The sequence below is a fragment of the Sphaerodactylus townsendi genome, linkage group LG09 (assembly GCF_021028975.2).
Source record: "Sphaerodactylus townsendi isolate TG3544 linkage group LG09, MPM_Stown_v2.3, whole genome shotgun sequence".
NCBI lineage: Eukaryota > Metazoa > Chordata > Lepidosauria > Squamata > Sphaerodactylidae > Sphaerodactylus > Sphaerodactylus townsendi.
This window is the reverse complement of record NC_059433.1, coordinates 33,488,997-33,561,085: the sequence shown is the minus strand read 5'-3', so window position 1 is coordinate 33,561,085 and position 72,089 is coordinate 33,488,997. Positions and strand designations below refer to the sequence as shown.

The following is a 72,089-nucleotide window of genomic DNA, read 5'->3' as shown; positions in this document are numbered from 1 at the left end:
CCCCCCCCCCCCCACCCCCCCCCCCCCCCACCCCCCCCCCCCCCCACCCCCCCCCCCCCCCACCCCCCCCCCCCCCCACCCCCCCCCCCCCCCACCCCCCCCCCCCCCCACCCCCCCCCCCCCCCACCCCCCCCCCCCCCCACCCCCCCCCCCCCCCACCCCCCCCCCCCCCCACCCCCCCCCCCCCCCACCCCCCCCCCCCCCCACCCCCCCCCCCCCCCACCCCCCCCCCCCCCCACCCCCCCCCCCCCCCACCCCCCCCCCCCCCCACCCCCCCCCCCCCCCACCCCCCCCCCCCCCCACCCCCCCCCCCCCCCACCCCCCCCCCCCCCCACCCCCCCCCCCCCCCACCCCCCCCCCCCCCCACCCCCCCCCCCCCCCACCCCCCCCCCCCCCCACCCCCCCCCCCCCCCACCCCCCCCCCCCCCCACCCCCCCCCCCCCCCACCCCCCCCCCCCCCCACCCCCCCCCCCCCCCACCCCCCCCCCCCCCCAACCCCACCCCCCGCCCCCCGACCCCCCCTCCGCCGCCCTCGCCAACCCCCTCCCCTCCCCCCCACCCCCCCCCCCCCCAACCCCCCCGCCCCCGCCCCCCCCCCCCCCCCCACACCCCCCCCCAACCCACCCCCCCCCCCCCCCGCCCCCCCCCCCCCCCCCCCCCCCCCCCCCGCCCCCCCCCCCCCCCCCACCCCGCCCCCAACCCCCCCCCCCCCCCCCCCCCCCCCCCCCCCAACCCCCACCCCCCCCCCCCCATATTTGGAAGTAAGCCCCACTTATGAGATTTCAGCAGAGTTTATGCTCAAGTAAGTGTGTGAGACTGTGGATGTAGTTTTATTAAAATGGAAGCAAAACCACTCAAACCCTTAAATCATAAACCAGCATCTCCCAAACTTGTTTTTAAAACACGGACTTCCATTAAACCTAATAGGCTTTCTGAACTCCAGCATGCTACCAGCTGTCGTCTCTTGGGCAGGTAAGCACCCAGAATCACTGTGTGCAGGTACATGTATGCAATCTCTGTGCACACAAGGATCTGTGGACTAAGACACTAACCAAGCCACTGACTTCTGCAGAAAAGTAGAATAGGCTCTTTCTAAAAAGCAACTGGGAGTCTCTCTGTATCGGCACAGATGAAGACAACTTACTTTCTTCCAACAAGGAGTTTTCTCTTTGTAATTTGACAAAAGATAACGTGTTAAAAACAATATTCAAACTGAAGATATCTAGAAAATGTTCCGCAACAGATTTGTTCTTCCAAATCATAAAAGCATACTTTGTTCAAGTTGTACTGATTGTCTCAAAATAGAATGGTGTTCTTGAGAACAAAAGATTTTTTAAACCCTTTTGTTCATTGCCATAAGGGAAAGAAAACCATTTGGATACTTCTCCCAGTTCTCAGATAGCTCATTGAGCAGAATTCTAATGGTAACAAATTACCAAGGTGCTTGGGAAAGTTTGTACTCTGCTATTATACTTGTCATTTTACACAATGAAGCACTCCTCAGATTAGTACACACCCTTATTTCCTCTTTCCGTGAGCAATTACTCTGATACATGTTATACTATGGAAGTTCTAGCAGCAGCATGAGAAGAACTTTTCTAGTGTGTCAGTACTTAAATTTGACCTCTACCACACAGCTCCAATATGGTGGCTGCCACATGCTGTTGCCAATACTCCTGTGGGGCAGTATAGTAGTACTATGTCATGCATAAGGGTTATAAGCAGCTCTATCCCACAGTGAGATGGGCAGGGTCCCCTTCAACTTCCTTGGGTCCTACTTTATTGGTGGGTGTTATAACAAGGTGTTATAAACATGTACTGGCAATAAATAATAATAATAAAAGACTGAATGGTTTCCTGGCAAGTCATTCCATTTGCAAGATGAGATAACATATCCGGTTCAGGCTGGTAGTACAGGCCACAAGTTATGTTCTCTTCTACCTTTTTTGAATTTAAGTGAAGATAAAACAAAGTGAATATGATCAAGGTAAAAATAGAAAAAAGGATTATGTGTGTTTGCAGAGAGTACCAGGGGAGAAAACTGGTGCTTCCATTAGATATGAGTTAACAGTTACCTGACAAGCTGTCTTCTCCCACGGCGTGTTGCTTCACCATAACCTTTTATGGGTTCACCAAAAACACCTATTACCTAATAAGTAAAGGCAGGATAGAAAAATTAGTACTTTCCGCTGTCAAGCCAGTGATTTACTCACCAATAATATCAGTAATGGCAGACATGTTTTCCTGCAAAAAAAAAATCTCATGACTACCACCAGTAATCTTCCTCTGAAATGTTGAATTATTGGGAACATCAGATGTGAGGTGGCACCCCAGAAAACATCCCAAAATCCTCTGCAATGTGTAAAGGACAAACCTGCAGCACTTCCTTGAATGACTAATGGATTAAAAATGGTTCCCTGAAAATATGCAAGTTATTTGTACAAGGTGATCTTCCCACACAACCATATGAAATACAGTTTCAGTCACCTCTTGCTCATTGATCTATGGGGTTGTGTGAATGCTTCAAGTGTCTCTGCTCAAGCACCCTTGACAGTCAGAAGACTACATAATTGTTGCCCTTCTACTTTTCACAGCTTTGTGGCACAGAGCTGAAGACTGTTCCAAAAGAGAATTTTTTTGCCAATTTAGCAAGAGGAATATAGCTGACTAGGTAATTTAGCTGGGCTTCCAGTTAACAGGAAGCTTGACTGGAAGAACTCCTATTTTGATAATGTGCAGTAGCTACAACCAGTGAGCACATCATTAACTTTTATTCAAGGTACTGATCTCCATTATAAACAGGTGTATCAGATGAACAAACAAAATGCCACTGGTTTAAATGGGATACAAACAGACAATATTTCCTTTATAAGAAAATAGTAGCTTTTAAAGGAGAAACTATTTTATGCAAGCATGAAAACAAACCTCAGGATGAGCTCTGCATTTCTCTAAAGCATCTCCATAAATCTTACTGGGACTGGAGGAAGAGAATAACTCTTTGAAAATCACATAGAATAAACCACCTGAAACAGAGGAAAAATAGATTTATATGACCCAAGACTAACTCTAGAGAAATAACCAATAATAAATTGTTTGAAAGACTTTGTTGTTTGAATAACCTGTAACGCCGATCCCAACAACCACCACAATTAAATATGTGAAATCTTTTCCAGCTTCTTTCACTGAAAGAGACAAAAACCAAGACAGTATTAACTATATCAGACAATAAAATCCACATTGATGTCTAAACAGCATGAATTCAATTACTCTTATTGGTTTCTTCAAAAATTTGTTAAAAATAAAAGCATCACTTTGTTGGGCCAAAGGAAAGAGACACAAAAAGGATTTACAGCAGTCCTAGCAAATAACACACAGGACTCCATCTCTACTCCCCACCCAGGAATTTTGCAGTGTGATTCTATGCAGAATTAATCTTTACAGAATTGTACCGTTAGTGCATGTTTGCCTGGCTCTTAGAACCATGTATGAATTGCTGTCTATGAATCTGTTTCTTGAAGTGACTGTGTTGAATCTGGAACTGTGACACTGGGCCCTTTCCCCACTTACCTTAAGCCCCGCGCTACTCTTCGCAAGTAGTGCGGGGTTCCACTGCACTCCTGTCAGGGGCGGCAACAGCGCAGCTGCTGCTCTAGCACCCCTTCAGCGCGCGGCATCCCTGGCGCTGGCGAAAACGGCGCCTTTTGATGACCCCGCGCTCTGCGTGGGGACGCCCGGACGCGTGCCAGGGATGCCGCGTGCTGAGAGCAGTGCACAGCGACGGCGGCAGCAGGAAAAGTGGGGAAAGGCCCTGGGTTATTACTGAAGTTCCACTTCCGAAGTACACCATTTGTTTCTTCTACTTCTGTTACACCTCTGTGTCTTCTGAATTCACTAATGTAAAAAGTTTTTTTTTAAATAAAAAGCCCCTTCTGAATAATGAGTTGCAACCAATAAATGTGGAGAATTTTTGTCACTAAGTTACAAATGACTTTTCTGCAAAAAAGACCCCCACACTTTGTCACTGACTTAAATGCAAGCTCTCATGACACTACGGTCTACTGATCTCTCCACCATGATTGTTAACCTCATATGCTTCAGAATTACAAGCTTATTGATAGCACAGTCCTGAACTCTGTAGGTATAACTACATGACTGCACTGCTAAGGAGGCAGACAATGAAGAGTACTTTTCAAGATGGCTAAATCCCATCATTTCAATTGAGAAATGAACTTGACTGCACTTTATTGTCAAGTCTAGACATCCACAGCTCTAACAGCAGGCAAATAATTTCCCCCTCAACCACTTTTGCTTGGGAAAACAACCCAGGCTGGTGTGGGGGGACAGAATTCTCTCGCTTTTCAGACTTTTAAACATTAAACAACATTCCCTGCAGCTGATGTGTGGCTGTGGAGAAACCAAGTCAGATCCAGGGAACCAAACCTGATTTGTTACAAAATGTATTGTGCATTTTGGTCCTGAGTTAACAAACCTTTATTTTGTCCAACTACTTGAAGCACCACAAAATTATGCAAAACTTTTTTTGATTAGAGATAACAGTGGTATAATGTAACACAAAAAAATGGTTGTTATCACACATAACATCTTCAACTTTGGGAACAAAATATTGACTGTCTTCAGCCTTATTTGCCGTGTCTCTCTCAGTCTTTACTCTAGTGTAAACCCATTGAAATAAATGGGATTAGACTTAAGTAACTGCATAGAATAGAATAGAATAGAATAGAATAGAATAGAATAGAATAGAATAGAATAGAATCTTTATTGGCCAAGTGTGATTGGACACACAAGGAATTTGTCTCCGGTGCATATGCTCTCAGTGTACATAAAAGAAAATACATTTGTCAAGAATCATAAGGTACAGCACTTAATGATTGTCATATAGGTCTAGTAAGCAATCAGGAAACAATCAATAGTAATAAAAACATAAAATGTAAAATCATAAAATAAAATGAAATGTCAGCACAGGCTATAGTCATACAGTCATAATTGGGAGGAGATGGGTAATAGGAATGATGAAAAAAGTAGTGCAGTAATTATATAATAAATATATAATAAATAGTTTGACATTATCGAGGGAATTATTTGTTCTAGGAAATCTAGCAAACCTCTAGGTGTAGGGATGGCTGTGCAACAAACTGTGCTTTCTTTGCTCTTCTGGCCCTACACAGACACCCCCAGGAAAACCATATTGCCATCTGTTCGGAAATACTCTAGGTATCAAACATGATTTCAAAAGCTGCCCCGAGCGCTATCTGAAGTAAGGTATAAATCTTACAAATAAACAACGTGCAATTTCGAGGAGGCGGGAAGAGAAACACTTACTGCCCGTGGGCATCTAAGCATGATCCTACATTTGGAACCCCCTCTTAAGAGGGAAGAATCCACTCTTACAGCCTTATTTCCAAATCCGACTTAACTTTAATTACAGTTGGCATATAGAAGAGAAATTGGTTTAAATAATTGATGACAGGACGAGGCATTCAAACACTTTATTTTCAGATTAAAAATTAAAAAGGATTCTGTGTACTTTTATCTTTATTTGTTGTAAATATTATTGATTCGCATAAGCATTTCAAGAGGACTGACTGTTACAGTGTAATTTCTCCCCTTTAGTTTCTATGTGTCACAACTGCAACACAGCGTTTGGCAATACAAATACATAACATGTCAACTCATTCAAGAAAGATTTAGAATGTGGAGCTTGGTGACTAATGAGGAACGTTATCAAACTCAGTGGTTTCCATATTCTGGCACCCACTTAAAAGCTAGACCATAAAGATATCACTTTTACTTGCTTTTCATTTTCTCAATTAGAAGATTGACTAATAACAAGAACAATTTAAAAAATTCAAACAATTACATTTTAAGGAGGTGGGCCTCACTCAGTAGGGGCTACTAGTATGATTGGAAGGGACAAAGCACTTTGCTGCTCCAAGCAACCATAAGCACTTCTATATTTTGTAAATGTGATCCATCTTCTTCCAGTCCTTCATCATCAATACCCCTATAGCAAAAAAAAAGGTAGAAGGAAGAGGTGGCAGCTTCCACACACACACACACACACACACACAATGGATGAGGATTGTGGTAGCAGAATTAACAACAATAGGGACAGCAGAAGATTTGTGAGGACATAGGCCCATTCCACATGGGCCAATCAATAAACACAGGTGTAAGAAGATTTTAAAAAATGGTTTGGAGGGGACATCACACAGATCCCCCTAAAACGAGACTGCCCCTTGTTATTTTCCCTAAACCGAGTTTTTTTTTTAGAATTGTGCTATTAGTGAGTCTTTTCAAAAATCCTAGATTGCAGCTGTTTGCGAGTGAACAGCCAGGCAGGAGGCGCTTTATTCGCCTCCATTTTCCTTTTAAAAAATTTTTTGCAGCTTACATAGCTACACGGGTGCAGATGTTCAAATTGTGAGACATCAGCATGGCTGTGGGGGTTAATCTGTGCATGCCTGTATAGCTACGCATCGGTGGGAAGTAAATAAAAAAAGGAGGCGCGACTCCATATGAAGGCACGACAGCAACCCAGACTGTTTTTGTGGGCTCCTATTGCTGCCTGCATGGATGCAAGTGAAAGCGAAAACAGTAAAACAGGTTACTTTATCCCAACTGCAACCCATTATACATTTGCTGTGCGGAGGGAGACTTAGGCTTACAATATGTCCACTCTAAAGAACATTCGAACACATTAAAAGGCAATTGCTTTCCTCATTGCCAATTAGAAGAACAGACTATTCTGAAATAAATCAATGTTCCTAGGTTAAAGTTTTGGCAACCCTACAATATCTTTATCATGATATGATCAAAAGTTTTTCTCAGTGTCACTGATCAAGAAAAGAAGTACAGATATTCTATCCATAGGCCCTATTAATACAGTTTTGGCCTCTCAGGTGTGTTCCAGAAAAGCAAAATATAACTGTCATTCTGAGGAGAACTTTTGGGAAATACATTTGTTACTCAGTCTGTCCAATCAAGCAAGGATGTGATGACCATATTTTTAAGACCACAGTGCTGGGTGCGGCCCAGTTTATTATAGAGTCTGATGATATGTGAATAAATTGGGTTGTTTTATCCCTATTATTTGGAGAAAATGGGGTCACCTCATGTCAGAGAAGCAGGCCATTAATGCTGCAGGATAGTTATTTTGCAGAGCTAGCAAATTAAATAAAGGCGCATGAATCTTTGAACTATTCTGTTTCTGCCTGAAACCCTGTGCTAATGAGAACTGCACTTAGTAATAATAGTCTCTTTTCCCATGCATTACAATTGGTTGTCTTTTGGACCCACTGCTTATGTTTAAGTATAGCCACCATGGTAAAATAATTTTGGGGTTAGGGCACCAGTGGCAACAAAGAATTTGCACTAAATATAGGCTTACCTGTAATACATCAATCACAACATCCAGGAAAAATGTGTTACAACTGTATATTCGTAGTTAGGAAACTCAAACAATACGCACCACTGTGTTTTCAGTGGCAAAATGATTAAGGAATAGAATACAATTTCAAATGCACTATCTGTGCTATACAACTTACACTTGAGTGAGAATAACAAAAGACCACAGAACTCGTCAGTCTCCGGATAAAATCTGATCTCGAATTCAGACTTCAAAGGCTTGTGGTTATGTGAGATGATTATTGTTACGGAAAGTCACACTGAAATATAATTGTTTCTAGTAAAGTTTCAAACTGGATGGTGAACTGCAAAGCTTCCCTCAAACCAGTCGCACAAATTACTCAACCATTTTGCCTCTGAAAGCACAGTGGTGCATATTGTTTGAGTTTTATAACTATGAATGTACAGTCATAACACATTTTTCTTGGATGTTGTGATTGATATATTACAGGTGAGCCTATATTTAGTGCAAATTCTTTGTGTTGCTGTGTTTAACCATGATCTGGAAAAATGTTTTTCTAACTGATAGTTTGCAGTAAAAGTGCTGAAAACTTTTTATGACACATTAATTGAAATTTTTGTCCATTTTACAGTTGATTTACCTGTAAAAACATAAAAGAGAGCTGATTTGAGTTGCAGGAATGCAAAAATAAGGAGAGGAAAAGGATTAGACATATTTGCCTATAAATTAATACATTTCCTGGCCTGGCCATGAAAGGTGCAGGGTATAAGTCAAAAACAAAACAAATAAGATTTGTGAAATCAGTTAGCAGCGTCAAGCTAGACCATTTAGATGCAGGTTAAGAAATCTGATCTGAGTGGTAAGTTTGTATATTATCCAGATACCCTAACAATACAGGAATCCAGCAGCACCTTACAGATAAACTGGTTTTATTTCAATATAAGACTTTGTGAGTCAGAATTCACCTCATCAGATACATGGAGTGTACATCCATCACTTTATATTCACAATAGAAAGGCAGGGTAAATGAGCAGATGTAACAAAGATGTCAGTTTAATACAAAAGAATGATCAGTCTATACAGAATATATGAGGGTCACTCTCATTGTTAGATAGACAAAGTGATAAGAAAATGCAATAGAAAATTGAAAATGTTTGGCAGAAACCATAGCATCCACATGTTACCATGAAAAAATAAAAACTGGTGGTACATTGAAGTGCTGTTTGGCATGTTTAATTTTGGATCTTGCCAAAGGAATGCCTCCTCTCTCCCCTCACTATGCTTTTGGACAATAGTCTTTTGTTTTGAATGGTTAAAATTACTGCTTCCAATGTAGTCCAAATTTAGTCTACAAATATTTAAGCCTACAGTTAAATATTTAGTCAGCAGAGGGCGCTTATCTCAGTTTTCAAAGGACAAACTTGACTGTATTGATGAGTATGTTGCCTTTTTTGAAAAGCCTAGAAAGGCAAAATGCTGCTGGAATCAAGATCGGATGAAACATGCTGTATTAATAATAATTGAAATAAAAGCTTTAAAAACATTACCTTTCCTCCTTCTGAGTATTTAAGCAGTTTTTGTGCAGTTTAGTGTAATATGTTAGTGTAATATGTTAGTGTAATATGTTAAAGGAAAGTTAGTGTAATATGTTAGTGTAATATGTTAAGTGTTAGTGTAATATGTTAGTGTAATATGTTAGTGTAGTGTATGTTAGTGTAATATGTTAAAGTTAGTGTAATATGTTAAAGGAAAGAACACAAAATATGTAATATGTGTAATATGTAATAGTGTAATATGTAATAGTGTAATATGTTAAAGGAAAGAACAAAAAAAATTAATGTGTCTTCCAAACTTGTTTTTTAAAAAGAAACTAGAAAATTATTATGTCCAGGGGAGTCTTTAGGGTGAGGGGAGGGTCACAAAAAAAAATGTCCTATCCTTTTAATCCTGGAAAAAATGTCTATCCTTTTAATCCTGGAAAAAAATGTCCTATCCTTTTAATCCCCAAGCAATTTCATAAAAACAAAAATTACACATGTTGTATTTGGTTTAATGTCTACCCCAAGACAAATTCCATTGTATCTTAAAGCAGAAAATATCCTACAAAACCAATAATGTTTGTAATGGCAGAAGTCCTTGAGTCTGACAATACTGAAATATCCAGGAATTAAAAGCACATTTTCACAAGGCAGAATGTTTCCTTCATGTCCTAACCCTTCACACCAGTTTTGGTGCTTTGCAAAGCTGTAATTTTTATTGTCCATTTGAACAACAAAAGAAAGTTTTGAACCTGAGATATTAGAAACTACCACAATGTTTTTAACAAAAAATATCTAATATGAACCCTATCACTTTTTGCATCTGGGTTTTTTCCCCTATTGAAGTAACATATCTTTCTGTGGTAAGAAATATGCAAGCTCTCCAGTTGTGCAAACCTACAGGGTACAGGCAATCCTAACATTCCACTTCATTGCTGCTTGGAAGCAAATCCTTCACAGCTGGCTCAGTTGGCTTTTTACCTGCTGCTCTAGGGGGTCAAGTGAAATAGTATCCACTGGTTGATGATCCACGTGTTGGTGTAAAAGCTTAGTACAGTTTACCCAAGACAAGTTATTGGTCCTTTCTGCACAAATCTTATAAAACGTTTGTAAAACATTTTCAGTTCCCTCCCCCTTTATCACGATCTATGTCCACATTCACACCCTTGAAACGATTCATGGCTGCCATACTTCCCCCGCCCCCTTTTTTAAGTTGATGAATCGCTGCTTCCAGGCTTCACAGCTTTGTGCTGCAGTTCTCCAAACCTTGTATAACCAATATCTTGAAGATTCCTGCCCCATAAAGAAACTCACAGAAATGCTTAAAAAACAGATGAGGGAGAACAGAGAGTGAGCTCAAAAATGGTCCCGAGAAGGAAGTTCAGGGAAGGCAGAGAGGCGTTGAAAATGAAGCCATTTTGAAAAAGTTTTAGCCTAAAGAATAATTTTTAAAGGGGATTCACTGAAAATGTTTTGAGGCTGGAAATAAAACGTTTTCAGACCTAAAGGGGGGCGGGGGGCAATGCAGAACTCCACAGAGGAACCATTTTATTTCCTGCCTCAAAGTGTTTTAAAAGGTTTGTGTGGAGAGGGCCAGAGATTTCTTGATGCTCTGTTTGTGCCTGGGCGTTTCTTCCATCCTTTGGCGTTCCTGGGAATCTGTCAGCTCATTTCTCAGATATAAAAGGAGCATGTGCTTGTTCTGGCCCAAATCTTCCAGTTAGGGTGGGCCTTCAACCACAAAATGTAAATTGCAATGGCAGCGAGGATCAAAATACTCAAGAAAGCACCATTGACCACCTGTTGCGTTCCCACTTTTACAACAATATGGTCAAGATTATTCACTCCATTTTTATTCTGAGCAGTGAACGAATATTTGCTTTGTTGCTGGCAAGCTGTTGAACTCACAAAGATTAAAAACAGGTTTGACTGGTGGTCCTGTTGAAGAGGTAATCCAGCAGAAACTGAATACTAGAGGTTTGTATGAATTCAGATATTTTGGGTGTTACCAAAAGGTCATTCAAATACTAAAATATAGGATTACTGAGAAAAGAATAGATGAATAAGAATACAGCTTACAGCTGTTGGAAGGAAATTACATTCTTCCATTGCTTTCAAAGTAGTGTTTTCAAAGTAGTGTTTTCAAAGTAGTTGTTTTCAAAGTAGTGTTATACCCACAGTGATGTATATCATACCATTTGTTTCTGAAGGATTGGTGTTTCCAATGATGCCTTCCCCCTCTATGTGTGTGTGTGTGTGTGAGTGTGTGTGTGTGTGTGTGTACCGTCAAGCCACAGTGGACTTTTGACGACTTCATAGGGTTTTCAAGGTAAGAGACATTCAGGGGTGGTTTGCTATTGCCTGCCTCTGTGTGGGCTGAGAGGTCTGAGAGAACTGTGATTGGTCCTAGGTCACCAGATGGCTTCAAATGGAGGAACGAGGAATTGAACCCGCTTCTCCAGATTAGAGCCTACCACTGTTTGTTATAAAGAACATTAGCACTAGATAAGACTGGATGTTGACTGGCACATTCCATCACATATTAGGTCTTCCTGCTGCCTTCAAATATTCCTAGCATTATTGAATTGTCCTGTGTGTCTCTTGCCTTCTCATAATAGGATCACAGAAGGATACCCTCAGTTTAGTCATTTGGGCTTCTAGGGATAGTTCAGGCTTATTTGTCTTTTTGGTGGTCCACGGTATCCACAAAACTCTCCTTCAACACCATATTTCAAATGAATCACCTGTCCTATCAGTTTTCATTGTGCCCTTTCACATACATACATAATAATGAGAAGTATGGTAGCACAAATTATTTGGATCACGGTTGCCAGCAACACCTCCTTACACCTAAGAATCTTTTCTAGCTTCTTCATGGCTACCCTTCCCAGTCTCAATCTCCTTCTGATTTTTTGGTTGCAGTCTCTATTTTGGTTGATATGGTGAAAAGGATGAAATATCATCTTCAATCAATGAATAAAGTTTCCCCCTGCAGTCAGGTCACTCTGGTTTTATGAATGTAATATTCCACCTTTTAACAAATGTGATTCTCAGCTATTTTCTTATTGCTTATGGGTAGGAAACAGTGACTGGGAACAATTGGTTTATACTTTAAAATGTTCCAGCCATTCATAAATTGTAGCATTAGAAAATGTAAACTATAGCTTTTGTTTTGTAATTTGGAATGGTTCCCAGAAAGGTCATCCTTGACTCAGTGTTAGATGGCCTCTTTCCTAGAGTTAATTGAATAACGATTGCTTTATTCTCTCATAGGCCTTGTTTCTATAACTAAACAATGTAGCAATGCTGATACTGAAGGTACAGAAAAGGCAGGTGCGAACCTTCTCACTCAAGGTACCTTGAGTAACTGACATTCTGTCACCCAGTACATTCCTCCTAAGTTCTAACAATGCCAATATGCTTTGAAATGCAATTGAAGGATGAGAGCCATGTATTGTTATGTCAAAACATCACCGGGATTCTGGAATACACAAGTCAGCATATGGGGTAAGGTTGGCACCTTGGTTTGACCTCTGCCTCATTTTAATGTTAAATCTCCACCCAGGGGAGGTACTATGGTGCATCTTTTAGATCAGGGGTCTGCAACCTGTGGCTCTCCAGATATTCATGGACTACAAATCCCATCAGCCGATGCCAGCATGGCCAATTTTAGATCATGGGTCGTATAAAGGGGACTTCACATGTATTACTATGTACAAGGAGGGTCTTTCTGACCTTACTGATGACGTTGTGACTGACTTGATGACTCTGTAAACAGTACAAAGTCCGAAGTTTTATTGTATACTTGGCTTCTGCCTCAGTGAAAATTGGTGCTGAAGCCAAACAAACCTTTATTTGTTTTCATCTTATCTCTCGCCTCTCAAGTCCATTATTGAGCCAGGACAATAACAATAACTGATGTAAGCCGTAGTTTGAGCCAAGGAATAGAAAATCTTGAACTTTGAAGAAATCTTGAACAATGAAGAAATTTCCATAGAAAAGTAAGCTAACTGCTTTTGTTGTTGATTGGTGCATTTTAAGAAATCTCAAAATAATTTACAGGGAGACAGGTTTGGGATAAATTGATTTGTTATTGGAATAATATGTTCCAAGATAGTATGAAGCCATCTTTTTGTTATGACTACGTAGCAGTTTAGAAATAACTCTTGTATACATAGTTCTGGCCCTGTTAACTTAAATACCACCTATTTTTCTAATTTTATTATAAAAATACTAGCGGGCCTAGTCTGGTGAAGTGGAAAAGAAAGAAAAGGGGAAGTGAACGGTTCGAACATGTGTCATTGCACAATGATTGCAAGGGAGGCTGGGGCAAGGGGCCCTTCACTCCGCTCACTCTCTCCCGTTCCCTTGCATGACAACCAGTCCTGTCCCAAAGGGGCCCTTCACTCCGCTCACTCTCTCCCGTTCCCTTGCATGACAACCAGTCCTGTCCCTCCCAGAGTGGCCCACCCACTCTGCTAGGGTGGGTGGGCCATGTGCAGGTGGCTGGCCCTGGCCCTTTCACTCCCTTCCCTTGCAGACGAAAACATGCTGGGAGGCATGAGCTACGTTGTGTTCAAATTTCAGAGCGTTTGGTCCAGCAAACTCCTGGACCCTCCCTCACCTTCCCCTTCCTCCGCTAGGGTGGGTAGGTCATGTCCAGATGGCGGGCCCCATTCCTTTCACTCCATAAGGCAGTGGTTTTCAAGGAAGGCATGGTTGGTTCCCTTGTATCAGAGGGTGTTGCTTTGATGGCCAGCAGATGGTGCTGTTGTGGAACAGGAACCTGTGGTTCCAACTGTCATACAGGTGTGGCACGTACACACATAACTAAAAAAAAAGGCACAGCTGTGACACATGTACACAAATAAGTGAGTGTGTAAAACAGTGATGGAAAACCTGGCCAAGCACGCTGAATAATGCGACGCCAGTATGAAAATTTCAAAGCAATCGGTCCAGTAGTTTGGGAGATTACCTGTCAGCAGGAAAATGCATTGATATATTTTTATATATATAGATTAAAATATGCAATTTTGTTCTCAATTTTCAAAGTTATTCAAAAATGTTGGTACATTAATTACTTCATTTTGGGAGGCCAAGTTGTTCTCCCATCAGTACAGTGATGCATGATCAGTAATGTAAGAGGCCAGACATGCAGAACAACATTTAAGGACCTAATGCAACAATTGGAATCCCATCCCATCTTAGACTTCTATAGAAAATTCAGTTACCCAGGAATATTGCAGGGTTACTGGGCAACACAAAACAAAGTTGTCTGAATACACTTAATAGCTTTGTCCTCTTGAAACAAATCAACTTTTAAGGAACCACGTTTAGCACTCCTACACGGAAGGAAGCTTTAAGACATTGTCCAGAAACTAAAAATCTGCTTTTGGCTTATGCAAGGGGCTCGTGCTTGCTCGTTGGATTTTTCTTTTAACAGAGCTCCTTTCCTCCCCAGAGTTCCACACCATAAATTTTTTCTTAAACTCATCTTGGCTTAAGAAAGTCAGACTGGGGGAGGAAACCAGCAAAAATGCTCCCAGCTTCCTGCAGAACACCACTGAGCACTCACAGCTGCTGTCACCATTATTTTACCCTACCTCCTTTGTGTAAAAATATGAACCAACAAGCAAGGGGGAAAACAGTCGCTTTAAAACCCAATAGAAATCTCAAATTAAATGGATAAATTTTGTAGACACGCTTTACCTGAAGGCATTTTGCTTTGCTGATTCCATTGCTCACAACACTGCTGGACACGGCTTCAATAGCCAAACCACACCTCCATGGGACTGACTCTCTCAACACTAGTGTGGTGGATTGCAGCATTTCATGTTTACGGAGCCAAGACTGGCACCACCAAGGGAAATATTTCAAAATCGTTGTCGGGTGCAACGTGGGAGCAGCCAATTTCCCCTGAGATAGCAGGAACAGAATAAGAGCACAGTGAGAGAAAACTGGAAGCTGCTCTCCCCTCACAGATCGAAGGAAGACTGTTGCTTAACCCTTTAGTATATTACATCCAATCATGATGGTGGCACAATTGTCATTCACCAAGCTGTGCCATGGCACTGCTGCTCTTTTAGCATACTGGAGAACTTCTACAACGAACAGGGCAGATCACATTTCTAGTGGGAAAAAAACCATTAACTTGGTATGTGAAACTAAAAGCCAGGGATGCGGAATAGCTAAAGCAGCTGGGGAGAGGGATGTCTTGGGGTAACACCCTAACAATTCTCATATTTAAAAAGCCAATTGCCTTGCTACTCTACTGTTGCCTCTACTGTTACCAAAATGCATTTATTAATTTTAGCATCTTTCCCACTGCACCAAATCTCATCTCCAATGATATCGCACTTTTTTTTAAGGCAAAAGAATTACACTATGATTTGGCTGGAAGCAATCAAGCTGCAGCTAGACAGCGATAGTCTGAGGACACTGGAAACCAGGTGTAAAAGTGTATTCAGAAATCAATAAATGATTGGAAGGGAACCTTCACATGCCCAGCGCAGTGATTTAAAAAATAATTTGTTGGTTTTGCAGCTAAACATTGTTGTTCATGCTCACATATAATTCCAGGATGCTCAGTAGAAGCAACTGATGCCCTCTGACATTTGGTACCCAACCTTTCATCACGTTTAACCACACAATAAAAAGTATTTGTCAAAATAAACAAAAATAGTAAAAAGATTAAAAACTAGTAGCTGGAATGTTGAGTTAAAACACTCAGTTCAATGACATTAATTGACCTTCTGTATGTTATTTTTCATCTAATTATCAGAATGTTGAAGTTGTACTAAAGAGAATTAATGACTCTGACATCAGTATATGAAGATTTTCTTTAACAACCAAGGCTACTTGTTTAACAAATGAGGCAGCCACCACTAATCAAACCCAGACCAACCTAGTCACGTTGATGTCATATCCAGCCCTGATAACAAATGAGTTTAAATACCCCTTAAACCTGCATTGAGATACAGTTTATTGGTAGTATTACCTTACTTAAAAACGTACTTGGTTGATGTGCCAACTTTTGATTAAGAAATTAAATTTAAATATTTACATGTTACTATATCAATTTAGATGCTTTTTGAGGAAACTAAAGAAAAGGGATATATTCTTCTACCATGTCCTGACACCAAATAAACTGTTCCCCCTTGCTGGTCTTCGGATAGGACCTCGGGTTCCCCCAGAATTACTATCGATCTCCGGGCTACAGAGATCACTTCCACTGGAGAAAAAAGCAGGTTTGGCATCACATCTTCACTAAGCTCCACTTCCATCTTCATCAAAAACTGCCCTCAGTTTGTCAGGAATTTTCCAAGCTGGCAACCCTACATTCTTTTACACTACCCAAGTTGATGAAAGCTCCTGTATTAATATCAACTGAGCCTCACTCCATAACTCTGTCATACATAACATCACAAGATATGTAAACATCTGAGTTTATTCTCAAATTTTATCCATGTGAATAACATACGAATTAGCAGGTAAAATCATATGTACAGGCAAGCGGAGCTATGTAATACAAACGGACGTGTGCCATCCACTACGTATTATTTCATATTGTTCCATTATTTTATCAAAAGGACAGACTTAAGACATTCACGTAGTTGTTTACAATTGTTATGTTCAAGGCAGATTTTACAGTAACCTGAAATTGCATAAGGCTAATTTTCCAAGAGCTGAATACATATAGGGATTCCGATTAACACAGCACCATCTTGTTTACGCAATTTACTGACAGCAAAAGTCTAAGACCTAGATTTCTCCTCTCACATAGTAGCTCAGAATACAAAAAAGTTTTTCTTTCTTTTTGACTGGCAAAAGATTATAGTGAAATTTAAACCCAAGAAGTTACAAATATAGTTACAAATATATTGCCTTATCTGAGGTCAGGAGCTTGGTTCCAAAGATGATGCTGTGTGAACTAAGGGCACCTTCACTTAGGGCCAGGTCTCTATGGGCATTTTTAGAAAGGTGGTTGGAGATGCGGGGGGTGGGGGTGGGGGGAAGAGGGAAGCATAAGATCTTTCTGTTCACACCACAGGCTCTCTGGGTTCAAGCCAATGTGTTATGATGGAAGTATCCCCATGCTAAATCTAGTTTTTCCCTTTAAGACAGAAGTTATACCTTCAAACAGAGGAATCTGACTAGAAGAAAAAAAGCTATAATGAAAGAATTACAGATAAAAGGCAAAGTGGTGAGCATAAGGAAGGACTTTTAAGACACCACCTCCACCTACTATATATTTTGACAAGAGAAGCAAATGAAGGGGGGAATCAAAAATATTTAAGAAATAAAGTCACATTTTGTAAGACTGCACAGACACCATCAGTGTTTATAATTCCAGTAGTATAGTAATCAAATACGGTCAATAGACTTAACTGCTTGACAGAGACCACCCCTGTGCTTAAAAGTAGAGTAAAAGGCAGAATTAAAAGTGCGCAGCTGAAGAAACTTTATTTTGGCTTTCTTGATGGGGAGAATGGATGGTTTCAGATATTGTCCTGGCATGAAGAATGTTAAGACACATTCTTTGTTCTCTTTATCAAAACTGTCTTTTCCATTATTGCTTCTTGATAAGGTGCTTATTCAGAAAAGTAGAAACGGTACACGAAGACTGCAAAAGACGCTGCTAGAACTGGAATCACCCAGGAGCTCCATGAACTAGAAGAAACAATCAGACATTATTTTCGTAACAAACCAAAATCTTCCAAAAGATGGACTTTCGAAAACTGAACAGACTGGATACAAAGGCTCGACTCCACTGGAATCACAGCATTTGTATTTTCAGAACATCACTTTGATTGCTTTATACAGATTGCCACTTCCAATTGCAGAACCCCCTTTGTGTTCCAACAATATCTATGGATCCAACCCACTGTTCCAAACTTTCTCGACATTACTTTCTAGAACAGCAGAACAAAAGCTGGCACATCGCAAGGGGCTGTTTTACATGTCCTGTTTTTGCTGGATTTATTGCTGTTTGAGGTAGCACCTTTTTTCATGTTCTGCATGTTTCGGCATTCAACCCAGAATGGGTTTGGGCTCTATTTGTGATTTCCCTGTTTCTTCTCCAAGTGCTTATCTTTCCTTCTGAAGTGGAACCAAACTGGTTTCACCTTCTGTGCAGAAAATTTGTCCCAATTTGTTCTCAGTGGAAATCCACACTGTCCTACTATTTACTGAGCAATTCCATGTCCTGCTACCGTGTTTCCCCAAATATGAGACAGTGTCTTAAATTAATTTTTGCTCCCAAAGATGCGCCATGTCTTATTTTCAGGCGATGTCTTATTTTTTTGTGTTCTGTTCGTTGGGCATGCTTCCAAACAAAAACTTTGCTATGTCTTACTTTCGGGGGATGCCTTATATTTCACACTTCAGCAAAACCTCTACTATGTCTTATTTTTCGGGGATGTCTTATATTCGGGGAAACAGGGTATTCCATACGTTCCCCCCACCATCATTTCCCGTCTGCATTTGGAAGGGTTTTTTAAAAGGGGAATTAACGTTAATGCATTGGTTGGTTGATCTGCCGTGAACCCAAGTGCTCTTGTATTCATTCCATTGTTTTGCCTGAGCCTCTCAAGGGGACTGCTGAACCACAAATCAAGCCGCCTCTGCAGTGTCTTAAAGCTAGACTTTAAACTAAAAACTAGATGGCATCAGTACAGCAAGGGGCCCAATCATAGGAAAGGAAAAGTAATCCAATCAAATGAAGTCACTGAAATAAATTAAGAAAAAGGCAAAGGGGAAGAGGGAGGGGGGTAGCAAGTTCAAAACCATCGTTGCCTTCGATCATAGGCCAGGTGGAACAACCCAGTTTTGCAGGCCCTGCAGAACTGCATCAAGCCCCACAAAGCCTGGGTCTCACTTGAAAGAGAATACCAGCAGGCCGGGACCAGAGCTGAAAAGGCTCTGGCTCTGGTTGAGAACAGTTGGGTTGCTTTAGGGCCACAGATTACCAGAAAGTTGTTATCTGATGAGCGAAGTGCTCTTTGCAGGCTGTATCAGGGTTATAAAAAACTACTTTTATAGGTAACTAGCATGCATTGAAAAGGACAAAGGGCTACAAGGCCAAAGGGGAATGTTCAGCATTCCCTATATGCTGCAGTACTTTTTAACATGTTTTGCACATTTGCTAAGATTGTACTGTAAGTATTCTACACAAAGTTACATTCTTCTAAGCCCACTGAAGTCACTGTTAGCCAACAACAAAAAAGAACAGATAATGGCAATAGTTTCAAGTCATGGAGATCCTGCCACTGGATATACTAGAAGAACTGACATGTTTCTTATGGCTATCCTGACTACCCCAACACTTATTTGAATGGAAGGGCAGGCAAGGGAGGGGTGGGGTGGGGTGGGGGGAACCATTCCAGATCATATGTCCCAGGTCTTAATTAACTCTTAACAGGATTAACAATCCCAAAGGTGCTCAGCTAACAAAAGTAGTGCTGACTTTCTGATCTGGATACGAAGACATAAACTAAGAACTTTCATAAGATAGAGAAAGTGGCCTAGCATTGCTCAGATGCAAATAATCCCTAATACATATAAATGCCACCTTGGAAATATCCATTTCAACGGCAGTCTGTAATTTCATATTAGATAATGATTTTTTAAAAATCACAAGAATTATCTAGATAGCCTAGTTCATTTGTTTTAACAGTTAACTGACTTAGTTAAATGAAAGCCTACTATACCTGTTATCAGAATCAACAGCAGAAACATAAGTACTCTGAAAAACAAAGCAGTAAATGAGTTACAGAGTTTTAGTGGTACCTCCTCCCCACAATACCAATTCTAGGGATAAAGGGTTTTTTTCTTAGTACTCCCATGAATTATATTATGATTTCTGCAACCTTCTGTTGGTTAACTATTTTAGCTTATGATTAAGCTTCCGTGCTCACTTCCAAATCCAAAGGTCTATTTCGTACACACACTCACTGTAGTCATACAAAATTCACTTAATTACAGCAATGCTTTATATGGAATTTTCACAGCCCAATCGGGGGGGGGGGGGTCCTCCTCTGGAGCGAGTGCACCCTTGTGCCAGCATGAGTGCCCATTCTGCCAGTGCAAAGAACAAATGCGTTGGCAGAAGGGCAATTTACCCAGGCAGCCAGGTGCTGCACAACACTATGGATGCAGAAGCATGCTCAGTCGCCCAGGCTCGCCAGTGTAAAATGCTGTGCCAGGATGGCCCAGGGTAATCCAAGGGGTAAGGCTGACCTTAGTTGACCTCCAGAGCCCAGTTGGCCCCCATGTGCCAGCAGACCCACCAGCAGAAATACACAATGATTTTTGTGGCATTTCTCTATTCTCCCCTCTAGGAGATTTTAAGGTGAGTGTTCCTTTTGTTACATTTTTGAGTTTCCCATGCCACAGGAAAGCCCTGTGGAGCAATCAGGGTGGCGACGGAGCAGTGCCATTCCAGTCCTGTCTGGATTGGGCTGTTAAGTCTGAATGCAAATTTTTTTTGCAAAAGTATTATAACCAAGGCAATTTCCATGATGGCCAATGTTCTCACAGGTGCTCCACAGCACAAGGAAACAGAATGTTTTTTTTGGGGGGGGGGGAGAGAGGGGGGGTGAAATGCAAGTATGAATGTTGGCTGTTGTAGAAATTGCTTTGGTTTCAATATTTAAGGCTTTTTTTCCTGCAATGTTTAAGAAAACTCAACATACATAGTCCTTGCACCTTCCACTCTGGTTCTACTCTGACTAGAATACAGAGTGATACTGAGGCTAGACTTGTCCCAATTGGTCAAGAGAGTCTGGAATCCTTATGACAAAGCAGAGTTGTTGCAATGCCCAAGTTGCCTTCAGCAAGTTAATAAAGCATAGAAGCTTGGGATCCTACAGAGTTCTCTTCCATTACTCTTTCTGCTACTTTTTCAGCTGTTTCCCAAACATGTTCTGGCAAGTCACATAAACTATTATTCTCTAGCACTGGGAGGGCATCACTCATACCACTGCTACCAAAACTTAACACACACAATGTTTTTGAGGGTTCAAAGTGAAACACTTACTGTTGGTTTCTGAATTTTATCCCAGTCATCCTGGAAGGGAGAGAACATACCAGTTAGATACAATATTATGCAGATTGTCTGAAGAGGGTAAGCATGAGCCATTTCACATTAGTTACATATCTTTCAGGCTGCGTAGTTTGGAGGTTCTCAAAAGTGGTGTATGTGGCTGTTATGGTGCCCACAAAGTGTTTTTAGAAAGTGTTGCCCAGCAGTGCTTCTGATTGGGTGTGTGGTTGTTTTAAAAATGGCTTTGGCAGCATCTGCCACCATAACACAATGTTTTCACTTTAAAAGGAGTTTGGTTAAACAAAGGTACCCTCTTTCAAATGTGGAAAAATGACCAGAGTACTGGATAACCTCATTCACTGACATTTTGTAACTATCTCTGCCTCCTGTGGCAACCATTTTGTCACTGGCTCCTTTTGCAGAAGCCATTTTGCAGTTGTGTCAGAATTCTAAAGGTGATCACAAGCCCAAAACATTTGGGGACCCCTAGATTAGAGAAAGTACAGCAAAGACAAAAAATAATTTTAGATAGCTAGACTTTGTGATGGATTAAGTGTGTGTATGTGTATCACACCTCATCTTTTCGTATATCACAGCTTATCCTATGCCACCTTAGCAGGGTTATTATATTCATCTTATCTTTAGAACAGATGCACAAGTTTACCATCAGAAATTTTTAAAATGTCCTGCTTGAATACTAATCATTAAGGTGACAGCTTAAAGAACTCTTCTGTGAGTCTCAAACAAGACAAATATTTCATAGACAGGGGCCTTTAGAAATATAATGGACATAAAATAATAATTTAAAATTAATCTCACACTGATATGCTGATGCCAAGTTCAGTTTCCCACCGTTTTCTGGTCTAATCACAGATATTTTTATGGGCAAAAGTTTACTTTGTAGAAAGACATTAAAACTTTATAAAACTTCTGAATGTGAAACGGGAGATCACTTTGAATCTGCCAAGGTTATGAAGTAACACTCCACCAGAGTGAAGTAACACTCCACAGGTCTGTGCATATGCCAAGGTTCTCTTTTAGATTAAGTATGCTCAACAATTAAAAAAAAACGACTGGAGATAAATTTATTGAGAACGCAGTAATCAAAATATGCACTAGACTCCTTTATCATATGCATATCGTACCACAGAGAACTTTCTATATTTGTCACGCCCAAAAATATCACAAATTTTAAGCCTAGCAATTGCATGGATGGGTTTAATCACTGATATTACATCCCATATGAAAAGTGCTAACACGGATGAGGTAGTACCAAAGCATCATACTGCTATTTCTAAAATGGTCCTCAGCAAGTGAAAATCTGCACTGCAGCCTTCCCCGGTAAACTTTCAAGAATAAACAGCTTCCCTCGGGATCACATAGTAAAGAACAGAATTAAGACAGAGTTAATGTAAAGTGTGGTACAACTGGTATGAACCCAAACCAACTGAATTCAGAGGCATTTGTTTCTGAGGGAGAAAAGAACGTGCTTGGGTTCCACCACACTTAACACATTTGATCAAAAATAACGCCTCAATACTAGTATTCCACAAATAACAGTTGCCAGTTGTCTGCCCAGGAAGGGACTGCTCAGACACCTTGCACAATGCTTTGAGGTGTTTCCAAGTGTTCATGAAATTCTGTGAAGCTGATTTTGCCCCTCTACTCCTTGCCAACTGCAGACTCCATCTCTCATCCTGGATAATTATGGACGTGTGTCAGAACTCGAAGCGTTGCCTGGTCTTCCCTGGCCACCATCAGGGGATGGGGGTTGTAAGGAGGGTTATCAGCTCCAGGTTGGGAAACTACTGGAGATTTGGTAGACAGAAATCTCAGTGGAGTACAATGTGATAGAGTCCATTCCTCAAAACATGCATTTTCTCCAGGGCAAATGATCTCAGTAGTTGGGACATGCGCTGTAATTCTAGGGCAGTGATGGCGAACCTATGGCGCTGGCAGGCTGTGAGGTGGCATCAGAGTTCTGTAAGCACAATACACACACAGAGCTCATCATGTAGGAAATCACCGCCTCCCCACACATGTGGCTGCCTTAATTGGTTTGGATTATTAGCAGGACAGTCCCGCAGACCTAGTTTTGGAGAAGCAGTATAGGTAACCCTGTTAAGTGCTGTTAAACCCACTGATTTTCGCGCAAGAATCCACCTGCGATTCCTACCTGGGGAGTAAGCTCAGCTGCCAGTACGTGGCTTGTTTGAGTAAACTCTCCTGTGGCCGGATTCACCCGCCTCGAAGAGTTTCATGGTTGCTTCAAAGCAAAGCCAACAACTACCACTCGCTTACTCCCCGTAATGCACTTCAGAGTTTTCAAATCCATTAATTTTTTCTTAACTAAAACCTCGAAATTTCTAGGTTAAATTCGCCGGGTTGGCACTTCTATGCATAAATAGCCAGCTCTTGGGGTTGAAGTTTACAATTCCAGTCCCGAAAGCGGTCCAGATCCCCAGGTCCCACCTGGAGGCTGGCATCCCCAGTCAGAGGTATATACAACCCAGAAAACCACACAGCCTGCAAGAGTCCATTTGGATCCTCCATAGCAGATAAGTGGAACAACAGTCTGTGCAAAACAGGGTAATTCTCAGAGCAAGTACTGTCAGAATGCACAACTTTGCTACTTCATTTTTTTTCTTTAAACACTACTTTCCACAATTCAGATTTCAACTTAACACACCACTATCATATGCCAACGTGGTGCAGCATAACCTGACAGATACATATGAGTGACATTGCAGAGAAGCACCAATCAACTTTGCCACTTGAAATGGAGGGATCCAGTGATATGAAGGAAAGTCCTATGCCCTACAGCCAAATTGATAACCTGCTTTTTAAAAAAAAATGACAAAACTAACAAATTTGCCATTGCTGAGATGTTGCTACATCTACTCAGCTCTGAGCACACACTACCTTGGCAAGACTAGACAAAACCTGTATGCATTATCTTGAAGCTGGAAGCCTATATCAAAGTAATGAAAGCTTTGAAAAAAACAAGAGGCCTATCATGGACAGGTGTACTCACAGGATGCAGTTCCCCAATAATAAACGTGTCCGATAACGTTCTAGCATCTGTGGAATGGCCAACGTCTTCAAAGTTTTCTGTAGCATCTCCACCTGCTTGTTCCCTTAGAACTTCTTCACCACCAGGGTGCTATAAAAAACAATAACCACAAAACGCTCATATTTATCATGGGTATGCTTTTATGGTAAATCAGTGTTATACAATCATAGTAAACTATTTAAAAACTTTCATTATATTCAGAGATTGTGGAACACTAAACTTATCATCTGTCTCTTCCCCTGCCCACAATTAAGTTGAATTTCTCCAATGACCTCTTCTAGGTCATTTTACAAATTGTCTTGCTCCATCTGACCAAATTCTATCATTTACTCTCAAAAAGCAGTAAAGTAAATGGCTGTAGAAAGCCACAACAAAAGTAGCGATCCCCTGATTGTCCTTTGACATTTTATACTTTCTTTGTACATGAAGGTTTAATTTAATGTTCACAGCTAGTTGAAGGAATAAACTAAAAAGCCAAAGCTTCTGAATCCTTTATTCATTATCAGAGGCATAGCAAGGGGGGAAAGCACCTGGTACACCAGTGCATCCTCAGCCCCCATCCTGCCCCGGAATGCCCCCACCACACCCCCACAAGGGCATGCGTCTGGTGCATCGCGCACCCCCCCTACCGCCCCCTTGGAGCTACGCCTCAGTTCATTATGGTACCCACTAGCACAGTGGTGGCGAACCTATGGCACTCCAGATGTTCAAGGACTACAATTGGCCAATTGGCCATGGTGGCAGGGGCTGATGGGAGTTGTAGTCCTTGAACATCTGGAGTGCCATAGGTTCGCCACCACTGCATTAGCACCTGCCAACAGTTTCTCTTGGAACCCACCAAGTGTATTTAGAAAGCGGGAGGGCACAGGTGGGTCTTTTGCCCAACAATGCTTCTGATTGGTTGTGCAGATTTTAAAACAGTTGCTTCGGCAGCAGCTGCCACCACAACACCAGCCTCTTCGCTGTATGACTGAAGGTAAGTTGCGTGTATGCAAGAAAATATTTGTAAATATATTCATGTTAAAAGGCATCATGTTACAGGACACAGTAAGTCATGCTTCATATTAGGGTTTGCCCCCTGGACCCAGAGACTAGCAAATCATCCTAGAAATTTAAGAGAAACAGTGCATCACCAGAACTGGCAGAGCCTTTGGCATGTTATTCCACAACTATGCATAAAAGCAGCAACTCTCAATTAAAAATATTTATTGTTCACACTATACAGAATTGGCATTTGCTTTCCAACTCAATGACAAACTCAGCTTTTGTGCAGAAATTACCAAACCTTTGATTCAGGGAAATTGTGATTTCTCTTTTAAATTGCAAACCAATATTTTTACATTCTTGGGGCAACCAGTTGCTAGGCGTGCTTGATCAGTAAACTATGAATTTCAAAATGCAAAACTGGATCTAAATCAGTGGTCTAAATTGGCCCTCAGTCATTTTGAAAGGGTCCACACAAAAACATGGGGATAGCATTCATATTCCAGGATAACAGTGCCCTCCCCTATCGCAACACAGGAATGATATTTTCTTAAATCATAGCTCCAACATCTGGAACTGCTGTTTTCTTATGAGTTTCTCTTTCCTTCTCCACTCCTTTTGCCCCACACCAACAAAACTCAGCCAGTGTTAGCAGGGCTAAAATCAGCCAGAATTGTACAATTCTACATCATACTTCCCACATAAAATAGGAAATTGCCCTAGCAGTCCTAGCACCATGCCATGATGTCCTGATGAGCAGATCACCTGTTTTAACAGCAGAATATAACTGTTCCACTCAGCTTAACCCTGCCACCACAACTAAAAAGAACACCAGAAGTCACATTCTATTGATTCTGCAGTTCCACTCTACCCCCCAACCAGGAAGGTACCCCAACATTCCACACTGATGGCGGCTGGACTGTCTCCTCAACTGGCGATCTAGCAACTCTATCAAAATCTCACACAGTATTAAATATTGCACCGAAAAAGCCTTGCACAACTTTCCAAGAGATTAAAACAAGCACAGCGCTCACGCACGATGACTAAGCAAAAAAGGAAAGTTATACAAGCATAGAGAGTAAAGATTATGCATGGTAAAAAAAAAGGTTAAGGGAGTGTATGCAGAAGAGAGATTAGGCAAGGCAGGCGTGCAAATAGTCTCTTTACAAATCCTGCCCTTGAATCAGTTCAGATAACTTCACATAGAATGAAGTCGAGCAAAGGTCTTGGGCAGCAACTGAAATGAACTACCTGGAGTTTTACCAGCTGCACCCAGAAAACAAGTTGGACTGCAAGGCTTATTTAACACAAGCTTCCAGAAAGAGTGAATCCAGCTTCAAAACTGACATGCTGTTTTCTATTTCCATTTCGACATCGAAACAAAACATCCCCAGTCTTTAAAAAAAGCATTTCTTGCAGAGAACTATTTTTATGAAAGACACATACACTGAGAAACTGCAGGAACCTTACACAATAGACTGGGGTAGACAGGAAGTGAACCCATTGCTCTGTATTGTGGACTACGGTGGGGGTGAAGTGGGGAGATTGCCTCGGAGACCAATATAGGACTTCATCTAAAGTAAACTTAAAGTGAGTCCCCTGCGCAAGCACTGGGTCATTACTGACCCATGAGGTGACAGCATATCTCGACATTTACTAGGCAGACATTATCCTGCCATTGCCTTCCCCATTCATTTACACTTTACCCTAGCACGCTAGGTACTCATTTGATCGACCTCAAAAGGATGGAAGGCTGAGTCAACCTTGAGCCGTCTACCTGAAACTGACTTCCGTCAGGATCGAACTCAGCTCATGAGCAGAGCTTGGACTGCAGTACTGGAGCTTACCACACAGTGTCATGGGGCTCTTCCTCTAAAGTAAGCTGGCTTAGATGAAAGAAATGCTTGATTATGCCCTCTAGAACCTGTCAACAGTGCAGTTCAAAGTACTAAAAAGCCACCCTGCAATTAAAACTCAAAGTCTGGCTATCAATTATCATTTCGCTGCAGATCACAGCAATTGAATGTAGCTATGTAAGATAACTCCTGTCTTTCTTCTTTTATCAGTGTTTTAGTAAAAGTACAGATGGGGGACTTGCAACGACTTCAGGGAGCATCTCATTTTCTCCTCCCCACTATTTCCTCTTTCCCTACCCTAGACAATTCCCATAGCCTCTCCCTTTTTCCTGCTTCCTTTTCACCTACCAGTCAACCAACCAACGAGAGCCAGCAGCCAGCGTGGTGTAGTTGTTAAGAGCAGATGCACTCTAATCTGGAGAACCGGGTTTGATTCCCTGCTCTGCCACTTGAGCTATGGAGGCTTATCTGGTGAACCAGGTTAGCTTGTGCACTTCAGCACAAGCCAGTTGGGTGACCTTGGGCTAGTCATGGTTCTTCGGAGCCCTCTCAGCCCCACCCACCTCACAAGGTGTTTGTTGTGGAGGGGAGGGAAAGAAGATTGTAAGCCCCTTTGAGTCTCCTTACAGGAGAGATATAAATCTTCTTCATCTTCCGCCATGTTCAACTTTCCCTCATCCTGGCATTTATGCCGCCAGAACAGTCTGACCAATTGTGTGGGGGCTGCTGGGGTCAGGCTTGCTTTTTTCTTTTCTTCCCACCTACCAGCTAACCTATATTTATCTGCTTCCATGTCTTCAACTTTCCTTCCTCCCATGTCCAACATCTTCTCCCCGGGAAAAGTCTGGCGGGGCTCCATAGTGGTTGACACTGGGCTGGGCCAAGATGGGCTGAATGGTGCAGTGGCCATCACCGCCAGCAGGTCAGCCTGAGCTGCAAGATACTGAATTTCCAGCAGTGGCCACTGCACCTGTCCCTGATGAGTCCTCCTCCTTCAGGGGACATGTCAGCAGCAGAGTAGGTCTTTTCTAGAACTGTTTCAACCTCCAAGACCACTCCTGCCCTTCCCCCCACTTTGCTTTACAAAAACTAAGGCTCGGTAATATTGGTGTGGCTGCCTAGCAACCCCAAGAGCCTCTCTTGAACCTATGGGTGTTGTTTCTGTTATTTTGGGGAATTAGAACCCATCACTTTTTTTTAGACTTCAGATTTTTATGCAAGCCTGTGACAACCTTCAGATTTGTACAGCAATCTTCCCAATCTGTTCCTAGCGTCATTTGGATCATACCCTCTATGGTGAAGTTCAGAGATTTGATATATTAATGATGATATATAAAACAGATATTGATGTGCAGTTATGTTCCTTCCGAAGATGCGGTGGGAGACAGCAAATTTACAAAAAGCTAATCTAGCATGCAAACAGGAGTCTTTGCAGACCAAATACTGTGGGAGTTTTTTAGAAGCCTACCCAATCACTGTAAAGGCCAGCTTTCCATTTCAATTTTCTTCCCTTTCAAGATATTTATATACAAAGGTAAAGTGTGGAATCCAAAGCATTCCCCAAATGACCTCAGATAAGAGAAGTATTTTTGATGATAAATGGCTGTGCTGAGCTATTTATACAAACGTAGCCCATCTTCATTCCACATTATACCAGAAAGGAGCCCAACCAGAGGCATGGGAAAGAAGAAGGGGGAGAAACAGTGCCAATAATGGCTCCCTTGCAACACAAATGCTCAAGTTGATAAAAGGACATAAGTGAAGTGCCAAAAAAAGCCAAATTAGACACTGGGGCTTACCTAACAGAGATTGTGTAACATGAACATGTGTTTGGGTGCCAATTCAAACATAATCTATCTTAGGTGTGCAATTCAAAGCATTGGAACCTCTTAACAGTTGAATCTTATGGGAAGGGAGAATGGGCCAATGGCCCCCACCATCGGAGAGGGCAAACACACTAGTGTCTGGGTGCCCCACAACTCTGCAGTGGTGAAACCTGAAGGCATCACTGTGGAGGTATACTGGCAACAGAGTGGCCATGGCATGGGAGGAGGCAGCATTCCCAGGAGTGGAGCCAACTATAGTTGGCTGTCACCTGGCCTTTCAAGCCAGGAATGCCACAGCCAGGGACTAGGACTTATGCCACCCTTCCATTTAGCCCTGTGAAGAGCTTTCCAGGTGGCCAGGTTCTTCTCTTGTTTTGCAGCCTCCCTGAGCTGCTTGAAAGCCCTCCAGACAGGGGCGTAGCTAGGGAAAATGGAGCCCGGGACAAAATCTGAGTATTCCGCATATGGGCAGTGTCCCTCCCCCACCACGACCAAACAACATTTTTTTGCACCAGGTCATCTCAAAGTCACCATCACATTATAGAACATGCCCCAACACACAAATCTGAACATATCCAGGCCTCCCTAGTTTAAACAACATTGAAAGTGATGCTATTTTTTGAAGGGGGGGGGATCCACCCTGAAACAGCATCACTTTTAATGTTGTTTAAACTAGAGAGCCCAGATTCTCCTTTTAAATCCACCTTAAAGAGAGACTCTGGGCTCTCTAGTTTAAACAACATTGAAAGTGATGCTGTTTCAGGGTAGATTTCCCACCCATCCACCCCAAACAGCATCACTGTCAATGTTGTTTGGGTTTTCTGGGCTGCGTGGCTGTGGTCTGGTAGATCTTGTTCCTAATGTTTTACCTGCATCTGTGGCTGGTATCTTAAGAGGTGTATCACAGAGAGAAGACTGTTATACACTGTGTCCAGACTTCTCTTATAACAGACTTCTCTCTGTGATACACCTCTGAAGATGCCAGCCACAGATGCAGGTGAAATGTTAGGAACAAGATCTACCAGACCACGGCCACACAGCCTGTAAAACCCACAACAAGCAGTTGAATCTGGTTGTGAATGCCTTCAACAATACTTTCAATTGGGTGCTGTGTGGTTTCCGGGCTGTATGGCCGTGTTCTAGCGGCATTCTCTCCTGACGTTTTGCCTGCATCTGTGGCTGGCATCTTCAGAGGATCATGGCATCTTCAGAGGGTTTACTCAGAAGCAAGCCACAGACGCAGGCGAAACGTCAGGAGAGAATGCTGCTAGAACACGGCCATACAGCCTGGAAACCACACAGCACCCAAGTGATTCCGGCCGTGAAAGCCTTCGACAATACTTTCAATGTTTTTTTTTAATCTAGGGAGCCCAGATTCTCCCTTTAAATACACTCCAAAGGGGGTGGATTTAAAGAGATGTCCCCATGGTAGCTACGCCTGTGCCTCCAGAGGTGACACAGCGGTGGAGTCATCCCTGGCTGCCACGGCCTTTGGACTGGGCTATTAGATTGCTAACTTTTAGAAACTAACAGGAGTCACAAGAATGTACGGTATCACTTTACTAGGGTAATGTTACTTGAGTGTGCTTCTCTGAGTCCTACCCATGTTCAACTCCCGAGTAATAACACAGAAACGTAACAGGATGGGCAAAGTGGCTGGACAGAGGTACAATCAAGATCAAGAGGAACCAGCACAATTAATAAGCATTCTCTCCAAGTCAGATATTTTTATTATCCCAGTAGACTTGAATACAGTTTCAGAAATGTTTAGGTATGCACCATAACTGGCAGCTACATAAAAGCCAGGCTCGTTTTCATTTCTGTATAACCTTTGTGCCCATTAAGCTTGCCTGCCTACGCTTGTTTGATTTGAGAACGAAATACATCTGCCTTGTGTCTTAACATAAGATGTATTGAAAAACCAGTTCTTTCACCAGTGTTAGTACACAGATTTGTATGTTATCTCTGTTTGTATTAACATACAAGATTTGTATTAACATACAAGATACAGTGTTAGTACACAAGATTTGTATGTTAATGCCCATCATAGCTTTCCAAACTCTAAAATGAGCATGCCATATAAATCAAGTGAATGTTTACCAGCAGTCAAGTACCAGTGTTATTTTAAAGTTTCCTGACTTCAAGGAACCCTATCCATAATAATTCGCCTAGAAGAACCTTCTCTGCACATCACTTTCAGAATCATTTGCAGTCTTTGCTGGCTTTTTCCTATGAAAGGATATTCATAGTCAACCAACCCTAAAGATATTTTATTTAAAAGACTGACATTTTATGTGCTTAGGTGGATGAACAAGTTGACATTTACATTTATGCATTTATTACCCCTGCCCTTCTTCTAAGGAACTCAGAGCAATACTCATGATTCTTCATTTCAGCACACGATAACCCTGTGATGTGGGTTAGGCCTACAGGCTGTGACTAGTCCAAGGTCACCCGGCAAGGGTGTGGGTTTTCCAGGAAAATGGGAATTGGAAAAGTTTCTGGAAAAATTTCTGATGCAAAATTAAATACATCCTGGAAACAATGTCTGCAAAATTTAAATTAATGTTAGCAGTGCCCTAAATCAGACGTGAGCTGATTTTGCATGTTTATTTTGATTTATATTAAGTGAACAACAACAAAAAATACCCCATGTTAATTTTCTCTTCCAATAGCAACCAAAACTTCAACTGAAATATTCTATCAGGGAAAAAATGAAACATGATTTAAATGCTATATTCCAGTGACAGCGAACCTTTTCGAGACCGAGTGCCCAAATTGCAACCCAAAACCCACTTATTTATCACAAAGTGCCAACACGGCAATTTAACCTGAATACTGAGGTTTTAGTTTAGAAAAAATGGTTGGCTCCGAGGCGTGCGTTACTCAGGAGTAAGCTTGGTGGTAGTCAGCGGCTTTGCTTTGAAGCAACTGTGCAACTCTTCCAATGGGTGAATCACGATCCTAGGAGGGTTTACTCAGAAGCAAGCCCCATTGCCAGCAACTGAGCTTACTCCCAGGTAAAGGATCACACTTTAGTTCTTCGCATGAAAATCAGTGGGGTTTAACAGCGCTTAACAGGGTTACCTACACTGCTTCCCCAAAACTAGGTCTTAGGTTTAATCCTAATAATCGAGCCCAGCAGCCCAGGCCAGCCTAGATGTGTGGGGGGGGGGGGCACTCTGTTTGCGCGTGCCCACAGAGAGGGCTCTGAGTGCCACCTCTGGCACCCGTGCCATAGGTTCGCCACCACTGCTACATTCAATCAACTTCAAAGCACAAGGTAGAAACTGTTCTATTAATGATGCTTATAAAAATTTAAAGACACTATAGCATGCATCTTTACCTAACCTTATTTAAATTTAAGAAACCAAATCCAAAGGCAAAGAGAACTTTGACACACTAATTAAAGTACATGTAAGGAATTGTGTGTGACATGCAGATTCACTATAATTCTAACACACATTATTTCTAAGGTCTGTACCAGGCCTTTCCACCATGCAACAAATTAAACTGAAATAAAAATATCAGCTTGGCTTTGGATATGACCAGATCTCTTCAGTCTATATGTTGAACATGTTATAAGGAAAGATGGATAGATTTAGATCAAGGGTCTTCAAACTATGGCCCTCCAGATGTTCAGGAACTACAATTCCCATCAGCCCTGCTACTTGGCCATGCTGGCAGAGGCTGATGGGAATTGTAGTTCCTGAACATCTGGAGGGCCATAGTTTGAAGACCTCTGATTTAGATGAAGGTGGAGTGAAAATTCATGAAGAAACACTAACAATTATGATGCTGGTTACACCACATCACCAGCAGAAAACAGTGACGACTTGAAAACAGTACTAATGAAGGCTGAAGCAGAGAGTGTCAAAGATAATAGGTGAACATCATGAAGACAAAGTAAATGACAACTACTGCGGAATTACACAACTTCAGCTTTGACAATGAAGCAATTGAAATGGCTCAAGAATGTCTATTTCTTGGCTCCATTATCAACCCAAAGGGAGACTGCAACCAAAAAAATCAGAAGTAGATTGAGACTGAGAAGTGTAAGGATGTCTCTCACTGGCAACCAGGATCAAGATAATTCATCCCACAATATCCCCCATTACTGTGAATATGTGTGAAAGTTGAACAATGATGAAAGCCAACTGGAGGAAAAGTGATTCATCTGAAATGTGATATTGGCTACTGTGTTTTTTGGCTACTGTGGACCACCAAAAAAAAAAAGACCCCAAAATGGATTCTACATCAAATTAAGCCTGAACTCTGCCTAGAAGTTAAAATGACTTAACTGAAGTTATCCTACTTTGGTCACACTGAAGGAAGGCAAGAGATTCTGGAAAAGAAAATAATGCTAGGAAAAGTTAATGGCAGGAAGAGAAAGACACAACTTGCGATAGATTGACTCAATAAACTTGCAAGATGTCTAATTCATATACATTGCAAGCAGCTAGACAACTCTTAACACACAATCATTTTATTGCCTCTTATCTGGAGTAACTTGAAACCAGCTCTATTTGAATCTGCTCTCAGTGCAAGTTTTAACAGGACTGCACGATGTGTTACTCTTCTTTCCCAAAGATGTTTCTAAGAATTTTTTTATACCACCCAACTTGAAGGAGAGATCTGTTGAATTCAGATTAGCCTGTGCACTTCAACACACACCAGCTAAGTGACCTTGAGCTAGTCACAGTTCTTCTGAGCTCTCTCAGCCCCACCTACCTCACAGGGTGTTTGTTGTGAGGGGGGAAGGGAAAAGTGTTTGTAAGCCCCTTTGAGTCTCCTTCCAGGAGAGACAGGGGGGTATAAATCCAACTCTTCTACTTCTTCAATGTTGTGTAAGTGCTCTGGCCAATTATCCCAGAGCACATGGTGCATATCCTGGAACAACCTATTTTTTCAACAGGTGACTTATTTCTGCAACTAAATTTCTGTTAAACCCCTAAAGGTGCCAGACTTCATTAAGTGCTCAGTTATGACAACAGAGGAGGATTTTAACTACAAGAACTTTGAAGCCAGAACCTGAGGCCCTGCACTGAACTGCCAATTTAAATTCCACCTAAATCCCTTTTTTTCAAAAGAGGTACAGGATGTGACTGTTGGAGGGCACTGTGACAAACTGGCTCCCTCTCACAAGAGATATCACATGAATTCCTTGTTCAACATCAATCATGCCACATGAGGGTACTGGGAAAATGGAACCAACCCTTACAGAACAAGAGAGAACCAGCCAATTCAACAAGTGTTTCATCGGATGAAAGAGTTTGCCCTGAAAATAGTTAATTTGCTAATTTAGGGTGCCTTGTTAATATTCAAAAAGCAACTCTTATTTGCGTCTGAAACCATAGCTCTCATTTTATGAAATGCAATGTTCCTCAAGCTCTGCAAGGAATTACACAGGGCAATTGAAACTGTGCCAGATCTTCAACCATGCCAAAGCACTCTGCAAACAAACAAGAATTACATGCACCACCCTCAGTTCCTAGTAGAAAAAGCATGATGAAAAGTTAAGCAGATAATGCATAGAGATAGTGGAGGTATTTACCACAGTACTAAAGAATACTTTATCTTGAATAAAAAGTTTTTTAAAAAAAACTTCCAAACTCAATTGTAAGGCAAATTTCCATCCCATACAGCCAAATGTTATTCCTCTACACTTTAGACTGCACTTTTCTCACTGATAATGCAAAGGGGTATAATCTTGGTTGGTGGATATGGACATTAAGTGTCCAAATACAAAAGTTTCACTGCACAATCAGAAACTGCACAGCCTAACATTTAATACATTGTTCCGGTTACTTACTAGCTACACTTACTAGTTACATATGACTTACTAGTCACTTACAAGGTATACATGACTTTTTTTAGATGGATAAAGCACCTGAAATCTAGATTTTAATTCCCTCCCCCACTAAAACACAAACATGAAAAGAAGGCTAATTTCTTGATCCCTGCTTTAAGGAAAGAGGCCTGGGAACCAGTTCCACGCCGTTTCAGAAGCCCAGAAAATGAATTCCCATCACGTAACCCTGCAGTTTTTGAAGGACCACACTGCAGAAGGGCAAGTTCCACCTTGCACGTTGCAAGCACTCAAGACCTTGCGGAACTTTAAAGCCAAGTTGCCTCATCATTACTGCCCTTCCACACACTCCCAAAGATTTAAACCACAGCCACATGCTCCTTGGGAGTAAAGGGGCACAGAACTGCACTGCTAACACCCTCCTTCCTGCAACCTTGGTAGCAAGGATAGGACCAACAAGCCCCGCGTACTCGCCTCCTCCAGGAACTTGGTGAGGTCATACACGCGGCGGTGCAGGATGATCCAAGTCGACTGGCTGTGATTGTTCTTCTGGATCTCCTCCAGCGTGTAATAGCGACCACGCCACGGCTCATTCCCGCCCTTGGTTCTGCTGGAGTCCGACATCTTCTTCAAAGTCTCGTCCTCGACTTCACCCCCAACTCTCAGCCCAGCGCAACCACAGCTCTTGCAGCCAAGAACTCTGACCCAGAAGACTCCAAGCTCCGCCTCCTCGTTCACGCATGCCGATTGGCTCCCCTCTGAACAGACCCGCCCTCCCTGGATTAACATTGGTTGAACGGGACAATGTCGTGCATCGTCCGAAAGGGTTGGGCGATGCTCTGCTGCAGGGGTGTCAAACTCAATCCCACAGGAGGGCCAAAACGCACAACACACTTTAGGTCGCAGGCCGTACAAGATAAACATTAATTGCCAGGCATGAAAAACCCCTCTGCCCCATGGAGAAGGCAGCCACCTGACCCGTTGGGCAGAGAGGGGAGGTGACGGTGGCTTGCCTGGTGCTGCCAGCTCACCAGGCGTGAAAAATCCCTTTGCCCTGCGAAGAAGGCAACAGCCTGCTCCGTGGGGCAGAGATGGTGGTGGCGGCGGCAGCCTGCCTAGTGCTGCCGGCTCTCGCACTGCGCAAGCCAGCAGCACTGGGCATACAAACTCCCTCTGCCCCACAGAGAAGGTGGCTTCATGCTCTGTTGGGCAGAGGGGGGGCGATGGCGGCGGCCTGCTTGGTGCTGCCAGCTCTCGTGCTGTGTGAGCTGGCAGCGCCAGGCATGCAAACCCCCACTGCCCCATGGAGAAAGTAGCTGCCTGCTCATTTGGGCAGAGAGGGGATGGCAGTGGCGGCAGCCTGCCTAGTGCTACCGGCTCACGCGCTGTGTGAGCCAGCAGCACCAGGCACGCAAACCCCCCTCTGCCCCATGCAGAAGGGAGCCACCTGCTCCGTTGGGCAAAGAGGGGGCGGCGGCCTGCCTGGTGCTGCCGGCTCTCGTGCCGTGACAGCCAGCAGCGGCAGGTATGCAAACCCCCACTGCCCCACAGATAAGGCAGCCGCCTGCTCCATTGGGCAGAGAGGAGATGGCGGCAGCGGCTTGCCTAGTGTTGCCGGCTCTCGCACTGCGCAAGCCGGCAGCACTGGGCATACAAACTCCCTCTGCCCCACAGAGAAGGTAGCTGCATGCTCTGTTGGGCAGAGGGGGGGGGGCGGTGGCGTCGGCCTGCTTGGTGCTGCCAGCTCTTGTGCCATGTGAGCCGGCAGTGCCAGGCATGCAAACCCCCACTGCCCCATGGAGAAGGCAGCCGCCTGCTCATTTGGGCAGAGAGGGGATGGCGGCAGCGGCCTGCCTAGTGTTGCCGGCTCTCGCACTGCACAAGCCAGAAGCACCAGGCATACAAACCCCCTCTGCCCCACGGAGAATGCAGCCGCCTGCTGCTCCTTTGGGCAGAGAGGGGGTGGCAGTGGTGCTCTGCAAACCTCCTCTGCTGGACAGAGAAGGCAGCCGCCTGCTGCTCCTTTGGGCAGAGGGGGGATGGCGGCTTCCTCGTTTTCTGCACCCTACCTGTGGGCCCCCGCGCAGCAGCCACCCCCATGCACCATCATACCTGCAGGATAAGGTAAGTGATGATGCAGTGGGTGCAGGGTGCGACACAGGGACCCATGGGAGGTCTGAAAATGCGGAGGCCACCCTGGGTGCAGCTCTGCCCAGCTACACCTCTGCTTCAGGCCAACCTCCAGGTGAGGCCAGGAGATCTCCCAGAATTACAACTGATCTCCAGGCAAGACAGATACATTTCCCCAAGGAGAGGGGGAGGGGCTACACCAGGGGCTACACCGGCTGCTGAAGTTCCTCTCCATGCTCCACCTCATATCTCCAGGAATGTCCAGTCGGGAGTTTTCCCGACTTGCAATAGCCTTGCAAGATAAGCCAGGAGGCTTCCTTCCTCATTTTGCAGCAGCTTCTGTTCATCCCACATGGCAGCCTACCCTGCAGGTATGCAGAGAAACCCCTCCTGCTCAGTTGCCTTACCCAAGGCATGACCAAGAGATCGGCGGCTCTTGCAAAAATACATGTAAAGCACCAGGAAACTCGGGTGGAGTGGGGCAAAAAAAGACCCACCAACTTCTGCCCTCAAAGAGATGCCGCCGGACTCGAAGTTGGGGAGTTTGCCAGTTTGGGGTGGGGGGGAAGAGGAGGGCTCACCCTTCCTTTGGCTTGGAGAGCTATAACTCACGGGCAGACCGGCCCCTTTTTTTGCAAGGATTAGATTCAAAGGAGCCTGGGCTGGGGGTGTGTGTTTGCAATGGGCCAGCATTCTTGCGAGGAGATGACTTTCCTTCCCCTTTAGGGTCTGCACATTTGGGGAGGAGTGAGTGTTGCTTGCAAATTTTGCATGCAATTACGTTCTCCCTGCTTTTCAAATGCTAAGCTGCTCACAGCAGCCTCCTGAGCACACCCACCAAACCAGCTTCTGAGGCTGGGGCCAGACAATGAGATTTTAAGTGTGTGTTACACAGGCCGGTTAGAATTGTATGATGGGCCAGATGTGGCCCGCGGGCAGTGAATTTGACACATGTGCTCTGCTGGTTTGTTTTTTTCCATCCAGCTCAGGTTCCTAGGAGCGAAGGAGGGGCAGTTTGGCATTGGGGGGGAGGTGCTTTTTGGCGTACAGGCTCCCTGGAAATGGCTACATAACAAATCGAAGGGAGTCCTAGACCAGCTGCTGTTGGAACAGTGAAAACTGTAATGGCTTTTATTAAGATCAGCTCAAATTTGGTGGCTCAGTAAAAGGCAAAACTTTTTTTAGAAGAAGAAAAGTTTGGATTTATGCCCCCCTTTCTCTCCTGTAAGTGTGATAAACGAGAAATATTTTTTCTGCTCGGAATGAGGAGATGAGCCGTAAGGGAATATGCTTGTGGCAGGACAAGATAAGACCATTGGATGACCAAGCTGAAGGACAAGACAGACTTGTATCAGATTGTGTGCATTAAGCATGCTTAATAGGCTAATACATATTAACTTCTCCTCCTGCTCTGACAAACTGTATTTTAATGTATTGTCGAAGGCTTTCACAGCCGGATTCAACTGGTTGTGGTGGGTTTTCTGGGCTATGTGACCGTGGGATTTTAATGAACACACAGGAAGAACCCACAGGGGGCACATATGAAGGAGGAACATGTAAATAGGCAAACTGGAAAGTTGTGACTCTAAGTGCCCTTAGCCAATGGGGGAACAGAGAGGGTGTGGTGAATTTGGGAGAAGGGAATAACATGCGGTGGATACACTGTTTCGGCGGAGTCTGCCCATGTGGGGATGGCTCCCCTTTCTTTGCAAATAAAGCTACTTAAAACTCTTCTGTTGGCTTGATATTTGGCAAAGAAATACTACGTAGGCACCACAAAAGCAATTTAAGGAGCTTCCAAGATGATACAGCGGCTCCACAGTCATTCACAGCCATCATGCTTGTACAGATGTCCTTCCCGGGGTCAGATAATTTCCTGCAGCTGGAAGGCCAATTTTTCCTTAGAATCACACCATGATCTTTGACTGTCCTGTTTCAGTTTTGGAAAAATGTAAGTCTCTCGTTTTTTCCTTTGAAAGTCTCAAAGCAACTTACAAACTCCTTTCCCTTCCTCTCCCCACAGGATACACCTTGTTAGGTAGGTGGGACTGAGAAGGTTCTGAAGAATGCAGGAATGTAGGAGTTGGGAAGCAAATCTGGTTCACCAGATAAGAGTTCACCGCTCATGTGGAGGAGTGGGGAATCAAATCCTGTTCTCCAGATTAGAGTCTTCCTACTCTTAACCGTTGGCTCTTCCATTGTTGGTGTTGTGGGGAGGGGTGTTTGTCACCAATGCAGGTACCAGTATCCACTTATATTTCAACATCATCCCTAGCTGTGCATCCTTTAAATCTCTTGCAACAAAAACAACAGAATCTTGTGGGACTTTAAAGGGTAACAGGTTAATTGTGAAAAATGTTTGGCAGATGAGGCTGCATGAAGTTCCAGAGGCATAGCCCTGTTAGTCTGCAACAAGAAAAATAAAAAGAATAAAATAGGTTTATTCCAACACAAGCTTTACTGGGCTACAGCTTCTTAATTCCAACCAAAGAATCAATAAACAAAAAACAGGAACTGGTTCTGGTTCTGGTGGGTTTTCTGGGCTGTGTGGCCGTGGTCTGGTGGATTTTGTTCCTAACGTTTCGCCTGCATCTGTGGCTGGCATCTTCAGAGGTGTATCACAGAGAAAAGTCTGTTTCACACTGTGTCTGAAACACAGTGTGAAACAGACTTTTCTCTGTGATATACCTCTGAAGATGCCAGCCACAGATGCAGGTGAAATGTTAAGAACAAAATCCACCAGACCACGGCCACACAGCCCGGAAAACCCACCAGAACCAGTTGAATCCGGTCGTTAAAGCCTTCAACAATACAAAAAACAGGAACACTCAGTAAAGGTCTCCAAACAAACAAGACAAAGTCATGCTATTATATTGTGACTGCAAGAAAATTATTAACTCCAGCTGCTTATAGATCCCTAAAGGTTTTTATAATAGGTCCCAATAATAGGTCCCAATAAAATACTAAACTACTAATTTCAAATACCAAGCAAATCCCCAGCTACTATTGTTGCATATTATTTAAATGACAACATTCACATAAATGGTGAATAAGTCAATTGAATAGCTGCCTGGCAAATTAACATCAATTCCTAGAACCATACGTAACCACTTAAATATCAAAATGATCAGATATATTAATGGCATTTACAGTATGCAGAAACACCAGGTGAGAAAGCTTACCCAGGTGAATAGATGACTGACCAGTTAAAAAATAACTGACAAGTTAACATAGGACTAAACATAGCCACTCAGATACCATAATGGCATAGCCTATTGGAGACATTTGAGGTTTACAGAGATACCAGATGGAATGACTTGACCAGTTAAATGGTGAGTTTTCTAGACCCTTCAAAATACATTCAGGAGATTTTTATGCATTTTTTGCCCATTTTTCAGGTGACAAATACCAATGATACATTGTTTTAGAAGTTCCCTTTAAGACTAGTACTTAAAGTAAATTTGAGACCTTTTAACCAGATATTCTCCCATTGTTGCATTTGTATATAATACCCAAAGTTAATAGCCCATTTCGTTGCACAAGCTATAACTGGATCATCATAATTCGGACACAGTTATACCTCAAATTCAGTCTTAGAATGTTCAAAAACATAGAATCGTTTATCTATTTCAATCTTTCTAAGAATTGTGTGTAAAGAAACCAATTCCCATCTGCAATTAATTCTTCTCTTAATTTCATTATACATTTCCTGTGAGAGAAATCTAAAATATCACAATATGTTGTCCACCCACTTTCAAATATAATTTATCCCCTGAATAAGGCTTCTTGTGGTGAGAGCCACACAGGTGATTTTTGACATAGTCTAGGTTTAAATTTGTCTAGTATTCTCAGAATGGCATGGCCAATATAATACTCATTATTAATCCTTATTGATTTTAACTTTACTGTACCATAAATAAGTGTATCATCCAAATCTCAAATCATATACTTCTAAATCAAACAGTCTTTTTTCCCCACATAATCCATTATTTCATCCAAACCAAAACACAGGCAGCAAAATATATATTCAGATTAGGTAAACCTAGATCTCCTCTTTTCTTTGCATCTTACCAGATTTTATATAACATTTTTAATAAAGCATTCATCTTAATGACAGCAGTTCCCTGCAACAGCAATAACTGAAGTTTTTTCTATCTTGACAAATCTTTTTTAACTTCATTTCATGTTGTGACATAGCTATTTTGAAATAATATACAATTCATATTTGTAAACATAACATCCAGGTGTTCCATCTTTTTCCAAACTTAAAACATGCTTTGCTTATCAAAGCTATTTGATCCTGTGTTTGCATATTCTTCCCCCTTTTGGATGCACACCTCTATGTGATGAGGAGGTTCGGGAGTGTCAGCGAAGTTGGGAGCAATACTATAGGGAGTGATTCTGTGAAGAGGCTAAACTCCTGGCAGATTCACTCAAGACGGAATGGTCACAGCTGAGACACAAGACTTAACATGGGTCCACCCCCTTCAGGAATCAATGGACACATCAGCAGAAGAAAACAGACAGCTCCAATGGTGATGGGAAAGAGGAATCCTTGCTTAAAGGCTAGTTATTGGGCAGCAGCAGCAATGGAAGGTGATACTAGAAGAGTATCTTTTGTAGAAAACAGCAGTGCTACTACAGCTACCCCTGGTTATTACTGCACAGAAGGCATGAACCGCCAAAAAGAAAACCCAGAAATAAGTGGGTTCTAGATCAAATCAAGTCTGAAATGTTCCTAGAAGCTAATATGACTAAACTGAGGCTGTTGTACTTTGGTCACTTAATGAGAAGACAAGAGTCTCTGGAAAAGACAATAATGCCAGGAAAGGCTGAAGGCAGCAGGAAAAGAAGAAGACTCAGCATGAGGTGGATTGCCTCTGTAAAGGAAGCCACAGCTTTCAGTTTACAAGACAGTTAATGACAGGACATTTTGGAGGATATTGATTCATAGGGTCATCATGAATTGGAACCAACACATTTTATTTATTACCATACTTTTATTCTGCCCTTCATCTCTTTGTCTTCACTTTGCATATCATTTTACTGACCTCAAACATCTTCCTACAGGAAAATGAAGAGCTGCTTTATGGCCACTAGCATATTAATTTTTAAGTGTGTAAGATGTATAGGAAAGTCATAAATAGCATCTCCTGGAGACTGCTGAAACATATTTTGTACAGGGTATTTTTTGTGTGGTATCTGCCAAATGAGATGCAGGCAAGTTTAAGCCATATCTGCAAGAGAAAAGCAGGAAAATGCAAGATTCCTCCTGCTGACTTTGATGATCCTCAAACTTTTTGCTCAAAAAAGCCCCCCCCCCCCGCCCCCGATCCACCATTTCATGTTAAGTGATTCATGAAACTCATTCTAAATATACCACTAATTTATCCTTTTCATTGTGCTCTTGACCCATAAACTGCACTTGTAACCAGTGGTGGGATTCAGCAGGTTCGCACCACTTCAACAAAACCGGTTGTTAAATTATTTGAATCCCACCACTGGATAAATCCCCCTGCTTTGTAAAAGGGTATAATTGCCTGAGCCAAAAAAGTCAGCTGCTTAATGGGAATAAGAATCTGGTGTTTGACATTGGTTGTGCTGTAAAGCACAGATCTAGCTTGCCGTCATCCCACAGGAAGTGTGAAACTCTGATCCTAAACAGCTGCATTATCTACAAAGCCAAAATCATGTCCAGTTCTTATATTTGGCAACATCTAGATTAGATTACTTCAATATGCTGTATGATAGGCTGCCAATGAAGAGTGTTCAGAAACTACATTTGGTACAGAATAATGTTCCCAAAATGTTGACTTGTTCTCTGGTTCTCAAGTTGTGTCTGGACTCAGTTTGAGATGCTGGCAATGACCTTTAAAGCCCTATGAATCTTGGGATGAGCATCCCTTTATTGATTGATTGATTTTGCCTTTCTCCCAAAGCAACATACATCATTTTCTTTTCCTGCCTTTTATCCTCACAACAGCTCTGTGAGGTAGGTTAGGCTGAGAGTGCATAACTTGCCCAAAGTCACCCAGTGAGCTTTCATAGCATGAGGGGAGTTTCAAACCTAAATCTCCAAACATTACTCTGACACTCTTAACCACTATTCCCAAATGAATTTGCAAGATCATGGGCTGTGATCATCTGAGACTAGACATGTGGCAAACCAAAAAAGGTCCTTCTTGGTCCTTGGTCCCAAAGCATAGAATTCCCTTCCCAGGGAGATTTTTAGGTCTGTCTGTCATTCCCTTCTGCCAGTTGATTACGGCCTTTTTGTTTTGTTTGGCATTCCCTTAATGACCCTCCTTGCTGTTTATGTTTAATTGTTTACACACACACACACACACACACACACACACACTTTAAATTTTGGTTTATATTTTTTTTAAATTGCTGTCTTGAGGGTCCTAAATGGGTGAAGAGGCAGAATTAAAATGTTTAAAATTAATAAATGAAATCTCTTTTTATAGGTTTATTTACTATTAGGTTAAATCTTAGCATTAGTCCACAAACCATACACCAGGTTAAAATACTGCTAATTGTGTGGTTAAGAAAGTTGCTGATAAAGATGTTCTATTAACTGTCCCAGCACTAAACACACTGGCCCTGACCCTGCTCTAGATATGGGCAACATGTTACATGCTACAACTAGTGACTCAAGGTAGGTCTGTCCACATCTGCATCAATTTGTTTATGGGGGCAAACACATCACCCTATACATGGGGATACTTGTTGAGATGCTTGTTTGTATTAATATCATACATTAATACATAGGGATATTTGTTGGGATGTTTATTTGTATTCATATCAGTGAAGAATGAAGGAGACCACAACAGTGCAGCTATCTCTCTTGTGACTAAGAGATGTTAATCTGGTTGAAAGTGACAAGACTTTTATTTGAATGAAAGTGCTATGAGGATTGATTATAACATAATCCCTTTATTCAAGCTGACTTTTCACACTGCCACCAGATCTTTAGTCCTGTAGTGTGGGCCACAGACTTATTTTGTCTCCCTGTGATGTTTCCCAATAGTATATATTTATGTGGGGGAAGATCTTGTATGGATTGGGCTTTTCATGGATATAACTTCTTCTTCACTTATCAACTCCTTTGGGATGTGGATCAACGCTAGAACATCTGCTTTGCATGCAGAAGGTCCTTGACTTGAATCCCTGACATCTCTAGTTAAAAGGGTGAGGTGGTAGACAACGTGAAAGATTTCTGAGACCCTGGAGAGATGCTGCCTGTCAAAGTAGACCAGATTCACTTTGAAAGATCAAGTGTCTGATTCGGCAGAAGGCAGCTTTGTGCGTTTATGAGCTCATTCACATATGTCATATATCACATATCAGTTGAGGCCTGTAAAAGCAGATAGTGATTTTGACTTGTGATGAGGCATCACAAATCAAACACCTCAGACAGAGCTTTCATATCATCTGACGTCACCTCAAATGCAATTAACACATTCCATGAGGGCCAATGTGGTTTAGTGGTAAGAATCCTGGACTACAACCAGCAACAACCAGGTTCAAGTCCCCACTTCCCATGAAATCCACAGGGTGATGCTGGGTCTCTCACTATCTCTAAGCCTTGGCATGCCTCACAGAGTTGTTCAGAGAATAAAAACGGAGGAGGGGAGAACAATTATGGCTGCCTGAATTCTCTGAAGTAAGGGCAGGTTTAAAATGCAACAAACGAAATAAATAACATTATTGAGGGTGCGTACTGAGAAATCAGTTGTTGAGCATGAACCAGTGAATAGATTGTTAACACTTCAGGTGTGGAGAATTATGCTATTTTAATAACAGAAATCACCAGCAAGAAATACCATTTTATCCTCAGATATTTGTTTTGGACTTTGATATGCTGACCATATCTTGCCATTAAGATAAGAATATTTACGAAAGAAATAGCCCCAGCTTTATAAATAGCACAGGAAAAGAGCTGGAAAAAATAATTGACAAACACTGAAAATGCATTTAGACAGCATGAACTGGAGCAGAGGTGCAGAGTTTTCTGTTGGTTAGCAATAGAAGTGCCAACTGGCTGGAGAAAAAATAGCCTGCCACAGGAATAACGCAGCACTCGTTCAACTTGGCCATTCTGGATGCTTTTCCAACTTTTCCTGATTCAGAAGGGAAAGCTCCAAGTGACTATGCACAGATCCAAGGCTGTGCGGGAGAGAAAGAGGACAAGCTGTGCTTCATTGTTCCTTTTCTATTGCAGGTTGATCAAAGTGACAGACATGAACTGGAGCAGAGGCGACAAGCTTCCATTTATCTCTCACATATTCACTAGGCCAAGCCTAGCCTAGCCTAGCCTCCCCCCACAACACAGAAGCTCAGAAAAGGCGGGAAAATTGTGTGGAGGGTGACTGACTGAGGGAAGACGGAGAGTGGAGTGAAAGATAACTGTTCCTTGGCAGAGGGGTAGATGGGACAAGCCCCCTCACCCACGAATCGCTCCTTCTCCAACTTTGTTTTTGCCTCTATTTTTCTTCACTATTCTTTATTATTCTTATTCATTCTGTTCCACTCCCACTGGCCCTGTCATTTGTCTGCATAAGGTATTGCGTGTTCAAAAATGTGTCCTTGTCTTCTCAGGATTGGTTTTGAATAGAGAGTATGTTACAGAAAATTATATACTCCAGCTTCTTGTTGGGATGACCCTTTTTCTGCCACCGTTTATGCATTACATGCAATCCCACATGCATTACTGGAAGTTGGAGGCAGGGGAATACGGCCTCTGACTTATTTTATTTTTATTCTCACAACAATCCTGTCAGGTTAAGTTAGGTCAAGAGGCACTTGGGTCTCCCAGCAGTTCGGCTTTCTAAATATAACACTGATTTCTTCTTTTCATCATGTTCATTTTATTCCCTCTTGCCCCACAAACTGCACTTTTAACCAGCTTCTTGGATAAATGCCCCTGCTTTGTAAAAAGGTATAACTGATTGAGCCAAAAAAAAAAAAATTAGCTGCTTAATGGGAATAAGAATCTGGTGTTTGACATTGGTTGTGTGGTAAAGCTTGCTTGGATTTGAATCATGAACCCACAGGAAGTCTGAAACTCTGATCCTAAGCAGCTGCATTACCTACAAAGCCAAAAATCATGTCTTGAACTCTCTCATTAAACACATGTAGCTGCCACATACGAAACGGTCCCTGTTCCTTATTATTAGCTGACATCAACTTTTCAGGGTAGATAAGGGTCTTCTTCAACCTCTGCTCCTGAAATCCTTTTTCAACTAGAGGTATCAAATGTTGAATTCATGATCTTGTGCATGAAAAGAATATGTACCTCCCATGAAGCATGAGCTTCCCTATGTTGTATATAATGTTTAACCCACCCCACATCATGGCATTAAAAAATGTGTTTGTCCTATGACTAGCCCTAAACCCACTAGTCTCTAGGAAACCCAAGCGAATTTGGGTTGAGAGCTATTCTAGTTTCTTTTTCTGTGTTTATTTACAAGACCAAGTTTGAATTACATTTAAACAAAAAAAAATCTTGAAAGTATTTTTTTCTGTTCACAATATACATAGGAAATATCTAAGATATTTGATAAAGGCTTTCATACTGCATATTTTAAGTAAAACCTTGCCTTTCATTCAGTCATTCCAAACTTCTCAGACTTTTTCTGACTATACACTGTGAGAAAAACCTTGTCTGAAAAGGCATTTTATTCACTCCAAAAGAGAAACTATTTCGTAGGAGTTTCATTGTTTCAGAGGTGTCCTCCAACTTTTTCATGCTGTACATTTGGAACAAGTGAAATGTTTTTAAGTGTTTAGAAAAAAAGAAAAGTCACTCCCACCTCCCAGACACACACCACCTTTTTTCTATTTTTTCCCCAGGCCTTCCTGTGTCTTCTTGCTTTTGAATAAATGTGTAAAAATAGTTTTCCTTAATTTTTGAAGCTTATCGAGAGGATTCAAGCCCATTTGGGGTACAAAACATTTGCATACATTTTATTAGAAGTTTAAGAGCCCCATCTACTGTGCCACCATACTGCCTCCAGAGGGCTTGCAGGCGGCACGCAGAGGCAGCAAACGCCAAAAGCTTCTCAGTTGCCTGCAAGCCCTCTATAGCCCAAAATAGAATTATGCCCCCAAAAGGGTTGAGTAAGTCCAAGGGGTTCCCAGCTCCAAAGGCTGGTGGAAGAAGACTGAAGTCGTCTCCATCCCCAGTTCACCCTTTTATAACTGAGTTGTGATAGACACAAAATCCCAACAAGTTAGCCCTCCCTGCTGGCATAAGTGCCACTTACAAAGAATAGCAAACCATACAAATTTTACTGTGAGAAGTTCAAAAAAGCATTGCAACTGCCTGCATCAACAGCCCATTACTACCACCACCACCACCACCCAGTATGGGTTTGGGCTGCCCATATTGTTTATGCTCTTTGTTGTTGTATGTCAACTATAGTGAGAGGCAGTGTGGTGTAGTGAGTAAGGCTATGGGCCTTTCCCCACTTACAGTAATTCCCCCTATGCCGCGCACTGCTCTCAGTGCACGGCATCTCTGGCGCGCCTGGGCATCCCCATGACCCCGCGCTTTGCGCGGGATCATCACAAGGCGCTGTTTAAAAGAGCGCCAGGGATGCTGCGCGCTGAGGGGGCGCGACAGCAGCAGCGTCTGGGCAGCTGCACTGTCGCCGCACCTGTCGTGGGGAGTGCCGGGGAACCCCGCGCTACTTTCAGAGAGTAGCGCGGGGCTTAAGGTAAGTGGGGAAAGGCCCTTTAATCTGGAGAACCAGGTTTGATTCCCCATTCCGCCATATGATCCTAGTATTTTAGAATGAAATTGCATGTATCATTTCGGTGTAATCATTTTTTCCTCTAATATTATAGGTTGGATTGCTCAAGTATAGTAACTATCAAAGTAAAATGAATGACTCTAAGTGCCAGTCCCTGTTTTTCACCACTTTGCCTGAGCTGCGAAAACTCTGTGCTATGAAAATTACATTGAGTTCTCAATTGGCAGAAAATGAAATTAGAACAGTACAAAGAAAGATGTGCAGGTAAACGGAATGTTCTTGAATAGTTTGACAGTAACAGAACAGAAACTCCTTCAGGTGAATGTGTGTCGGAGGGCTGTGAATTACTAATAGTTGTTTGATATACTGGCTAGATTAGAATACCTCCTGGATATAAGATTCTTACTACATATAGTATTTTCCCACAAAGTTTTTCTCAAGAAGTTCTTATACACCAACCAACTTGGATGCCAATTTAAAAAGTAACTGGAGATTAAATTAAGGTTTTATTCAAATGTTGCTTATAATGAATACTTGTTTATATTGAAAATAGTTTTAGAGGGTAGCTGATTGGTCTGAAGTAGAACAGCCAATAGCAAGTCCAATAGCCAATTCAAGTCCAATAGCACTTCAGAGACCAACAAAAAATTTACAGTATGAGTTTTTTATCTTAAGAAAGGTTTGACTCTCGAAAGCTTATACTCCAAACATCTTGTAGGTCTGTCAGGTGCTACTGGACTTGAATCATGCCTGTATTCATTACATCCTTATGCAAGGGTCTCCTTGCACCTCTGAAGCTTACTGAACAAGTAAAACCAGTTGCATCAGTTCTGCTGTTTTAAACTTATATTACCATTGTTAGTAAGTTGCCATAGTTTAGAGTTCTACACCCTGCTCTTCTTCTTCTTCAGTTGTACACTAATGGCTAGCTTTTAAAAGGGAACACAGGCTGTACAGTAATTACTTCTTCTGTGACACAAGTCTGCATTAGGCAGTCAGTTAATAATAAGTATGGATGCTGAAGCTTGTAATTCCAAGAACACTATTCTGGGAATAAGTCCTATTGGATCTGCTTAGGATTGATCGCTAAATGTCGAAGGCACAGTGCTAAGACTTAATGTTCTGGTACAAATGAGAAAACACCATGTGATAGTTGCATCAATTCACACGGAAAGTATCACAGTGCCAGCTAATTTGGTCCATTGTAGCCTGGGTCCAAGAAACTATGGGCAACTGGACCTGTTCCATCTAAGGGACTGTAACCAAATCTGGAACAGGCGACTCTTTAAGTCCTGGTTTAGACCCTCCACTCATTTCCATCTTGTCAGGATTAAGATTCAGTTTATTAGCCTGCATCCACTCCAAAACTGTCTCCAGGCACTGGTTTGGGCTTGTAGAATCTGTCCTGGAGTCAGCCAGAAGCACAAGACGGACCTCAGTGTCATATATATTGGTTACAACCCAGCCCTAATCTCCAAATGACATTACCCTGTGGTTTTGTGTAAATATTCATCCTTCCAAGGTCAGTAAAATGAGTAACCATCTTGTTTGGGGTAAAGTGTAGACAACTGGGAAAGGCAATAGCAAACCACCCTGTAAACCTAGTCTACCTAGTAAATGTTGTGATGTGACATCACCCCATGGATCAGTAATGATCTAGTGCTTGCACATGGGACAATCTTTACCTTTTACAGAGCATAGGGGACAAAATGGGGCCTTGTGGGATGCCTCAGATGAAAGGTTGAGAGGCTGAGTGGCAGTCCCCAAATCTTCTGAAACCTACCTTCCAGGCTGGATTCAAGATTATCATGTTCTGTTTATGATGCACAGGCTAGATTTTGCTTAAAACTTCAGTCTTAAGCTTCAAACACTGGTGCAGTTTATTCCTTCCACATCCTGGGGTAATTTGGAATTACATTAATGTAATTATTCTTTTGAACATTTGATCATCATTTCTGATTATCATTATTCCAGAATAAATATTCATAGAGCTGCAAGTTTAGCATGACATCAAGATGGTCAATGACAAGCTTTGAATACTTTTACCTAGGAAACTCTTGCTTCTGCATCAAGATGTCTTTTGTTCACCTGTCCCGGGGACACTGAATCAAATTTTAGCAGTTATGACGGTCAGTATAACATTTCTCATAGTAATGACTCAGGATGTAGATTAAGAAAAACCAAGATTAAGATTAAGAAAAACTGTAGATTAAGAAACTGTAGATTTAGAAAAACTGTAAACCGAGCTGTTCCACCGGGCTTTTGGGGAGGCTGGCTGCTGAGTCCGCCCCTCTCTATTGCCCTATGTGTCATCAGCTTATCTGAAAATCTGCCAGTCCCCTCCCAGGGTTTTACCGGACATCATCCACCTAATTTATTAATTATGGAAGGTTATTGCTGCTACTGTTTTTATTGTATTTATTGTTTTAATTGGGATTATTCGATTGTTTTAGTTGCAATGTATTGTGTCTGGTTGCCTGTAAACCGCCCTGAGCCCTTCGGGGGTAGGGCGGTCTAATAAATTGAAGAAATAAATAATAATAAAATAATAAGAAGATTACTTTAATAGCAAAATTACAGTGCAGTCCTATGCCAGTCTAAACCCATTGAGCTCAGTGGACTAAGACAGATGGAACTCTGCATAAGATTCTACTGTTAATGTGTTTCATACGCTCCCTGACTTATAGTATATTTGTCTGGAAATTTTCATGTATTATTTATTTATACTCTGTTTTCCTCCCACTGGGTACATATAGTGGCTTACAACATTATTCTTCTCTCCTCCATTTTATCCTCACAATATTCTGTGAGATATTCTGAGTTGAGAGAGACTGACCCAAAGTTACCCAATAAAATTGCATGGTACAGTGAGGATTCAAATGTGGGTGTTCGTCGGATGCTCTAAGCAATATATAATACTAGCCCTCAGTTGACACATTGTTACAGTGTCAGTTCACTGTCATCTAGCACCAGGATCTGGGAGAACCATTACCAAATTCTGACTCTCCTGTGTAAGTTTTGTAGATGACCTTTGGTCAATCACATGCTCTCAGTCTAACCAACCTCACAGGATTGTTTTGAAGATAAAGCAAAGGAGAAGAGAATGACGTAACCCACATTGTGTCCCTATCAAGGAGATAGATGGGATCCAAATACCATTTTTGTGTGATTTTGTAGGTGTTGCTAAAGTATCCTAAAATTGGAAGGAATTATACCCACCCTGTGAAGGTCTGTAAGGAATTTTATAGATTGATGCTTCAATTAACACAGCAGCAGAGGGGTTCAGCGCCGCTATAATGGTTATAACAATAGACACAAATAGCAATTTGTTCTATCTCCGATGTTGGTCCCGGAACAAGCTAAATATACTAAATGGCAATGTTTCTCCTCTATAAATGTAATATTATCAACATTGTATTTCGTAACCAAGAAAATGTGCAAATAAAACTTGGTTGTTGAATTTTGTTTTAGATACTCTGTTACAAATCAGGAAAGTGTCAAGCTTATGTAGAGAAACATGGAGCTACAGTGAGTCATCATTTTTTAAATCTGATTGTTTATTTAAGAATTAAAAATACTTGCAGTGATGCTATTAGCAAAACATAAATTGTTCTTAGGAAAGAAAATTGGGCAATTATTTGGTTGTCTGAATTTCATACCTGGTTATTAATATAAAAAGGAGCCATTTTCTCTTAAAATTTAAAAAGAATAAGTGACAAAGTTGTTTACTTTCCTCATAAAGTTGAATAACTCCTAGTAGAAAATTCTTTTTTAAACCCAATTCTATAGTCCCATTAGATTGGCAGCTGCTCTACCACATCTGTTATGGTAACAAATTGATGACCATGAGAGCTCCCAAAAGCAAAGTAGAAAGCAAAATAATACAAATTTGAAGATATAATCTGCTAATCACAGCTAATTACACTCATGGTGATACCATATTCCCATACATATCCTGTTTTCCCGAATATAAGACATCCCCTAAAAATAAGACATAGTAGAGGTTTTGCTGAAGTGCGAAATATAAGGCATCCCCCGAAAGTAAGACATAGCAAAGTTTTTGTTTGGAAGCATGCCCGACAAACAGAACACAAAAAAATAAGACATCCCCTGAAAATAAGACATAGCGCATCTTTGGGAGCAAAAATTAATATAAGACACTGTCTTATATTTGGAGGAAACACAGTACTACAGAGCCTCCCCTGTTCAAGCCCTCCCCCCAAACTGGTGCAATTGGATACATAGTCACCAACTGATAAATGCGAGCTTCATGTGTTCCAATTTTATTCGTGTCGTTATGTAGGTAATTTGTTATTACATTACATACTGCATTGCATTTATTATTACATTACATACTTTAAAATAATTTTCCATGATTTATCTTATTAGATAGAGACACCAGAGAGAGTTACCCCTGCTGTCTTTCAAACCTGCCTCTCCTATACAGTTACAGCCAAGCTTGCTCCCAGATGGAACCAGGCTGGTCATCTGTTGATACAAGGTATCTATATTGTACCTTTGACTGTCTCAGTCCTGTTGTTTTGTAAATATTTGCTGCACACTTCATGTACTTCATGTAGTAGATATTGTGCAGAAATGCTTTCTGCCGAAAAATTTCCCTCATTGTTTCAATTATTGTGATTGCTCTCTGTCCATGGACAGGAGCCCTGCTGCAGAATAACTGGTCATCTCAAACGGGTAGGGGAGAAAGAGAGGTTATAAAAATTCAAGATGAGGGAAAGTGGTCTTTTACATTTTGGAAAGTTCAGATGGGGACAAGCCATGATAGCTTTCACCTTGGGACTTTTCTCCTAATGTGGGACTGGAATCATACTGCCTCTTCCTTCTAGAATCCTATTGGTGACGGAAATTGTAAAGGAAGAGGGGGAAAGATGCCCTGACTAAACCACATGACTGTTTTGTGAGGGGAGCATAAAAAGCTTAAGTAGCTGCAGACCAAAGTAAACAACAGTTTAATGTGACTGACATGCTGGGGAAAGGAGATGGGTCCCAAAGTCAATCCCAGTGATTTGGTGAAACTGTCACAGGGCCAGGGTGACTTGTTTTCTATATCCTGCCTGAAAGCTCATTGGGGCTTGCCTATCTGCTAGGTAAACCTAGGAAGCCCCTTCAGGTGCCAAAGCTGTGTGGGCACTGAAAGAGTTAGAGGGTCACAGGCAGGTCCCTGACAGCTAAATGGAAATAATTGTTTCAGAACAGGGAGCTTATTTCATAGACTGCGTTGATACGTACACACCACTGAATATTGTACCCCACAGTGGCTCAAAATAAAATTATACAGCATATTAGGCCTGAAGGAGGAACTTACACAATGAAAGAGAGAATAATGGAGCATTCTATTGGCTTTTCTACATCCTCAGCTTACTCCTGATGTACTTTGCATTCAAAGCTTACTACTGAGATATATGTCATGTGTAGAAAGAGAATTTGTATAATGCAGGAACCGTAGTATTAAGAATGGAAAGTTATTTTTCCCCTCACTGCAATAGTATCTTCTTTATTTTTCCCTAGGGAATGGATTAAGACAGCTATCTTCCTATAAGGGAGAAAGAAATGGGTACACTTAAGACACTACTGTCTGGTTTCTAAACCTGTTCTGTCTCCCTAGGAATCAAGCCTGTTTCTTTCTGTACATTGCCACTTGACTCTGGATTCTCTGGCATAACTCAGGGGTAGTAGATGAAATGCTAGAAACTGATGTTTCTATATCGATAGGCAGGCTGGGAGGGGGGGAGAGTGCATTGATTCTCCACTCCTCCACATGAGTGATGGAGACTTATCTAGTGAACCAGGTTTGCTTCTCTACTTCTACGTTCCTGCTGGGTGTCCTTGGGTTAGTCACAGTTCTTCAGAACTCCTTCAGCTCCACTTATCTTATAAGGTGCCTGTTGTGGGGAGAGGAAGGAAAAGGAGTTTGTAAGCCAGAAAGGGGAGTATAAATCCAAATGCTTCTTCGAACATAGTTTAAACCCACAGAACCCACATATTTTTTTTCTGAAATGCTAATTTATAAAGATTTTATAAAGGATAGCAAAGTGAGAATTGTAAGTTTTATAATACGTATCAATTTTATTCCTTAAGGGAAACATTTTCTACTACAATCGGGAAAGCAAAATGCAGTTGGTAAGTATATTACTGTTTGAAGAAGAAAGCTTTTTATGGGCCTGTTTTTACCTTGGTGTGTATGTGTACACATGCAGTTGATTGACAGTTAATGGAATTTGGACTAAATTTAGTCTATAGATTTGTGGCAAGATCTCTAGTAGAGTTGCTAAGGAGCAATTCAGCAAAATTTACTATATATTTAAAAGCCTAACTTTTCAGCCATAAGGAAGACATATACTGTATCTCCCCATCACTAGTCATCAACTGACAGAAGAGTGAGGCCAGCCTAAGAAATAGCAGAGCCCTGTTTTACCTTTGTGCTCTAAACTGTTCAGAGGTATCTTATAGCCTAGTCTACTACAAAATATATGGCAAGTGCTCCAGTATAGAACTTGTACCATATATCATCATCTGATAGGCAGCCCATCTGATAGGCAGCCCAAATCTACTGCCCAGAGGACCAGAGAGTAGAGATATCAAGAGAACCCAGGTCTCCACACCACTCTAGCCAGCTGGCTGCCCAACAGCAGCTTGGGGCCCAATCCAACCAGCTAGCAACCCGGTTAGCCATCCGGCTCATCTTACTCATCAGTTAGCATACTTTTAAGGAGCTTGACACATTAGCATTCCCTAAAGAAAGGTGTTCAAGCCTTAAATTGACTGACACTATGATATAGTTCAGGGTTTTGTTTATTTTTCAGATTACCTGCAAAGGGCACAAATCTTTGATAGGTCTAAGACTATCCCCTAAATGCATCTCCCTCACACTTGGAAGCCTCCTCTCTTTTACCTCCTCTGCAAGATTTCCTGAGATTCTCCTCCTTCCTTTTGTCCAATCAGATAGTGTACAAAGGAAGTATTTCTTATTCTCAGTCTATTTCAAACCAGATTTGGACTCTAACTGGAAAGTAGCCACATGGTCACAGATGCGTATCCAGGGTACAGCATCATTAGATACCATACTGTAACTGAATGAGAGGTTGTGGGGGAGGCAGTTGTGTGGGCATCTGAACTCCAGTGGAGGTGTTTTAATTTACTCCACATCTTGCAGATATAACAATATACTGATGTACTTTTATACCTTATAGGATAGGTGGCATGTTACATATAAATATTATTATATCTGTAATAGGTGGTATCTTACCTAATAGCAGGCATGGGCAAAGTACCAAAGTTCACAGGATTTTATGTTTACATTCTTCTTCTCACATTTTCAGTATCACTTGCTGTGACAATATTACATTATTGTATTAATTCCACTAACACTGTGTACCACCAGCACAATTGTAATGTTACACCAACATAAACCCCTTAACATAACATTTTGTTCAGTTGGCTCATCAGAATTGAATAGTGATCCTAACCAAACCCAATGAATATAATTTAAGGATCGTAGTCTTCTTAAAAGCATTGTTTTATTTGATCCAGTTTACAGCCTTGTATTAAGAGCTGGCTAATAAGTTTGTATGGTATTTTTAGAAATTAATGATGTTTACAATAGAGATATGTTTGACCTCTTACCTTTGTCAAATTGCTGTAATGAACATCACTAGCTTGTGAGTTCATTTACAGTGAAGCATAATGGTTTTGCCTCTACTGATATTGAAAACCAGAATATTACATATGCTTGACCATTTTTATTTCAGTTATGGACATGAATGTATCTGAGACTCAGATTTGCATAAGTGTTGAGGTTTGCACAATTCGTCTACCACCACCTAAGGTACAGGAAAAATTCAGTTCTTCCAGCTAGTATTATTTGCTTTCATCTTACTGTGCCTTGTTTCTTAAGAGCTGGTACATCCACCTAGTGCTGATTGTGTCTAGGTGCCCAGAGGGTCATTCTCCTATGCCAGTGGTGGCGAACCTATGGCACGAGTGCCAGAGGTGGCACTCAGAGCCCTCTCTGTGGGCACGCGCACACAGAGTTCACCCCCCTCCTCAACACACATATCAAGGCTGGCCTGGACCTGTGGGCACAACACCCCCAACAAGCAGGGAGGACTCCACTGGCGGAGCAGGTGCCTGTGCTCTGGGTGGCTGATGCCCAAGTGGGGGCAGAGGAGGCGGAGATGCTAGAGCAGTACGTGTGGGACTTGGGGTGCACGCAGGATTACCGGGTTGGCACTTTGCGATAAATAAGTGGGTTTGGGCTTGCAATTTGGGCACTCGGTCTCGAAAAGGTTCGCCATCACTGTCCTATGCGAACAAATTACAAAATTGTGTACAGAAAATGAAGAAGCAGTTTGAAACCAGTGATGTGTTAAGCATTATATACTTTCCAAATCTAATGTTTCTAGGTACGAAATAATTTATCCTTAAAAATGGTTAATATTTGCCAAGAAAGTTATTATTTATTTGTTTATTTCACACAGCCTCACATAGTTCAATATCACTTTCAAACACATTTTGCATACTTAAAAGCATATTATCGTGATATGTTACAGAAGTTTTAAAACTATTTTTTTAATAATGGGCTATGACTCACATCAGCAGCACTGTGACCATTTTTTTCTTTATTTGTTTATCTTTATTCAAAAGTTATCACCGCTTTTCATTTCTTTTCCCAGCTGGAAGATTTTAATATTTCAGCAAATATCTTAAAGACATTTGACAGTGATAAGAATGCAGTAATTAAAAGTCATTCTATTTCAAGTAACTGGTGCTATGTTTTGCCAAGGTACGTTGTCATTTGGGTTTTTTTTACAAAAAATGGTATTGAGATGCTTCTGCAATATCTATTAGTAAGTTTATTAATAAGTTTATCACTAGTGATAAAAACTTCACCAAAAAGTTGTTCTTGGCCAAAGTGGAATCCTTTCTTCTGTTAATGTTAATACAAATCCAAAAAGCAAACCATTTTGAACAGCAGTATGTAAATACAAGTTATGTTCACCTTTCATTTTGAAAATATGTCTTCAAAGCAAAGGATATTTTTCATATATATTACTTTTCACCTTTGCAATTTACCTTTAAAGAAAAGCAATTCCACTTATGTGCTTTCCCTCATTCAAACTACAGATGATAATATAAACTTAACCTTTAAAATAAATTGTGCTATAAGATTCTTTTTCTCTACATGGAATATTGGCTGAAAACGGCCAGGTTTTATAGCACATAAGTTTTCTCTGTAAAATGATGAGCTCAGAGGGTTGTACCCTATGCATCACAAATCCAGCAGCACAAATGCACCACCCCCTTCGCACTGTAGTTCCCTATAATCCTGCTCCTGAGAACAGGAGGGGGTCCTGCAACAGAAGGGGGAGGGGGAATCAAAGGAAATACCATGCAAGCAAAAGTAGTGCATGTACCATAAAACAAGGCATAGTACTGAAACAATGCGGTCATTCAGTTTCTAACCTTTTCCTCATAAACAGGCAAGTTGTTCACTATCCAGATTAAGATTCTTTTTTCGGCTGACAGTCATTGCTAAATAACTCTGTTTGCTGTACCATTAAATAGCATGATGGAACTAATTTTCTACTATATTTTCCTTACTCTGTACAGCATGAAAATGGGTCAAATTATAAGTATTAGCCATGTAATTCCATCTGAGTCTCCATTTCAATCATACAGCAGTATACAGCTGCACTGGGAAAATCTGGTAAGCAATGCAATCACAAATACATTTGTGTGTGTGACATATATAGGCCTAATAAAGTTCTTAATATACATACCTCTATATATACACATATACATACACACCCACACATACTGACACACACACACACATACATTCATGCATCCTTGTATACCATTTCACATATGACCTCTTTTTTATTTTTCTCCAGTATGGCTATATACTACCTAAGGATCTCTCAGCATACTGCAACATTCACTTCAAAATGATAGGGGAGCAACTGTTTACATATCCTTTGCATACTTTTAATTCTTGCTTACTGTTATTATGATTACATTCAGAACCAAAGTAGCTCCTTAATAAGTACAGATGTGCCCTGCCCTGGATAACCCATTCTAGACTGATCTTGGAAGCTAAACATTCGCCAATAGTTAAACAGAAAACCATAAAGAAATATTGGAATTACAATACAGAAGCAGGCTGTGGCAAACTACCTCTGAATGTCTTTTCCTTGAAAAGCCCAGTAGGGGTTGCCAGAAATCAGATGTGACTTGACAGCAAAAAAAAGTGTATATGTACTTTTATGGCAAAATAGATTATGGGTGTGATCTTGATAAGAATTAAGTATTTTTAAGCTCCATTAGTTTTATTGGAAACATAACAAAAATGTTAACTTTCTTGCTGGCCATTTGTCGTTAAGTACAAAGAATGGTTAGTTGCAATGTGAATATAGACAGTGAGGAGCCCCATCCAAGCAGTGAGGTGGGCAGCGGCGGCTGTACAATCATGCCACCCTGCCACTCCCAGAGAGGCTTCCCGGTGGCGCGGGGAGGCTTACGAATCAAAACAGCCTTCCCCCACTGAGAAGCCTCTATGGAACTGAATAGATTTACGTGCCTAAGTCCGGCTTCCCCACTGCCAGCATAAACTGGCGAATGGTCAGGAGGAAGACCCCCCGGACAGTCCCTGCTGCGGCAACGGAAGCAGGGGTGCCAGGACATTGGGGCAGCATCCCACACTGCATCCCAGTGCCATGAGGTGGCTGACAGCAACTGCACACTAGCTGTTTCATCCCTCCATTGGGATAAGTGCCCCAGGGAGGGCATTTCTGCTGGCAGAAGCCCACACCCCTTCCACCAGCAGATTCAGCCCCCCACTTCTGGATGGAACTTTGAGTCATAGTTGTAAATCAAAATGTTTGAATGAGCATAGAAACAAAGAACCAGGGCTGTGGGTACTTAGCATCAAAGAATTCAGAATTCTATACCCAGGCAATCCAGATTATCCATAAAAACCTGCAAATGTCAACATGCTTATTTTGAAATGGTTATTGCATTGTTTATTATGTTCTAATGATTAATGATTTGCTGATGACTGGGAAGGGTAGTCCCAACCATTAGAAAGTCTGTTCAGCCATCCTTTTGATTTCTGTGGCCAATGTCACACTAATCTTGACACCACGCTGGCTCTCAATTATCATTCCTTAAGCTTGTGTCCAATGGACACAAGCTTAAGGAATGATAATTGAGAGCCAGCATGGTGTCAAGATTAGTCAAGAGTGGCAGACTAATCTGTAGAACTAGGTTTGACTCTTTAATCTTCCACATAAAGCCTGCTGGGTAAACTTGTCACAGTCCTTCAGAACTCTTTCAGTCCCACCTACTTCACAAGGTGTCTTGTGAGGAAGAGAAAGGAAGGTGATTGTAAACCACTTTGAGATTCCTTAAAGGTAAAGAAAAACCAGGGCATAACAACCAACTCATCTTCTAATTTGCAATGATAAAATAAATAAATGGAAGATGGCAATATTAGAAACGGAATTTTGCGCTCAGTACATATTCTATTTTGTGTGTGTGTAATCACAATATATGTGTAGCCCTACCTACAACACAGCTACTTGTCTTATAATGAACAGAAGAACATAGTCTATTTCTGTTTGACGTGTCACATGTTTGTTCAAATTGTCCTAATCTAACAACAAATCGGCACTGGAAAGTTACTTTCAGTCAGTTTTAGGTTTCGGACATTTATGTTGAAAGCACCATCTTGGTTTAAATAGCCATCTAGAACCACTGCTTTACTAGAACCTTTTTGGACTTCAGTGGTGCTGGGAGTAAGACATCTGACATCATGCATGTTTTCTGAATGAAAACTGTAGTCTGCACAGTGGGCAAAAGAAATTGTCTACCAGTAATTACTTCGAGCACAATTACTCCTGTACTAGACTTATTTAAACTAATGCAAGAGTATTTTTTGCATTTCAGCAGACCTTTTGGAAGAGAACTTTCTAGTTAATACTTCTGCCCTGTCTATAACCTATACATGTATGTTGCTCAGGTAACTAACTTCAATTCTTAACACCAACTCAGATACCCTTTAAGTTGCATCAGAAGTCAGCCTGTGCAGTATTTTCCTAGAATAGATTTAGAAGGGGCTTTGAATGCTTTTCTTGCTGATCTGAAGACTATATTTCCTCATGCATGTGGCTTTCCTCTTAAGATGACAAGCAAAGCATTATATGCCACCCACGATCTTACGCAGTCATCTGTACAGGTAATTAAAAAAATTAAATGTTTCCATTTATGGGAACAGAATTGATGGGACTTGAGAACTGTTAATTACTTTGGGTTTTTCCACTCTGGCACTGTCACAGCCCTGGGCATCGTACACTGGGGGGAGAAGGAGTAGATCAGAGGCACAGCCCTGAGGAAGGCAGCAGTTAGAGATGCCAACCCTCAGCTGGCAATTTCTAGGAGCACTGGAGGGATTTAGTGATGCCTTGGAAGTTACTTTCTGTTTGAACTGGGTAGTGAGCGGGGCAAGTTATGGTGGCTCACAAAAAAGTTATATGTCACTCCAACATAAGTCATTCCAATATTCCTTTTCACTAAAGGATTGTTCTTGTATGAGCATAAATTATGCAATGAAATATAGGGATAACTGGCAGACCCTGGGACTTATAAGAAGGAGGAATACTGCTGCCATCATTTAGTTTAGGCCAGTGGTGGCGAACCTATGGCATGGGTGCCAGAGGTGGCACTCAGAGCCCTCTTTGTGGGCACTGTCGCCCCAGTTTGGGCACTTGGCAGTGGCATAGCACCAAGGGGGTGAGGGGTGTGTGACGCACTGGACACACACCCCTGCGGGGGGGGGTGTCAAGGGTGTTCCGGGGGCGAGGCGTGGGTGTTTTGGGACATTCCGGGGGGCATTCCAGGGCAGGTCAGGGGTGTGGCAGGAGCACAAGGTGCACGCATGACCCAGGTGCAGTTTCCCCTTGCTCCGCCCCTGGCACTCAGTCTCTAAAAGGTTCACCATCACTGATTTAGACTATCATTGACAGGTTTGTCTCAAATTTTACTATTCTCCTGGAGCTAGCAGTGTGCCAGGTTACATTCCCATGGGGAGGTTACAGTGTTTTCTGTCAGACTCAGAGCTGGCAAAATGATAGTTGCAAATTATTTTACACATTGCATTGGTTACATTCTGAAAGTAACCATTGAAAAATTTCACATTCCATGCATAAACATGCACTTTATGCAAAATAGTTAAGTTACCTATATAATTCATGTTATAATGTTTGGTTTCTTGTATTTTAGAAAGTGAATTCTAAGCCAGCTAATCTCACTGGAAAAAGGACTTGCAAGATAACTTTGATTCAAGAAATTCCCCCCAAAGGTATGCTTGGTCCTTCAGCATGTGCTACAAAAGCTAGCCACAAGATGGAGCTTAAAGTCTAACAGCTAAAAACAGACATTTTCTCTCCTCTCCCATTTATCAGCAGAAGATGCAACTACAGGAGTAATGGAAAGAAAATCCCACAGTAGAAAGCAGTGGAAAACTTCAGATGAACCTGCACAACCACATCACTCAACGGAGTCTTTTAAAATGTTGAAGCATTTATTTTCAGATTCTCTAAAAAAAGATGCCACCAGAATAATTCCAATTTTCAAAGGAAAGCTGTTGCAGATAGATAGGCAAACCACAAAAGCTTTTCCTGGAAAGAAAAATCTCACCATTCTACAATATTCTCCAAAAGTAATGCAAACTAAGACAGCTGCCAAATTGACTGCATTCAAGCCTAGCGAAGATCAAGTTAACAAATCGTTCCATAATTCATCATTTAAAAATATTACCAACAGAAGTTTTCTTCAGGCACAGATTGGGCAAGCAAATATAAAATGTGCACTAAAAGAGAAAAATGAAAACAATGGACAGGTGTCAAATTGTGCTTCTGCTAATAGAGCAGGTTTAGAGAGGAATTCAAGTGAAATCAAATCCAGAAAGGTGAAGTTTTTGCAATCCAGTGTTGACAGATCAATGCATCACACATCAGTTATCCAACAACATTTGCACAAACCTGAAAATCTCAGCTCCAGTAACAAAGGGGATAGAAAAACTTCAAGTCAGAGTATCCCAAATCCTAGATCAAAGAAACCCCTTCTTGACATATCTGGATCATATGTGGAAGTGACAAATTCCAAAATATTTCAGAAACAAAGTCCAGTCGAAGAAAAAACAAATGCATACAGATTAAGCAATTCAGTGTACAGTAAGACCACAAAAGCAGCTGCTCAAAAAGAATTATTAAGACCATCAAATCAAGATATCCTTAACATAACCAGTCATCAATTGCAGTTTAACAACCTGCAGGTAAAGTAATAATGTTGGAGCATATTCGCAAAGCAGTTTTCCTTGCTGCTAATGCATACAAAATTTGAGTACAAACCTGAAAAATGAAAATATTTCTTGTGTATTGATTATGCCATTCACTCTCAGCCATCAGTTTCTGACAATTATATTCATTTCCCATGGGAACTACTTGATTGGCAAGACTCTATATGAGTAATATGGCTTGTAGAAAAAAGACAAGCTGATGAGCCTATGGCAGTGATGGCGAACCTTTTCGAGACCGAGTGCCCAAATTGCAAACCAAAACCCACTTATTAATCGCAAAGTGCCAACACAGCAAATTAACCTGAATACTGAGGTTTTAGTTTAGAAAAAACAATTGGCTCCAAGGCGTGCGTTACTTAGGAGTAAGCTTGGTGGTAGTCAGTGGATTTGCTTTGAAGCAAGCATGCAACTCTTCCAACGGGTGAATCACAACCCTAGGAGGGTTTACTCAGAAGCAAGCCCCATGGCCAGCAACCGAGCTTACTCCCAGATAAAGGATTGCGCTTTAGTTCTTCCCATGTAAATCAGTGGGGTTTAACAGTGCTTAATAGGGTTACCTACACTGCTTTCCCAAAACTAGGTATTAGGTTTAATGCTAATAATCGAGCCCAGCGGCCCAGGCCAGCCTAGATGTAGGGGGGGCACTCTGCGTGTGCCCACAGAAAGGGCTCTGAGTGCCACCTCTGGCACCCGTGCCATAGGTTCGCCACCACTGGCCTATGGCAAGCCTCATAAATACATTTCCTCAGATAACTGTCTGAGAACATGCACTGGTATTGCTTTGCTAATGCAAAGCAGGTCTCAGCCTGATTAGAAGATTGCTGTAAGCATAATTGTGATCCTATCTGAACTTCTAGAAGGAAAAGTAGGCTATATAATTAGACATATTTATTCTTTTCTTAGATCTAGACTGACAAGGACAATCAGTTAAATGAGTGAAGCTATCCTATTGATTTCAGTAGTATTCTATTAGCAGCAGGTTGCATTTTGTTGGTTTTTTTAAATGGTAAAAGCAGTGTAGCTACTGATTTGATCTTTGTATGGTTCCTTTTAAGGAGAGGGAATGCATTGTCAAACATACAATTTGTTTTTACAGAAATGTAGCTTAAATGGTACAACAAATGTTCAGTGAAGAGGTCAGTGTAACTCAAAACTTTACAGGTTTCAGGGCCAATTCTGGACATGTATTTGGGAAATAACCATCTTTTTACTTTCCCAGTTCCTAATCTCCTTACTTTTTTGCCCTAGGGTTGCCAAACTTCAGGTGGGGATTGGAGATGTCCCAGAGTCTCCAGACTATAGAGTTCCCTTGGGGAAAATAGCTGCTTTGGAGGACAGAGTCTATGGCATAGGTGTCAAACTCACGGCCCTCCAGATATTATGGACTACAGTTCCCATCATCCCCTGCCAGCTGGCAGGGGATGATGGGAACTGTAGTCCATAACATCTGGAGGGCCGCGAGTTTGACACCACTGGTCTATGGCATTTATAGCCTGCTGAAGCTCCTGCCCTCCCCAAGCTCCATCTCCAAATCTCCAGGAGTTACCTAACCCACAGATGGCAACCTTGTTTTGCCCCCAGACTCAGCATTTCCTGTTGCTTCCTGACCTCCACTTTGCTGTAGTTTATAACACTTCTTTAGCAAGGACCTTTGGCTATACTTTTGCTCCATATCGACATCTGGTCCAGCTGTATAAGAAGACAAGAGGAAGAGGGATGAGGATATCATTGAATTGCTAACATTATGGAATTACAGAGCTATGAACCCAGCTACACTTTACAGTCATACTTCATGCAGGGATGGAGGGAGAGGGAACCACGCCTGGTGCACGACCTGCTCACGTGCACCCCCTGCCCTGACCCCACCCCACCCATGCTCCACCTCAATCTGCCCAAGCCCCACCCCACCCCCGGGGAGGGAGGTCTGGGGGCGATTTTCTGCCCCAACTTGCCCCACCCCATTGCAGATTTGCCATTGACTTCATGTCAAAATAAAGACATGTTCTGCAATTATCAGTTACCCGAGAATAAGTCCAATTTCTAAAATCCTTACAATAATATGAAATTGTAAACGAGTGGCTGGTTTGTTTGTTTTTTCATTTTGAGGCTCTAAAGACAAATGAGTCATTATGTTGTGAAGATGTAAATCTGAGCCAGATGTATTCAACAGCTGAAATCCACTTGACATCTGCATCAGACCAAACTGGCAGAAACCACCAGATAAAGGTTAGTAATAGCATCTTTAAAAATATTAATAAGAATATGAGAGTAAGAAAACATTTTCTGAATTTACTGAAAAATAAAGCTCCTTAAGGCAAGAGTCATATCCAGAAAACTTTCTATAAATTTGATTCATATTGTAATTAACTTGTTTCAGTATTGTTTGCACTCAATGCCAGTTTCATATTCCTTTTCCTATTATAACCATTATCTTGTAATTATGACTAAAATGTTTCCTTTTCCTTGTAGAAAACCACTTCCATACTGTTGCTTAAAATATATTGGCTGCTGTTTGTTATAACATTTTGAAGGGAATCTCAGATATTTTGCTAATTAGTTAATGGATGCAGATATGCTTTATGTATCGCCACATGAACATAAAAATATGTAATAGGCAGGAATTATATTTGTTTGTGTAGCTGCTGGCTCAGTGGTACTCGGAAGAAAATGCTTCAATTCTCTTAAATGTAAAAGTAATTATCATTAATGTTTTAATCCAAGAAACAAAGAACTAGTAAACCTGCAATCTAAAATAAGGCCTTAGAAGAGGAAGAAAAAAAGGAATGTGAGTACCAGTACTGCTTTACGAAAGGGTTTTCTTTTTTCTTTTTCAATTAGAGCAAGAGAACTTCAACACATTTCTCAAATGGGATTTTGTGAAATAACTGAACTTACCATAACCAATCAGTGAAATTTCCTTGTTATAGGGAGAACCAAATGCCTGTCTCTCATTCCAAATGCACACAGATGCAAAAGTGAGGGACCAAGCCTAAGCAAATTTACAGAAGTAGGTCCAACCTTATTCAGTGGGGCTTGATTCTAAGACAGTGTTCCTAGGATTGCAGCCTGATCCCCTTGTGTGCATTCAGGTATCTGTACTTGCTTGAATTATGTGATGCAGTCTGTGCATACAAAGGAATTCATATGCTGCTTTTTTCCTCCCATTGAAATGAATCAAAAAAATATTATGAGCATGGAGTTGCGTGCATGCATTAAAATTCCTGTGTTTTGTATGCAGGATCAGAGTGAATTTATGGCCAATTATGCACAAGGTGCCTGCTGCATGGTGGGGGTTGTCAGAACTCCCCTGCATAGACAATGAAGCATTTGAAAGTTCAAAGTTGTTATTGCTAATGTCAGGTGAAAGGCAGAAGCCTGTTCTGAGGCATCAGCTCAGAACAGTTTGATAATATTCATCAGTGTCCCCCCACCCCAAATGTGTGAAACAAAACTGAACAAGATTCACTGAAACAGTTCTTCCATCCCAAGGTTAGAGATAATGCAGCTGCAGGAGAGAAACGTAGCAAAATAGCAGACAAAGCTTGGCATTGCAAAGCATCCCAGTAACAACCCATCCCCTCTTACACACATTCTGACAGGGGTGAATGTCTGTCACAGCAAGCTTTCTTGTACAGACATATTTCCTAAACCTCCGCTTCCACTTTCCATTCTCTCCACAGCAAGCGAGACCACTTGTAGCATAATTTTAATTTTGCTTCACCGCCAGAGCAGGCAAATTTGCCAGGGAGCACAGCTTTACCCTGGAAATCTTTTCTCCACTCAGAGCCAACCTACCTACCTTCACCCTTCCCACTCACTTGCACTGCATGCCTTCTCCCTTGCCCTCCCCTTTCATGTTGCCGGACCACAGAAAAGTCACAGAAAAGAAGCTCACTCACATGTTCTTAGCCAAAACACACCAACTTTTACCTTCTCAAGCTGATATATTGAAATATCAACATAAAAAGAACAGAAAGCGTTTGGAAATAAACCTCGTTGCCCTCCTACAGCAGCAGCAGTAGAAAAAGTGCGGTGAGGAGAGAGGAAGAGAGAGAAGATTGTATATAGCATGATGTCCCCTTTTTTGGCAGGGTGTGTTCCAGGGATTGGCTTTGCGGGGGATTATTTTTGGAACAGTGATATCGATAAAAGTATAGGTTAAACTATAAGTCACCAATTTTGGCTATTGTGCCTTTAAGAATAAATGCCTTTAAGATCTGTGCCTTTAAGAATAAGTTGATGGGTGAACCAGGGCCAGGAGTATTCTCTGCAGAAAAGCTGGGTGGGTGTTTCCTTGTGTGTAAGCAGAGAAACACGAGGTGACCCCGCTAAAAACCCACTGTACCCTGAAGAGTTCCAAGGTAAGTATTCCATGCATAATCAGCCTATATGTTTTAAAACATAGTTTATTACTTACAGAAATAATTTCCATGTAGTTGGTGCAAACCATCATTTGGGAAATGCAGTACAAATATTTCATTTCTCTTACTAAGTATGTTAATTGCAACCCATTGTGGCTTTGCACTGAACGTCAGAATTACAGTATACCTGCTTTTCCTATCATGTAGTTACTTCTGTGCAGGAAATAAGTTATATGGAAAACAACCTAAGATGTAGGTTCTACATATTTATAGCAGTCTTTAGGGATACAGTCCTATGCATGTATACTTGAGAGTAAGCTTTGCTGAAACTGGAGGAACTTAAGACGTAAACTTGTTTTTGCTGATAATTGAAGGTGGCTTGAATGTTCTTGTAGTCCCGGGGCGGGGGGAGCAAGGCCTCTAGGAAGCTAACAAATCAAACAACATGAATGCCGAGCAGACAGGCCCCAGCATTTACTGAACACAACCATAAGAGTATTAGCACAGCATAGGACATGGATGCAGCATCAAGCAACTTGACTGATGGCACCTGCCAATCTGCTGGGGCAGCAACATGGGATGACAAGTCCTGAGATTCCATATTGCGTGCAGATGGTGAGACCCTTCTCCGGCAAATGAAGACACTACAACGACAGGCTTGGAAAATGGATTGGGCCGCAGCCCAATTTATTAATATATAATAACATAACTATTTACAGAGAAGCTGGGCAGCAGATGGGTCGCAACATCAAGCGATCCCCAATCTCCATTGGGGCCACCTGCAGGAAGCGGGAGCCCCAAGGGCGAACCCCCGGCTTCAACCCTTTCTGCTGCTGCTGAGGAGGCGGGCACCGGCTAAGCCTACCGGCCGCCTACCAACCCACCATCCTCCCCAAGCTTGCTGGGGTGTCGGGCACCGGCTAAGCCTACCCTAACCCTAACCCGACCCAACCCCACTCCATGGGGTGTCGCGCACCGGCTAAGCCTACTGGCTTGCCTACCGGCCCGCCACACCCCCCGGCCCTTCCGCAGGGCACAAGCATGGGAGAACCGGCCGGCTGGCTCGGTTTCTCCCCAGATGTTGCGACACCCGTTGCCAACCCGCTGGGCTGCGACAAAGTAAGCAAATGACAATCTTTGTAATATAGGGAGGGAGGGTGGGCCACGCCTTTCCGAGTCTCGCCGCCAAGAAGGACAATCTCTGGGTGTGGCACCCTTTTATACTTAGGCTCCTCCCGCCTTTTAAGGCCTGGAGCCAATCATTGCAACCCTCCTGCAGCATGCTGGCCAGCATTGCTTTTGCAAGCAACCCCTTTGCCTCCTTTGCTCACCACAGCTGCAATGGCTGTCCCCGGTGATTCGGTTGCTGCTATTAAGCACAAGCCATTTCATGGTTCCCTTGGCACCTGAGGGTGAGGACTGGCCCATAGTCCCCAAGCTGGGCATATCACTAATGGTCCCACTCCCAAGTCCCCTTATGGGGCTCTCCACACCAGGCACAGGCACACAGATTCCTCCTCTCCCCCAAAATGGATCTGACCTGAAACCCAAACCACCTACACATTGCTGTGACACAAACAAAATATCACATTAATGCAGTATTGCAAAGCACCAAAAAAAGGGTGGGCAGGGAATTGGGACAGTCTACCTGCCCTCATGATCTTCAGCCTTCTTGAGCAATAGCGGCATCAAATTGCCCCCTGCCTTATGCAACACGCAATCCTAGACATATGAGAAATAGTTTCCAAACCATGTGTTTGTGATGGTTTTTGTTTCAGGCACCGAAAAAAATGCAGAGGATATCGATGGTTTTGGCTCATCTTATGAACAGCAAATGTTTTTCTGTATCCACAGAAATGTTGGTTGTTTGGATTCTGATAGTTGCAATCAATTTTTGATTATTTTTCTCTTGAGCAAGCAAATTTGTTGGCTTAGCTTTACAGTATTGGCAAAATGCTCCAATCCTGAACAAAATATAATGCAAAAGATATCAAGACTGAGAAAACATATTTTTAGTGTTTATTTTCCACAGTCATGTGATTGTCTAAAAATTGAAATATGTTTCTCTAGAAGTTACAGAACAGTCAGCTGAATTGACTTTTCAGTTGTAAGATGTAATTGCATTTCCTCTGAAAAAGCGGAAAGAGTTCCTGCACAGCAGTTTTCTTTACTTCAGTGTCACATATAACTTTTATGTGTAACTAGGTTTTATTGAGCTTGTTAGGGCGAACATAAATCCAACAAACTGAGGGGGGGTATTTTAAAATAATATTTTAAATGTTTTAATTTTACATGCTTTATTATGTTGTTTAATGAACAGAATATCTATCTATGTATTTGCTTCTGATTATGCCAATAAAGGCTTATGTATGTATAAAGAGTAAATATAGCATCATATCTTTATGGTTCATTCTCAGAACCCCCCTGTATACAAGTGGGAAACACTTCAGGATGCATACAGAGGAGGAGCTATATTTTCTGCTGGTGGCTGCCCTTTTGCCAACTCCTTTCACCTCATAAGTTGTTGTCCAGAAAGGCCCCCAATACTATCAAAGCTTTTCAAACAGCACAGATAGTGCTGCTAGAATGGGAAGCTGAAAAGCCCCACCCCCTTAAGCAGAAGACCTCTTACAAGGGTTTGGTTTTTTTTAATCTGGCCAAAAAAGATTTCTGAGAGCGGGAGTAGATTAATGGCAGAATGCTTGTTGAAGAGAATTGCTGCTACTTTTTCTATCTAAAATAGAGCACAATGTCAGTGCTGTAGGCTGTGACATATGAGGCCAAGGTTTAGAGGTACTGAAATTATTTTGGTGTCCACACTTAATCAGTTCCTTCACAGGACAGTCATATCACATAATTAGTTTATATAGTGGTGTGCTTTCTGTGGCTGTTTCTGCACAATGACAAGTTAGCCAGTTGCTTTCATGTTGGGTGCTGTCCATTAGGAAACTAGCCCATGATATCTGCATTCCAGAGGGCTTGATCATTAGTCCATTCACAGTAGATATAAGGAGCTCTGATCCCTTCCACACATGCAGAATAATGCACTTTCATTCCACTTTCACAATTGTTTGCAAGTGGATTTTCCTATTCCACGCAGTAAAATCCAGCTGCATAGTGCATTGAAAGTGGATTGAAAGTGCATTATTCTGTGTGCATTATTCATGTGTGGAAAGGGCCTCTGTCACCATTGAGTTGTATCAATATGTGATTTCCATGATATTATATGGGACAGTTTCGAATACAACCAACCAACCAATGAGTCCCCTGTGATGTTAATTTAGTGTTGTAGATAGCTGAAAATTAATGACTGCAATCTTAAATTTAGTGTTGTAGATAGCTGAAAATTAATGACTGCAATCTTACTATCACAAAAAGTGTGAACAGTCTCAATTCCAGGTAACAGACTAATTTAACAGATATGGAACAGGCAAGATAATTATTCTGAATAATTTCAGAGTATGAGCTAGATAGATTATTATAATGACCAGAAGAAAGTTAAGCTGTAATTGTTCCTGACATGCTAGTTCTTCCCTGCAGGAAGGTTTTAACCTAGAGACACATTCAGGCATGCAGTTGCTATCCCAATATTCTGAAATGCAAAAGTCCTTGGAAAGCTGAACTATATCATATCAATATATTACTCAACTCTTAAATCTGGAAAACACAAAGAGAACACTATGGAAGCATAGCGCAAATGGTAGCTGTTTTTCCAGGCATTCTTCTTCTCCCTAGTGTGCGTGTGAAGAACCACGGAAGAGAGGAATCTGAGAAGATTATTAGGTCAAAGAACAGGTGACCACATTTTCTTATTTCTAAACTTGCCATGTATCTTGAAAATATTGTCCTTCATGCGGATTTAGTAATTAAAATAGCACCAACATCATTCAGACTGTTAGGATGCATTCTCCTGCAGGACCTCCAGCAGGGCTTCTGCACAACCTTTCTTCCCCAATGAAAGACCAAGTGGGCCAGAAGTAATGCATGGCTGCCAACATTGCGGGGCAGAGCGGGGAGACAATGTTCCTTTATCAGTCATGAAGGAGCCAACAGCTGATCTTGTGGCTGGGGCAGAGGACAGAGAAGCAAGAGGAAGTCTCTGTTTCTGGCAAGACTTCCTATGAGGTTGTTGACCAGGCTTGAAGAAGATGGAAGAAAGCTGGAAATACTTAACCATGTCACCCTTTCTAAGACTCAAGGCAAAACCTCTTGGAAGAAATAGCAGCATAGGGTGATTGCTTAAATTAGCAGTCACCCTAAACCTTTCTGCTGCAGAGTGGCTCAAATACAAAAAAGAAGGATGTAATTCCTAGAAGGTACTGGTGTCCAGGTCTACCAATTTGGTTCTCACCAGAGAGTGGCAGCTATAAAGTTCAAGGTAAGATTTGGATGCAGAATGTAGGAATAAGCGCAGTTAGAATAGCTGTGGTGCACAAATCTTGGTTTCCAGGTTGATTTGGGAAAGTGCAGCAGCAAAAGGGTGGGGGAGGGTAGCACAGTAGGATGGGGTCATGACTGGTGGTGCATGCTGTGAATATGATAGTGGAAGGGTACCACAAGGCATGCTTCTTATGGACTAGTTAACCTCACCCTGATGGTGAAGTGAGTTATTCTCCCAGGCTGAGAAAAAAAATGCTGCCTTCCTGCAAGCAAGGGCTTTACTAATTCAAGCCCTTGTGCAAGTCTCACAAAAATGTGGCAATAAAACCATGGTTTGGGGAGCTGAACCATGATTCAGTATAACATTCAAAGTGACAACCCATAATTTATGATGCTGCTCTGTCCTGCAAAAAAAGAGAGAAAGAAATCTGAAAATGATGATCACGTGATGCTTTCACTGGTAATTTCCTAAAGCGCCCCCACCTTCAGCCTGGATACGTCTTCATCTCTACCTCCACACCTGCTTTTATGTTTCATAAAATGATGATCTGGAAATAATTATATGGAAGCCATAGATAATTGATGTGAAACAGAGGAGAATGTCACAAAACATAAATGCAGATTTAAAAGAATGGGTCTGGCATTCATCCCTGCTGAGAGCAGATCGCTGATCTCTGAAGAGACAAGCCTTTGGCTTCTCTGCTTCATTGCCACACTCAACCAAAAGTCATACACATTTATTAATGCTTCACCAACAGTCACACCAGACTGAATACTCTGAGTCAGTGGGAAAGAGGATTCTGATTAGAGGTAAGCAAAGATACAAGGTGTATAAAACCATTATTTGCTGGTACTTCTGGAGCACAAACCCCTGACTTACAATTCAAAATACAGCTAGTGTAATGTGTGACTTGACATCTGAATCAAGCTGTCATGAGGCTAATATTCTAAGCAAGAAATAACAGACAGTGGACATATCTACCACTCCAGAAGTAGTACGTTAGCATCAGAACTCTCTTTGTCTAGTTTTATGGACTGATGCCAATGGAAGATTTAGAACCAGTGGTTGGTCATGAATTCTTGCTGTCTCTATTTGCATGAAGTGAACTGTCCACCTGAAGTTTCTGCAGAACAACTGACTCAATATCACAACTTGTCTAAAATAATTCCTTATAGCGCCACAATCTTCTGAGAATGTAGCATCCTAAAAATGGAAGTAAACTACACTGAGTAGGCTTTATTAGGGCTGTTTCTGCACGGCACAGTTATACCTGGTTACAATCGGTACCTTACAATCCCAGTTTCTCCCTTCGCATGGCTGCCCGTTTCTGTGAAGGAATTGAGTGAAGACTGGGATGAAATACTCCAGTTTCTTTCACACAAGTCCAGGTCTTTTGTATTTACACTGCAAGTGTATACGCGCATGTGCAAACATCCCCAGTGTCCCGTGTTCTGATTGGCTGTTGTTTGGGGGCAGTAGCAGGGGTAAATGAAGCCCCCCTTTCCCCAGTTCTGTATAAGGTCCAACGCAAGCCTCAACATGGCAAGCGACAGCAAAAAAC

The 72,089-nt window shown here is 41.9% G+C and overlaps 2 protein-coding genes and 1 long non-coding RNA gene across 3 annotated transcripts; 1 reads left to right on the top strand and 2 right to left on the bottom strand.

Moving 5' to 3' along the window:
• Positions 1-2,056: 2,056 nt before the first annotated feature.
• On the bottom strand, positions 2,057-3,203 carry LOC125439223. The gene is made up of 3 exons (XR_007245501.1): positions 3,120-3,203; positions 2,926-3,023; positions 2,057-2,149 (listed from the first exon to the last, which is right to left on the bottom strand). It is a non-coding gene; the product is annotated as an uncharacterized LOC125439223 (long non-coding RNA).
• Positions 3,204-16,356: 13,153 nt separating this feature from the next.
• On the bottom strand, positions 16,357-35,237 carry LOC125439217 (cytochrome b5). Its single transcript, XM_048508213.1, has 5 exons — positions 34,991-35,237; positions 24,003-24,131; positions 20,963-20,992; positions 19,635-19,669; positions 16,357-17,595 (listed from the first exon to the last, which is right to left on the bottom strand). The coding sequence occupies exons 1-5, from the start codon at positions 35,138-35,140 to the stop codon at positions 17,517-17,519; spliced, it is 423 nt and encodes a 140-aa protein (XP_048364170.1). The 5' UTR covers positions 35,141-35,237; the 3' UTR covers positions 16,357-17,516.
• A 1,342-nt stretch (positions 35,238-36,579) lies between these two features.
• Positions 36,580-68,520, top strand: LG09H18orf63 (linkage group 09 C18orf63 homolog). The gene is made up of 17 exons (XM_048508079.1): positions 36,580-36,640; positions 47,501-47,670; positions 49,457-49,535; positions 50,878-50,934; positions 51,796-51,907; positions 53,509-53,550; positions 55,179-55,255; positions 56,103-56,212; positions 57,040-57,136; positions 57,324-57,394; positions 58,000-58,005; positions 59,482-59,665; positions 60,709-60,787; positions 60,891-61,762; positions 63,893-64,012; positions 64,471-64,571; positions 67,926-68,520. The coding sequence occupies exons 2-16, from the start codon at positions 47,537-47,539 to the stop codon at positions 64,519-64,521; spliced, it is 2,091 nt and encodes a 696-aa protein (XP_048364036.1). The 5' UTR covers positions 36,580-36,640; positions 47,501-47,536; the 3' UTR covers positions 64,522-64,571; positions 67,926-68,520.
• Positions 68,521-72,089: the final 3,569 nt, after the last annotated feature.

What these genes read in the sequence shown, in the direction of transcription:
- LOC125439217 (XM_048508213.1), bottom strand. Translation starts at nt 35,140, where the DNA reads ATGTCGGACTCCAGCAGAACCAAGGGCGGGAATGAGCCGTGGCGTGGT. An exon ending in TTATTGGGGAACTGCATCCT is followed by an intron (nt 20,993 to 24,002) that starts GTGAGTACACCT and finishes TCTCCCTTCCAG; the next exon opens with GATGACTGGGATAAAATTCA. An exon ending in GCTGTTGATTCTGATAACAG is followed by an intron (nt 17,596 to 19,634) that starts GTATAGTAGGCT and finishes TGTTTCTTCTAG; the next exon opens with TTCATGGAGCTCCTGGGTGA.
- LG09H18orf63 (XM_048508079.1), top strand. Translation starts at nt 47,537, where the DNA reads ATGAATGACTCTAAGTGCCAGTCCCTGTTTTTCACCACTTTGCCTGAG. An exon ending in GGGAAAGCAAAATGCAGTTG is followed by an intron (nt 53,551 to 55,178) that starts GTAAGTATATTA and finishes TTTTTATTTCAG; the next exon opens with TTATGGACATGAATGTATCT. An exon ending in TCAAGAAATTCCCCCCAAAG is followed by an intron (nt 60,788 to 60,890) that starts GTATGCTTGGTC and finishes CCCATTTATCAG; the next exon opens with CAGAAGATGCAACTACAGGA.